Source organism: Triturus cristatus, chromosome 7, assembly GCF_964204655.1.
Source record: "Triturus cristatus chromosome 7, aTriCri1.1, whole genome shotgun sequence".
In the NCBI taxonomy this organism is placed as follows: domain Eukaryota; kingdom Metazoa; phylum Chordata; class Amphibia; order Caudata; family Salamandridae; genus Triturus; species Triturus cristatus.
In genome coordinates this window covers 1,336,936,744-1,337,008,832 of record NC_140590.1, presented here as the reverse complement: position 1 = coordinate 1,337,008,832, position 72,089 = coordinate 1,336,936,744, and the positions used below count along the sequence as shown (strand labels likewise).

Genomic DNA, 72,089 nt, shown 5'->3' with positions numbered 1-72,089 from the left:
TCACATCGGTTACAGAGCAGAACAAAAGAGAGCAGCACATAATACAATAAAGCGAGACGTTCCGAATAAGAGTATTAATAATGTCAATGAAGAAGAGTTAAATTTCGGGGTCTTGTCAACACCGCATCAGAGAGGAGTGAGGTGTCAGCTTCAGCACTCCGACTGCTCCTATCTGTTTGCTAGGGATCGATTGAGGAAAAGGATTTTGAGCTGACTTTTGAATTTAGCGAAGGAGAGAATAGTTCTGATGTGGGAGGGTATCATGTAGTGCAAAGAACCAAGGAACACTGCCCTCTATGCTCCTTAACTAGGAAAATCCTATACCAACATTAAACACAAAGGGTTCAGCAATGGTCAAACAAATTGTAACAATCCAACATCAGTGTTCAAAAGTCAGTGAGCACACGGAAGGATGTCCAAGTCCAAGATATAAATGTCTTAAAAGGATTTCTCTTAATTTCATGTTTTCATAAAAGCAGAAGATCATAGCCGACGCGTTTCGTCTCTCAAAGAGACTTCTTCAGGGCTTCACAAAGAGTGTATTCACATGGACGTTTGTACAATTCAACCAGATAACTGCGAATCAAATTCTCTGAAAACTTCTATGTAGTAGACATTATCATGTGAAATTTTCACATACTACATGGGACAACGTGCCTTCAGGGCTCCGCCAAAGTGTATTCACACATGGAAAACGCAGTTGACTGAACATCACATGATAATGTCTACTACATAGAAGTTTTCCGAAAAACTCTGTTACTGTGTGAAGCCCTGAAGAAGTCTCTTTGAGAGAAGAAACGCCTTGACTATGATCTTCTGCTTTTATGAAAACATGAAATAAAGAGAAATCCTTTCAAGACATTTATATCTTGGTCTTGGACATCCTTCCGTGTGCTCACTCCCTTTTGAACACTGATGTGGGATTGTTACAATTTGTTTGAACAGTGCTGAACCCTTTGTGTTTAATATACACAACCCTCTTAAAGATGGCACTCTAGCAATGCCCAGGCATTGCCCCGAGCCTCCCTTCCATGTCTATTGGAAGAGGTTACTCACCATTTTCCTTGGGTGACATCCAAGTTAGGCCTTACTACGAGTATTATAAGTTCTACTATGGCTTTCTAGAAGTCAAAGTGTTCCTTTGCTCTAGCACTGTGAGTTAGAGAAAGTTGCCCCTGGGCTCTCTTCAACCAAGTGAGTAGTGTTACCCACTTCTGCTTGTGGTGCAATCTGCAGACCCTGGGGGCGTTCAGCACTTTGATGTCATGGTGGACTGGGGCAGCTGTCTAAATGAGGGTAGTCATGCAAGGTGGCTGGGTCTCAATGGCACTCCTTGGATGATGCAATACGTTCTTCTAATTCCACTGGCAGGTTGAGAATAGTCACTTAGCCACCAAAGCTTCAATCAGGGGTCCAGGCCCATGGGTCAACACCCACTGCTATTCCTAGTCACATGCTGTACACAGTGACACCCTCCCTCTTGGCAAATAGTGGAGCAGTGCCTCGGCCCTTAATCATCATGGAGACCTCCTCTGGCATACGGGTCCCCGACTTTTACCAGCACATGGGCAGATGGCCCGATAAGTGCAGCAGTAGATATCTTCACAGTGACCCCCTCTTGCACACAGGTCACCGACTTTGGTCAGCACATGGGTGGATGGCCTAATCGGTGCATCAGCAAATGTACTCATGGTGGCTCCCTCTGGCCTACAGGGTTGCCGACTTGACTCAGCATACACGCTGACAGCCTGATTGGTGCATCAGCAATTATCTCTTCATGGTGCCCCCTTCTGGCATATGGCATCGCCCAGCTCTGTTTTTCCTCCAAACGCTCCCTGATCCTTATGTTAATTTTTCTCTTGCATCTTATTTATGTCTGGTTTTATCAAAAAGGAGATTGATTACTTTATAATTCGAACTGTAATCGATTGTGGCACTGTTCTGCACTTTATATTATCTATAGGATGATGGAGGATCTTTCTTAATAGATCCCCTCTTACCTCGAGATTTACCTGGTCTCATTTCATTTTGCTGGCCCAGCAGTTAGTAGACTGACTGATCTGCTGCTTGTAAATCCAACCAGTCTTGATACTGTCTTGCATATTTTATTATATGTTGAATGAACTCTCAATGTTTTAACAGTGTTCTTTTCTTTTTACCTAAAGTTTTTATGATATGGTTCCTATCTATGTTTTTATTTCGTATCTTACTTAAATTTGTTAGCAATGTAAGATCCTACTAAATAAGTATTTTATGAATTATTGAACTTTTCTGATCTTAATGCTTAAGATCGAATACATTTGATTGATAGATTGATTGATAGATTGATTGATTGCCTGCTTTGTTCAGCCCACAGCTAAACGACCTGATCGGTGCAGTAATGATTATTTCTTTATTGTGGTACCCTCTAACATACAGGTTTGCCAACTATGATCAGCACACAGGTGGACAGTCCGATTTATGCAGCAAGAGTTATCAAATCACTGCGGCCCCTTCTGGAATATGATGTCGCCAACATTGATCATCATCAGCACATGGGCAGATGATCAAATCAGTGCAGTAGTGATTATACCTTGGCGGCCCCCGCTGACATACAGTGTTCCTGTCTTGATCAGCACACAGGAGTACGGCCCGATCAGTGCAGTCACACCTAGCTTCCGGTATCCACTTGCCAGGAATCAACCTCATTCCGCAAGGGTCTGCCTGGCCGACCTCGCAGCAGGAAACGCCACTCACCTGAGGGGTACCGGCAGCAGCTGACAGCTGATCCCGGCCAGATCCAAGAAACATGCGAGGTAGAAAGTTAAACCATGGACAGCGGGAGCGGCTACACGACTGTGGCAGTGAGAGACACATGTGGCGCAAGATCTTACCGGAAACCTGCTGTGACTCGGGCCCGTGGCAACGCCGTGCGGGCCCTGGTGGATCTTTCCCTGCACTTTCCGGCACTCGATATGACTTCCTGGTGCGCAATGTAGACCCAGACTCAGTACTACGTGCTAAAACCCTCTCACGTACTGCATACATTTAAAAACAAGCATTTGCAATGCAATAGGTCTCGCATTTACGGGAGTTTGAGCTATTGGCATTGTAATTGACAATGCGTTTTATTTATGTTTTACAAACAAAAACATAAATAAGAGGCATTGTCATTTACAGTGCCAATAGCTCAAACTTGCGTAATTGCGAGACCTATTGCATTGCAAATGCTTGTTAATTTGGAGTCTACCTTTCAGCTGAACATGCTTTCCGAGTATTTACATAAAAGACAGAGAGTGCTTCACAGTTAACCTCCCCCATGACCCTCCAGCTGGTCCGACATAATTGCCAGGCCTACTTTGGGGTTCCAGTTCGGCCCTGTTGTTGAGTATCCTACCCAGGGCTTTAAGTGGGATAAAAAAATATGGGTGGGGGTGGGGGGCGGTGTTGCGCGGGGTCTATACGACTTGTATTTTGCTGTCTCTTTTGTCATTGCATCCAGGCATAATGATACAACAAGTAACATGATACCTACAACAAGTTAGGACTATTGGCTTTGTCAATCGTTGTTAGTTGCATAAGATAAATTAGCAGTAACTGTGGCTTGTATATAATATTGAAAAAGCATCCACTTGAAGCCCTAGTGACACCACGACAATGTTACTGCTCCTGAGTTTCAAAAAGAGGCACAAGAATCCAGAGCAGACATGGCGAGTAAGTTGGCTGAAGAGGTGGGGGTGGCAAATGGTGTTCACGGGCGCTTTGATGTCCTCAGTGGCCGCGCGGCTCACTGAAAACATCAAAGCGCCCGCGAAATGTAAGTGATCGCAATCGCGATCACACTTCAAAGAGCGGCTGTGTGACAGGCGAAAGTGAAAGAAAACGAGTGCTTTCAGGCCTCCAAATGGTGCGCGCGCCCGGCACACATGCACTGTATTTGGAGGCCTGAAAGCACTCGTTTGCACTTCCAAAACTCGCTTACTATAAGTCTCGCCAGAGCAGCGCTAAAGCGCTGTCTCAGACGAGACCTAAACACACCACCCTTCCTGAGGCCTGCTGTGAACTAGAGCTGTAAATTGACATTTCCAGCCACAGCTTTCAAATCCAAGGAGATGTCTCTAGGCATGATCGTGATCAGGCGCGCAACACCCATTGGACTCAAAGGGCTTCAGCCCCCCCTCCCCCGTCGTGTGTGGCAGCCCGGGATGAGACAGCTTCCCGGGCACAGACACAGCCGCACCCGATCACTTCACAGGTCTTTAAAAGACCATTTGCATGTTGATGAGGCCTCGCTGTTGTTTCACCCCTTCTAAGAGCCCCTGCAGCTCCACGCTGCTTATTGCTTCAAGATTCTGCCTCCCCCGAATTTTTTTTTAGCCCCCCCCCCGCCCCCGAAATTTGGCTCTAGTTGCGCCTCTGATCGTCATGCCTGTGTTTTTTACATTTCGGTGATCAGCGTTATAAGCGTAACTTCAGGTGATTGTTCCGATTTATTTTTAGGCAGCAAAAGATCACGGTAGCATTTTGCTAAGGCTACAACATCACCAGCAGCTGATCTTTCAGTATAATTACACATGGGAAATGGTGTTAACCAGATGCAGTAAATACTTTTCTCCATCCGACCATCTTGTAAGGAGGCATGTGTAGTTTACATATCTACATAAAAACCTGGTAAAGTGGTCTGCGGCTGTTTAACAGAACGTATGTCAGATGTACGGTGACTAAATTAAAGGGTGGGCGACAATTTCAATTTCCGTTCCCTCGCGGATCGCGGAACTTTCGTCATTTTCCCGTTCCGCGCGGAACGCGAAAATGGCGAATTTCCGCGAGCGGAACGGAAATTGTCGCCCACCCTTACCCAATACACATGTCTCCCATGAATTTGAAAGTTGTCTATCAGTACATTCGGACAGGTGCTGTGTTACCCCCTCCCAATAATGTTGCAGCTTAGAACATGACCATATCATATGTATAATATCAGCATGATGATGGGTACATCGAAGGCAGTCGAGACTGTCGATGGGAGTAACGATCAACTTTTTACAGGGTCAAATATGCCTTACATATTATGTAATATTGTATTAATCTATACCTAGCATTACGAGGGACATATGTAGGACTCACCAGAATTGTATTCCATTCCGCAGTTGTACACAAGCGGCCTAAGTCCATCTCCCATCAAGTTCGCAAAGGAGTCAAATCTGCTGCAGTGTGCAAGTGGAGTACATCCGCAAACCAGCGAGCGAGATGACAGCCCTCCCCTATGCATGTATATATTGGAGCATAAGGTGCGTTTGCAGTTCCCGCGTTCTGTCTCCCCACCTGCGCCACAATAGGCTAACCCAAGAGGCATAGTTAAGAAAGTGTCCCGGTGGCATTCCCTCCTCCTGTGTTATGTTTTCATACGTCATGAATGTGCTGTCTCGGTAAAGGTCACCTAGCGTATGGATGACCACCGTATGCCAGGCAGAGAGTTCCGCCGGTGAGGTTTTCCCTTTGCCTCTGGCCATCCCCACCAATGAAATGGCTGGAGCATATGATTTGGTGTTTCTGGTGAGAAACGAACAGCAGCGAAAGCATCAGTTGGCCACCTGCAACAGTAAGGGGAGGGGCCCAGATTTCCTGCTTCAGGGATGAAGCAAATGAAGAAGAGATTCTAATGCATACCGAGTACTGTCCTCAGCTGTATCTCATAAGTGTAGCCCGGCATCCAACGATCCACCCATTGTAATTGAGATGCTAGTTAATAATGCTCTAAATTGTGTACCCCTAGACCTCTCTGATCTGATGGTGGATATAGCTTTACGAGTGCTACTCTGCATCGTGATGTATTCCATATTAACGCACGGAGCATACGCTCGATGGGCCGGAAAAAGGATGGTGGTAGATATAGCATCCAATTAGTGAAACAATAAAGGACTCGAGGAAGCACCACCATCTTAATGAGCGATACCCTTCCCACCACTGAAAGGGTGAGCATTTTCCAGAAGGTCATCTGCGATGTCAGAGAGGTAAGTGCTCTAGTAAGGTTGCCGTCTAGTAAGTCCTGATCGTCATGGTACACCTTAATGCCTAGGTATCTAAACATAGATGGTTGCCATGTGAATTGGGCTTTGTAGACTAAAAGCGCCGGGTCCGACGTGTGGGGATCAAATAGAAATAATCATTATTTCTCCCAGTTAACCTGCAGCCCAGACAGAAGTGTCAAGAGAGTGAGTGTATTGGGTATAGTATCCGGAACCATCCCAACATCTCTTATGTATAACAGCAGGTCATCCGCGTATAGTGAATTCATGTGTATGTCACCACCTAATGGTATGCCGCATAACCCTGCGGAAGGGCGCATTGCCAGGGCCAATGGCTCGATCACCAGCGAGAAAAGGAATGGGGAGAAGAGACACCCTTGCCTGGGGCCCCTCCCCACCATTATAGGCTTTGACACCAAGCTACCAGTCCTGACTCTTATGGTTGGGCTGTGATATAGTAACTTGATCAGCTCGATATAATCGGGCCCAATCTCATACCGAGGTTGGACATTGAACGGGAATGGCCACTCAACAGTGTCGAATGCCTTCTCCAAATCAAGTACCATGTATCCAGAACAGGGCTAAATGCAAGGGGTGCATTGCATAACACAAAACAGCCGGGGGTAATTAAGAGAAGTAGTACGCTTCGGGACGAACTCATTCTGATCACTATGCATTAAATGGGGTACCCACTGGTCCAGTTGTCCTGCCAGTATTCTAGCCAGCACCTTATGATCCATGTTCAGCAACGCCAATGGACGGTAAGATCCAAGGTGAGTGTGGTCTCTGTCAACCTTCAGTAGGGTGACCAGTGTGGCCTCACACAAGGTGTCAAGGCAGGTGTGAGGAAAGTAATGCCTCATCATATAGCCTCTGTAGTTTCGGTGCCAGATCAGCATATGCTTTATAAAACTCAGATGGAAAGCCATTTGGGCCTGGCACCTTCCCAGAGGCTAGAGATCGCATCACACCCTGAATCTCAGCTATCGTGATGGGAGTATCTAGTTCCTAGCGCTGGTATGGAGTTAGCTTAGGGAACGGGAGGTCCTCTATAAAAATATTTATTTCCAAGCCAGAGGCCTCCTGGGTTGATTGATATAGTATTGTGAAACAAAGAACCAACTTTCCATGTATTTTGTGTTGTGTGTATCGCATTAAACCACTTGGGAGACTGCAATCCATAGGGCATCTCAGCTATTCCTGTCGGATTAAGCATGCAAGGAGAGTTCCTGAGCAATCTGCCACTGCGTGTGTGCTGGCCGAGTGCACAACATAATTTAGGCATCTCAGCCTCTTGATTAATGCTTAGTGTGCTGTCCTCCCTGTCAGTAACTCAGAAGCCCAAGAGGAGTCAGTGGACAAATGTGTGTCTAGTGTCAGCAAGTCTTGCTCCACCTTTAGTAACTCACTCTCCACCTGTCTCTGCATCCCACAGCCCACACCTAGGCAGTAACCTCTCGGTGTCACTTTTAGTGCATCCCTGTGTTATAATTAAAATATTCAGTAGTGGCAGTACGGGAGAGACTAGCGGAAGGAAGGGTCTCCAGCATAGCAGGTTTTAAACACCAAGTGGGAATCGGTGAGGGTTTTGTGTCCCAACCAAGTGAAATATGTTGAAGATTATGGTCGGAAAGTGTGCAACCCAGATACTCAACCTGTATTACACATGGTAGTAGATTGGGTGTGCTCAAAATCCTATATATACGAGCATGTAGAGTGTGTGGGGTGATAGAAAAAGAGTACCCTCGAGCTGCGCTATTGCGATGTCGCTATATTTCCACCTGTCCCCATTTTTTTGTCCAGTCCCTTAATGTTGAGGTGCCAGTAGATGCCGCCGTACCTCTTAGTGGTGGGAATGAATGGTCTAAGTACATGTCCAGTACTCTAATAAAGTCTCCACCGATCACCCAAGGCAGGTCACTCCATTTGGAGAGTATCTGTGAGAGTGAGCACCAGAAGGGTCCCTAGTCCGCATTAGGTGCGTATACAGTGCCTAGCAGAAGGCATCGATCATCAAGTATACCTTTAAGAAATATGTATCTCCCTTCTGCATCTGTCATCACCTCTTCTAACAAGAGAGGAGCACCTGGGCAGACCCAGACGAGCACTCCACCAGCATATGCTGAGTAGCTCGTGGCAAACATGTGTCCCCTCCATTTACTTTGCAGCTAATTTGTATCTAAGTGTGTTAAATGGATTCTTGTAGGAGAGCTATCAGTACATTACGTCTTTGAGGTATGAGTAGACTGCGTATCTGAGGGAGGGGCTCCGTAAACCCGAAAAACATTCCAGATTATATTTCGTTGTGGTGTCATGTTATGTCTGTATCCAATCCTATGAGCTGCCATTGGCAGGGGTCGTACATGTGATCATGATTGAGATTAGCAACTAGAGTGAGCAGAAAGTGCATGCAGCAGAGCCTTAATGAACTTGACTTAAAACTTCAGGCCAACATTGAGAGTTAGTAATCCTAAAAGAGCGGTCCTCACAAAAGGGAAGGGCTGCCCAAACTGGAATGCACACTACACTAACCAAAGTGAACCCCTAAGGTATGTGGGTGAGATGGCACGTAGCTTTGAACAATATTCTGATGCAGCATTTACACCCAGTAGCGAGAAAGTGAAATATCTCAAGAGGCATCTCAAACATATGTCTGCAAATCAACTCCCCATCAACTCCTCAATTCTTGGAGCCCAGTAGTCCCACAGTTCCCCCTCTTTGTGCAAGTACCATTCAAACATATAGGTAACATATCGATGTCCAGTGACCAGCAAACAGGCAGTTAAAGATGCAGCAATAAGCAAGTAATATCAAAAGATGAACTGTACATCATATGATTCCCCAAGACATCTGGCAGAGTCAGTGAATTAGTGTCTGATGTACATACCACTGTGGAATCCTCATCTCCAGAGGATCGGACCGATACTGCATCCCTGTCATATTCTTTAGCCAGGTCTGAAATCCGTTCTGCCTACCGAACAGCCTGTTGACGTTCATTGATTATTTGTTCTAGGTTCTGAACTGCAGTCAATTTACGTCCACAGTTTCTTCTCCGCCGTCTACGTTGCTCAAGGGGTTTTGCCACATTGCCCCGCTCTCCTTCCCTATCAGCCAGTCGGGGGCTAGAGAATTTTCTGGACGTTTCCAGCCAATCCCATGTGTCTTGCGGCGTATCGAAAAACCCTGTCTTACCATCGGCCACTACTCGCATTCTCACAGGGACAAGGAAGGAGTATTGGATTTCAAAGGGTCAATGTTGCTGTTTTACTGAAAGGAAAGAACTGTGTTTGTGCTGTACTCCTATAGTATAGTCTAGGAAGAACATCACCCTAGCATTCTCCATTCGGACCTCTTGTAACTTCTGTGTTTCATGTAGTATTGAGTCTCTGTCACAGTAGTGGAGTACTTTAAAAGGAAATGGACGGGGCTTGAGCCTGGTGCAAGCTTCCTGGAGGGGACACTATGCTCCCTATCGACTGACAAGTATGACGACAAGGACGTTGTTGGCACCAGTTCTCTCAGCCATTTTTCAATGAACTCTACTGCATCTTGGCATTCCCTTCCCTCTGGAAGGCCTATTAAGCGGATATTATTGCGTTTTGAACTGCCCTCTGCATCCTCCACCCTGTTCTCCAGATAGCGGAGTCTGGCCTCATATTCTCGCATCTGTTTTTTCATTGTGTCAGTGTCTGGCTGCCCCACAGCTAGAGTTTGTTCTACATTTGTGACGTGGTCAGATAGTTTCCTGTGGTCTGCATAAAGTAGCGTAAGACCTGCAAACACATTATCAATTGTATATTCCAACGAGACCTGGGAGAGCTCAATAGCATTGAGCACCTTATCAATTCTGTTCCCAGATGGGGCGGCTGCTGATTTTGGGAGTCCTGTTGTTCCAGTTCCATGACGGAGGAGGACCTTGAGGAGGTTCTGGTGCCAACATCTCTACTGCGTCCCATTCCGGCACCCCCTTAGACAGCCCGACCCTTGCAAACAACTGCTTTCTGTGCATTTCTCTTCATACGCATCCACAATGTACAACAGTGGCATGTGCCATGAGGCCCTCAGTTTCTCATCCTGGAGTGCGGCTGCACACACGCACTATCTTCACTTGCACCAGTGCATTCCCAAGACCTGCAAGCAGTGTTGGGGGCAGCAGTATTGTTAGGCAGTACAACCATAAGACAATTCTGCCACCCTTTATATGTACGACTGCCCTGCGCCAAGCATTTTGCGGCACTTTACCGGATACTCTGAGTAACAAGGACACAGCAGGTATTGTATAAGAGTCTCGTGCAGTACAAGTGGTATTTCAAAAGAATTCAATGCCATTTCAGCCCAGGGGGCCTTTCCAGGTGCCACCGCCGATGTCATGCTGGGATGTAAGTTTCCTCCAGCCAAATCAGTCCTTTGAGGCTCTTGTCATCAGCTGTGGTCACCACGACTGTCTTGTATAATGCAGTCCCAAGGAACTTGCGGTTCGCAATGGAATGCGCAGCAATGTCTTCAATTGATTTCACCCCCACCCCAGTGCCATATCACACATCAGTGTCCATCAATGAGGGGTTCTCATTTCACGATGCTCTCGCTCATGGATAAAAGTTTGCAGGTGGGCCCCTCCAGAGCGCAACCGCAAGCTCTGGCCCGGCCTCGTCACTACTTCAGTCCCAGGTCCGTTTCCGTTGCATATGAGTTCACCGCCCCAACCCTGACTCTGACCACCGTCATCCCGGGGGGCGGTGAATAAATGAAGCGACAGACAGGCCTGGAAGCCCAGGAGCGCTGCTGACCTCAGCACCTGGGCGTAGCCCCCAATTGGGGCTAAACACCAGCCAACGCCCAATCCAGGCCCTGCTGCTTTACAGGCAGGCTTCATCTGCAGTCCTCTCCTCCTCACTGCAGCCGGCACCTCTCCGCAAGTCAGCAAACTGTAGTGAGGATACGATATTGCCTGCAGACATTGCTATGTTAGCATGAGTGAACTATATGGTTAAACATCATCTTGTCGCTTTTGCACACAACACTTCATGCTTCTGTTCTCATAAATAAAACTGCTCGCTTTTCTTCACATGGGAACGGTGTGTTTTGCACAAGTACAGGCTTACACTGCGACCTTGGTCTGCACAGGTGTGTTCAAGGTCGAATAACAATGCATGCTGTTAATTCATGTTGATCAGTCCCATGTACTTAGACATAACACAAACGCAGCTGCAAATAACTGAAACTCGGGTGCTTTTAATATTGCATTGCATGCATGTAGGGAGCACTTTGAGAAAACCTTTCCATCTACAGAGAGCTGTGCTTGTCCTGGGATGTGATTCCCTTCATCTGATCTTGGAGGTATGGGGTTCCCCGTTTAAACCTAGAGATCTTTTATTATTATTTAAACTAGCTCCTCGCCTGGGGAGGCTGGTACACGGCGCTATAGTCCTTGTTCCACTATCATTGTAATATGATTTCTCCTTTTGTGTTTTATGGAATTGTAACAATGCTAATTGTATTATTTGTATGCAACTTTTTACTAGTGTTGGTGAAAATACTGCATCTTAGAGCACGTAGTTAAAATAAACATTTTAAACTATATCATGTCTCTGATTACTCATGTTGTGGACTGGTATAAGCGTTAAACCGAAAGGGTGTTCTTGATTCCCACTATTCCTGAGAGTTCACTAAGTCGCTTGTTCTGGTTTGTCTAATCATTGGTAGCTTCGCTGTAGCATGGAGAACGAATGAGACACTGATGCTAGTCGGATTGGTGTTCTGGGCACTGAGGTGGGTTTTTGGTACACCACAATACACCAAGGTCCTGGTTTCCTGCGCATAGTTCTGTGCATGACCAGAATCCCTGCAACAAAACCTCCAGTGATTACCGGGACACAGATACTCCTCTCCGCTTGCATGTCTCCGGGGTCTGGCACTCCGCTGCAGCCTCCTCACCTCCGTCTGGTCACTTCTTGGAGCCGTTTAGCACCCACAACATGTCACAGCATTTTCATCTGACTGGCCTCAGTCGCCAGCTGATACTGGCAGTAATTTGAGGCCCCACAGCCCAGTTCTCGGCACCAAGCACAGTCCGGGGGACACCGGTACTCAGCCGGCACAACCCAGTCTCCCGGATGGTTCTCTTCAGCCACTGAAATGTTACGGATAATATAGGTTTGCTGCGGAGCACAGCTAATACGCATCTGCCATCTTGCTCCTGCAGACCACGACCCGTGGGGAACATGTGTTGGCTGCTTGATCATTGCTTATTATAACATCATTCATATTCCCACTTGTGACACTATAACTGCAACCTTGTTATCACAGAAGACGGCTAGAACTAACTGATTTATATGACTGCTTTGACACAAAATGGACTACTTCCTGCTCCTGTCGGCAGATACTCTATTTACTGACCAGGGAATCCTCTTGGTCATACCCGTCAGTCCTCTTTTACTTCTTCTTCAACTCCTGCCCATGTTTATCCCACCTGCTTTCATTTTGTTGAGTGCTTACTAGTTGCTATCCCACACACTTCCATTCTAGCCCCCTGTTTACCTTATTCTAATGCCATACAGACTTTCTTACTTTTTCATCTCCTGGCGGCCAATTTTTAGGTCGAGCCTAGACAGTGCTTGCACTGTTGCTTAGCGACCTGTTGTATATGCTTTGTGGAGTTCAGCTCTGGCTATTGCTTGTCATTGCATTTCTATTTATTTGTCTATGTGAGTGTCCTTTTAAAATAATTGCTTGCTAGTTGTCAGTCTTGTCTCTTTGTCCCTCTTTTTTTCTCTTCCATTCCTCCCACAGAGCAGGGACTAAGTACTGTATCATTACAGTATGGTTGTTTATCTGTTCTTTTGGGGGCCTTTTTTTCCTTGGCTTCCTTCTCTGTTACTGTTTGCCTGTGTTCAGCTTTGACGCCATAGCTGCTTACCATTTAATAAAGCAGACCTCCCTCTCACCTCCTCTTAATGCCACAGCTGTGTTAGTTCTTCCTCCTGCTCCCTGCCTCCGGCTCTTTGCTTATATATTTTTAGCCTTTTTGCAATTTTGGATGTCGACCATCAGTTGGAATTCTTTTGGTAGGATATCTGTTTGTTTTTGGGGTTTATTTTAAGGGGCATTGGGCCTGTAGGAGTCTTGAAGAGTCAAAAGCATGTTAAAGGCTATGGGATGTTTAAAGACACTTTGCTGGGAGGCAAGTCTGGCTGGGGATTCTGTGAGCTCTCCATGTCACTCTTTGCTGCCCCAATACGTTTGACTCACAGAATCACGAACGGGTCAGCAGGACTTCAGAGACCAGAGGCAGTGGAGGGCAGCGTCACCACCAGCAGCCCCTCCCTCTAACCGGCGGCGGACTTCAAAGACACCTCGCGCCTCCCGCTTCGCGGGACGCGCAGCGTTTGACTCACAGAATCACGAACGGGTCAGCAGGACTTCAGAGACCAGAGGCAGTGGAGGGCAGCGTCACCACCAGCAGCCCCTCCCTCTAACCGGCGGCGGACTTCAAAGACACCTCGCGCCTCCCGCTTCGCGGGACGCGCAGCGTTTGACTCACAGAATCACGAACGGGTCAGCAGGACTTCAGAGACCAGAGGCAGTGGAGGGCAGCGTCACCACCAGCAGCCCCTCCCTCTAACCGGCGGCGGACTTCAAAGACACCTCGCGCCTCCCGCTTCGCGGGACGCGCAGCGTTTGACTCACAGAATCACGAACGGGTCAGCAGGACTTCAGAGACCAGAGGCAGTGGAGGGCAGCGTCACCACCAGCAGCCCCTCCCTCTAACCGGCGGCGGACTTCAAAGACACCTCGCGCCTCCCGCTTCGCGGGACGCGCAGCGTTTGACTCACAGAATCACGAACGGGTCAGCAGGACTTCAGAGACCAGAGGCAGTGGAGGGCAGCGTCACCACCAGCAGCCCCTCCCTCTAACCGGCGGCGGACTTCAAAGACACCTCGCGCCTCCCGCTTCGCGGGACGCGCAGCGTTTGACTCACAGAATCACGAACGGGTCAGCAGGACTTCAGAGACCAGAGGCAGTGGAGGGCAGCGTCACCACCAGCAGCCCCTCCCTCTAACCGGCGGCGGACTTCAAAGACATCTCGCGCCTCCCGCTTCGCGGGACGCGCAGCGGGACACGCCGGGCTAAGCCCGGGCAAAGGGCGGGCCGTCTACGGCCGTCCAAGGCCGACAGAGGCCGGGCTGGGCTACACCTCCTGTCGAGGACACCAGAGCTGCAACACCAGTCTGAGAGATAAGCGATTTGTACACTATTTGTTTAGCTCGGAATACAGGGGGTTGTTTTTCACTCAGTCATCTATCGATATTTAGTGATATTCACTGACATTTCACTTGTAACTGATTTTCAGCTTTGGCCTACTTCTGTACCTAGGCACTAGTTATCCACCAAACCGTTATGGCTACAAATTCTATAAAATCAAGGCCATCTCTGGTGGGGGGTTCAGTTAGGGGGACCCTGGACCATTTTATAACTAGAGCCGCTAATGTTCTAGAAAATGAGATTGCCATTACGGAACGCCGTCTATCAATGGACCCGATCTATCAGAAGCGTTCGTCCCTGGGCCGCATTCAACAGGTCCGTTCCCCCCCATCAAGGACTATTGATCTTGATTCTAGGGACGACGCTGGTCCTTCTTCGCAACATCATGACTCAGTAGAGATAGCGCCTGCTTCAAAGGAAATCAGCCCACGTGTCTTATCTTCTCAATTATTAACTGTTAGCTCCCCCGAGGATTCAGTTCCAACCTACAACACTAAGGCACTCAAGAGCAAAGCTGTTAAAAATAGACCTTCTACATCTAAGTTATCAGTAAAAAAAAACTCCATTGTACCTACTAAAAAACGGAGAAAAGAGTCCCATTCTGATTTGCTCAAATCTATGCCCCACTCTAAGCTGACTACCACACAAAGTAGACCCCCAATGCCTTCAACGGACCCTCCTACATCTCCTTTTTCAATTTTGCTGACTGACATTGAACAGTTGGTTAAATCCCTGTTGCTTCCCTTAGTGGAACGAGTTAAGAACATTGCGACTCAATTAACATCCTTGGAAGCATCGCACGCGTCACTTGTCGCACAAAACAATGACCTTTATTCCCACTTTTGTAAAAATACCACTGTGGCCACCGTGCCCCCACCCTTTATTCAATCTACTACTCAGCCTAATACATTAAACCACATAGAGGACATAGTTGTACCTATCCCCGCACCTGAGAAACAATCCCTCGCCACAAGGGCCCCTAGAGTCGACCAACTCTCTACTCCTGTAGTGCCCTTAGGCAATAACATCAACCGGCAGCTTGCCCCGAATTGTAAATTGGATAAAGGCTCCCATATTGACCTGCCCCCTGAAGCGGCCCCCTATGTAGTGACCCTTACGGGTGTCCCAGTACTTGCTCCAGGTCAAACCGAGAGATTCCATGAACTTAAAAACAAAGTTGTATATTGGTTGACACAAAACAGACCACTTCCCCCTGAAATTAATGGCGAAATACTCCATGTGAGGAGATTGAAATGGGTCGGCACTAGACCTAAGGACATTCAGGGTGATATCATTATAATCAATTTTAGGGACCGTAGGGTCTTACCTCATATCGTGGACTGGTACTCACCAAGCAAGAGCATGGGAATTTCAACGGTTGATCTAAGTTATTTCTACCCCCGTTCTTTGCTGCTTAACCCCACATTTTCACACTCTCCACTGAGGTTGCACTCCGAGGCTCATCACTTTTCCCTTCCGACCTCAAATAGATATACCACTCTTTCAGGCTTGGAAGAACAAGATTGACTTTTCAACCCTGTGTCTATGGCTGCCAACCCCCCTACTGCGAGTTTTTTACCAACTACCCTGAAGCCCGACAATTTTACTCCTGAGCTTAATAATACACCGCTTATTGACAATTCTGGGTGGAAGTTAACTACTGATATCGTTCTATACTCCCCAACCTCAGAGTCACCGTCTCTGACTGATCGCCGGATAATTAATCCTTCTTTCAATCATACAGCCCATAGTAACATCTCAACCTCTATAATTCCTTTGCAATCCACAGAAATCAATGAGACTCCGTTAGAATCTATGTTTAGAAGTACTGGCACCATTGAACCACCGCAGGGTGATACGGTTTTGTCTTGGAACGTGGCAGGTCTCCTCGACAAATTGATTAACCCAGCTTGGATTCAAATTGTTTCCTGTTATAGCATTATTTGCTTACAGGAAACCTGGACTACCACTGAGCTCCATCTCGCAGGGTACCAGACCTTCCATACCCCAGCTTCGCCCAGTCCCCATGGCAGAAGTAAAGGGGGACTTTCAACTTATATCTCTGTGAATTGCCGCCTAAAACCAGTTCTTATCACAGGGACCTTACACTATCAGCTTATTACTTTATCTGGTGGCTCTATCAAAAATACCATTCTGGTCAATTTTTATAATAATATTCTAAGCTCTCAATTAGATCTGGTGCTCAATGGCTTAAAAACTGACCTAATTAAAATAGAGTCCCAAAATAAATCCGACACCCTAATCATTATGGTGGGCGATTTCAATTGTTCCCTATGCTCTCAGAGTATTAAAGGTATCTGTGGAATGACAGTCGATACGAACGACCCTTCCACTCACTTTCGTCACTCTAAATTAGGTGATCTCTTAAATGATATAACATCTCACTTTAATTTATCTTTCATTAACGATCTATGTCTCCCACCTAAGTGCTTCATACCTACTTACAACGGGAGAGGCTGTCATACCACTATTGATTACACCCTTATATCTGTTAGGTACTCAGGAATGATTCTTAATTGGGAGACCCTTGACACTGCCATTAGCGACCACTACCCTATAGGGCTAACTTTAAAGTTAACCCCGCTCGCTAATGACACGGTCAGGCCAAATCCTCTTTATTCTCCTCCCTTACACACAGGATCCACTATGGGCCTCTTTCTTAAATGGGACAAAGTGGTCCCTCTGACTTTTCTTAACTCTCTGGTTAACAACGTGTATGACCATATTCAAATTTGCTTATCATTAAACGAAAACCCACAGACAATAACTAATTCCTTTTCTAAAATTCTGTTTGAAATAAAAACTCTCCTTGTACGAGCCCCAAGGAAATCTCAATTATCCACCCATGGCTGGTTTGACAGAAATTGCTCCAAAGCCTTGCGACTTTTGAAAGCAGCTCTGAAATGTAATCCTAGGAACCGCTTGGAGGTCCAGCAAGCTAGACACAACTATCGTAGCATCCGTCAGGCTAGACAAAACCAGCTGAAATTGGAGGCCTGGTCAGCGCTTGTGGAAGCTTCCGTGAAGAAGGATAACACCGCCTTCTGGAGGGCAGTCAATGCCCCCTTTTTTCGACTCTGCCACTCCCCGATACTGGATTCAGCCATAACCCCTGAAACTTGGGTCAAACACTTTAGTACCCTATATAACCCTCAGGATTCCGCTAACCAACCGCGTGAGTGCCAAAGTGACTTTAGTTTGCCTTCTGATCAAACTACTTTTTTTCCATTAAATATTTCTTTTCAACATTCTGAAGTACTGATTGCCTTAAAAGCCAGCCCATCTGGGAAAGCCCCTGGCCCGGACTGTGTCCCAATAGACGTCTTTAAAGCACATCCTGACCTGTGGGCTCCATTGCTCACTAATGTTTTAAACTCGTTGAACAATATTGGCTTTATTCCCACTTGGCCTGAGGCAGTTGTCGTCCCAATTTTTAAAAAAGGTGCAAGGGATAATCCTGCTAATTATCGCCCAATTTCACTTTTAGATTCCCTTATGAAGGTAGCTGGGCGAATTATTTTAAATAGAATACAGGATTGGTTAAGTGAACAAGACATCATCTCTAATGCACAATATGGTTTCAGACAAGGCAAGGGTACAATTGAACAGGGCCTGAATTTAACTCTTATAATAGCAAAATATACTCAGGCCAAAAAAGGTAACCTTTTTATAACCTTTGTAGACCTTAGCTCTGCATTTGATTGCGTTGACCATAAGCAATTATGGGATTCTCTGGCTGAGATTGGTTTAGACCCCCCCATTCTTTCATTTATCAAAGAGCTGTACAGGGATGCCTCGGCCCGCGTGAGATACGGTAATAATGGGGAATGTTCTGACAGGTTTTTTATCAGGCGAGGAGTTAGACAGGGTTGTATTTTAGCCCCTTTACTTTTTACTCTTTATATCAACTCTGTTACCCATCATCTAAATAGAACTTATCATGATTATCCTACAATAAATGGTAAACCTGTTCCCATCCTCCTCTACGCGGACGATGCCGCTATTATGTCCCAGACACCTATTGGCCTACAAAGGGCTGTCAATGCATTTACTGATTTTATGTCAAGAAAAGGATTGAATGTCAACACCTCTAAAACTTATACCATGTCTTGCGGCCTAGGGATTGGAAAAAAATCATGCACTATCTTTCTGAAAGGCAACAAATTGGATAACATTGATAGTTTTCCTTACCTGGGCATTACTTTTAACAAGAGGGGCACCTGGCGAGCAGCAGCTCAAGCAAGAGGCTTAGCACTGTCTAAAGCCATAGGGGCCTTGACCAATTTCTCTAAAAAACTGGGGGGTCGCCCAATAAGTCCTTTACTGCAGATCTACCAGGTGAAGTGTATACCAACCGGCACCTATGGATCCGGGATCTGGGGGATTGAACCCGTCGACCAAATTCAACGTCTGGAGAACGCCTTTTTACGCTATCTCCTGGCCGTCCCTCCAGGCACCTCTACTCACATGGTGCACACTGAACTGGGCCTTAAGTACATCATGGACACGATTAGATCCTCGCCCCTCTTGTTATGGCACAAAGTCTGGACCAACGAAGAGACACCTTTTAACAGGGAAATCATTAAAGATTGTCTAAAATTGAAAAATGCTAAGAACATTAAATGGTTGAACTATGTCAAGAATTTGTCTAGTTACATAGGGCATTCTGAATTTTTTACTGACCCTTCAACCTTAGCCAATATACCAAAACCAACGTTAAAGCATCTTGTTTTAACTTACTGGAGCTCCAAACGATGGTCTCTAGAAATTCAGAAGAGCTCTGTTGCTGATTATCAAAAATCAACCACCTTGAGTGGTACACAGCACTATCTACTCTTAGAACCATCTCCGTATATGCGCATGCTCCTGTCTCGTCTTCGTACTAATACCTTCTTTAGACTCTTAACTTTTCCTATTTTAAACTGCTGGTCCAGCGACTTACCAAAGTGCCCTTGTGATGACCTTTCAACCCAATCTAACATTCACAGCATTTTATTCTGCAGATTTTACCAACACCCAAGAGCTATTTTTCTGAAACCACTGCTTAAATCCTGGGGAATAAGGTCATGTAAGGCGGCTTACCAAAAATTGATATCCTTGGAAACACCTTCAACCTTAGCAGCTGTTTCATCTTATCTGAAAATGTCACTGAGGTTGCGGCTATCAATGCAGGTTTAAGATGACATATGCCTTGATGTCCTGATCCTGTATTCGTATTTTTTTTATTAATTTTATCATATTCATGATTTAAATGAATTTTACTGTTTTAAATGATTTTATATATACTCAAGTGTATGTACTTTTATGATATTGAAACTATATATCGAATAAAGTTTACTTATCTATCTATCTACTTGTTTCTCCTGGCAGGGAGGCAGCGGGGCGAATACTTCTCCACTTAGCCTTGTAGCCTTGGCTTGTTAAAACTGTCTGTGAGTTTGTTATATATAAAATGTATGTGCATTGAACAGTGTTTTCTAAAAAACAAAATGCAGAGATACTTGTGCGCAGTGAGAAGACAGCGAGAAGACATATTATGACGTCAGCTGAGCCCGGGCTGCAACAATGGGGCCTCTCTCTTTATTTCCTGGGGCTGCAGTGGGGGTCGGATCGCCATGACTTTTTCTAGAGCCTGGTGCCAGGGATAACATTGATGTCATCCTTCCCCTTTTTGTGCCATCTCATGTTTTCCTCTGATTGAAAGACAAGGGGCAGACTGAGCTGAGGATTAGGCCTCATGTGCTGTGTAAAAACCTTGCAGCGAGCAGAACAAATGGTTTGTTTTTAGATCATACCCCAGAGAGCAAGGCAGCTACACACACCTCCACCCACAGCTCCTTTATTCATCAGCCCGCTGAATCAAACTGTGGCTGCAGGCCTTTTAATCTCACCTTATTTGAACAAAGCCTCATGCCCCAGCTAGCTCTCTCCTACACTCCCTCATCCTCTCTTGCCAACACTGAACCACCCTGTCACCTCACACCTGCTGCATTGCTGTTCTTAGCTGCAGAATTCAGAAAGCTCTGTCTGCCCTAGCCCTCTCAAAAACGTATTTTCTTTAAGAGGGGTTGTTGCAAAGGAAGTTACTGTTTGTAAATCCTAATCAAACTCATGAATCCAGCATCACTCCTGTACTTCACAGAGATGTGCATTAAAATTTAAGGCACACTGGTCTGCCAGCTCAGTTGCTTGAGCACCTACTTCTGAGATCTGTCCACAAAAATAAAAGCTCAGTGTTCAAATCAAACAGGCACCCTTATCCTTTTCCTCCTTCGAGGTTAGTAAATATGTCTTTGACTTAGCTAATGCTAACAACATGTTGTGTACTGCACTATAAAGCTCCAAACCCTTGCGCGAAGCATATTGTAAGTATCAAAACCCAGACTGCATTGTTCTGTAGTGATATAAAGTTTGTTAATAATCTTTTGCTTTGTATTTAGGTTGGCCATGCCTTTGTGATACCCTCAGTGTCCCTCTGATAACATTCCATGCCAGTTTACCCAGCTTATGTGGCAAATTCACAATATGTGCCCTGGCTGTGCGCTACTGTCTGGGACTAGTAGAGTCCCCTACCTTCCCTGTCCTTGTTGTTTTTTTTTTTAACTGTTCTTTGTATTAAGACATGGTAGTACAGGTTTAAACATTGGTACGTCGTCAATGCCAATTCAACATCCATAGATAGAGCTCCCCCAGTTAGAAAAGCAATCAAGTTACAGACTTTACACAATTAGTAGAATTGGGACCAGTCTACTCTGATTCATGCCTACACCTCGGCAACGGTGGTTCACAGATCTCCCCTCTATAACAATTCTATTTATTCCATATTTGTGTCCATTTGTTGGGGCAGCCTCTAGATTCCTACACTGTCTTCTCAGTGAACGTACACTGGTCCATATCGTTTCACCAAAGTCTCAGTGATGGTTTGTCCGTCGCCCCCACAGCCTGGCAATATTCCATGTTGGCAATCATCATATCCAATGTCACCCATGTTCTCTCCTTGGTACTTGAGTCCGTGAGACCTCAGATATTTAAAACTCACAGTTTTATATTACAGTCGATTTTAACACTGATTACTTCCTCTATGCTGCTCGCTACTCCCGCCCAGTATTCTTGGATAGCCTGACATTCCCAGAGCAAGTGCACGAAGGTACCTCTCTGTCTACATCCCTTCGTGCAGTTAATGTTGTTCTAAGAAGTTGTGCCCCTGGTGTATACATGACGATCCACGTCCTGTTTTTCAAAGCTGTGTTTGTACTTAAGTTTGATACATGTTGGCACAAACTCAACCAGTCACTCTCTTGGATTCGTTAATAACCTCAACTTTATTTCCATTCGGTATAAGTGAAAGCTTTGCATTCCTGATAAGGAACATTCATAAATCTGTGTTCATGTTCGACGTTCCTTCAATAGGAACAAAGCTACGTACTTGCACCAGCCTTAGGCTCTCACAGTCTTGTTTGCCAAAATATGAGGAGGCAACAATGAATAAATAATGATGTAACTCCAACCGGCTTTCTGACCTACTACATCATAACATTCAAAGCCTGAAGGATAGCATGGTAGGTTAATGTTCTGTTGCAAACATTTAAGTGACACATGCAAGCTGCGGCTTTCAATTTCAGTATAGTCCTTTATCCTCTTAAGGTTGATTCACAAAATGCTAACTGTTTGATTACAAGGCCTAGATCGGACTACAACCTTTTCTGTAATGAGAGCTACTTCTGATCCGTGAAAATAGTCATGAGCTACGGAAGACAAGTAACTCCTGTACTAGTCCTGGACACCCCCTCGCCCAGCTTCATTGCCTCTAAACCTAATTTCCATTGAGCCTGATACTATGGTTTGAACAAACTACCGTGACTAGAGGTAGTATGATTAGGCTGCCAGGGGTGTCAGTAAGTGCATGGTCTGTGGGGATGTATGAACATGTGTGTGAATGAATGGGATATATGTGTATGGTGACTGAGAGACTCTGTCACATGTACTTGAGGCACAGGACATTCCTTTCACCATATGTGGCACTGTTACATGTAAATGTTTGCACACAAGGAATGGTAGAATGCACTCATAGTTGTAATCCAATGTTTATGATGCTCAACAGTGTTGAAGGTGTGCTACCATGATTCGTGCTCCTTCCATGTGCACTCTATGTACATCACAAAAAGGTGCCTAGTAAGGTCTCCAACACAAGATGCACAGCAGAAATAATATTGAATCCACAAATTTCAACCATTTTTTCATATGTTTATTCCAAAGGTACTCCACGTTTCTTCCAATAATTTTATGTACTCCATTCATTTGTTTTCACTTTTTCACAAGTGCCTCACAAGGCTTCTCTTAGCAGCACCAGAGGGCTAAAAGTTCTTCGTGACACGTCATCTTTACATAGTACCCAATGCATTTCGGGAATTCTCCCTTCTTCAGGGGTAACTGCAAATGTAAAATAGTAAAAAGACACCCATCAGTTATACCCATTTAACATAAACCAAATACAATTCTGCAAATCAACATCAATGCGTAATGCCATAATTCCTTCTGGTGTATGATAACTATTTTTTGACATAAATAACTTTGAACTACTTTACCCATAATCCCTTATTCATGACACCCACCAACTTCTTTTCAATGATAAACAACCAAAAGCATACTTATTAACTTCCCCATGTGGGCCTCGCACAACACTAACAAATCCAACCCCTACATCTGCGAGAAAAATAAATAAAGAAGAAATAATAAATACCGAGCTACTATGTGAAGCCCATGCCGACTAAAAACAACTGTGGATGACTACAGAAAATCAAACAGCAATTAAATAAATTGTGACTATTTTCTCCTAAAATACCCACAAAATTCACTTGTGACTCATGCCGGGTCCAAACCATTAATTCCATGATTATGTGAGCCTCTGCAAACTGTTAAAGTCTCCATATTTCATGCAGTCTGTAGAGATGCCGCGTGCAAGCTGTCCTGCTGGGTGACAATCTACTGGGTGGCTTCCTGGTGCTCACTATTCACGAGTTCGTACAAAGACCATACTATATGTTCCTGTGCTCCAAGTGAAGGCGGAATCACCCTACCTCCTTAAATACCGATCTAAAAGATCTATAACATACAATAACCAAGAACCTGAGCACACACCAGATCCTATCACATACAAAGTACACAATATAATACAGAAAGGCTCCTTTTCGTGTTCTTTACATTCTTTCTTTTGCCCAGCCAACACGTGTTTCATTGTACAAGGAGTTCCCTACGACTTCTTCAGGGCTATAAAATATGATAAACAACTGGTTAATCATTAAGTAAACTCTTCATGTTGATCTTCTCTCATTTAAAAGCATTCAGAAACATAATTTTGTTTCCATGCTCCAATATTGAGTTGGGAACTACTTTTATTTAAGAGTTAAATACCTCAGTGCTTCAGTTCTGACCCTCTGTGACCTACATGGGTAATAAATCAGACTGAGCACTGCTCAATCTCAGGCTCTGCTATCTGTAGCCTGATAGTAATGTAAAATAAATATAGTTTTTTCTTAACTTTAAAAGGAAAATGCAACACTTATTTATTGCAATCGTTAGTTAAAAATGAACTCACAGCTGGGAGCTACTCTTAAGGTTACTGCAAGCTACTGGTAGCCCTCGATCGACTGGTTGGGGACACCTGGCCTAGATCATCTGGTAGAAGAATATTATACATTACATACCATTCAACACAAATATTATTCTCAAAAAGATAGTTCCCCACTGGAGTTAGTCATGAAAAATCTACACCAAGGTGGCCTATAATTTTCAAAACGAAATTTAGAGGGCAATATTTATGTAAGCCAATATGTATTCAGTCAGTCAGTCAGTCAGTCAGTCAGTCAGTCAAAAAAGCTTTATTGTCGGCTAAAAACCATAAAAGCACATATTTACAAAGATTTAAATAAAACATACCAATATCCCACAATGCAATATATTCATGATGAAGAGGGATACTCCTAAAATAGTTTTTAAATGCAAGTATAAAACCAGGAAATAATCCTATGCAATTTAAAACATAACAGATAAAAGAATAAAATCAATCTCTTCACAAGTTAATATCAGGGAATCCCTGTGATAAGCTGGGTCTGTGGTAGCGCGGGTGTAACAGATAATTGTTTTTTAATTTTTGCACCTCTGGCGCACCACATGGCCCAGAGGTATCTAGAGGTCGCAAAGACAATCAGGGGGGTGGTGTCATATTTAAATATTCTAAATGCTTCCCTGTAATCCCTGAGACCCAGTGACTTACAAAGCTGGACAATCCATTTAGCTCTAGCCCTGGTGTAAAGAGGGCAGAAGAGCCGAACGTGCAGATCCGTCTCTTCACAACCATCATATCCCGGGCATGAGCTAGAAACGTGTGAAGCGATTGACCACTTGTTTGTCACTGCCCTCAGTGGGAGTGTCCCATGTCTAAATTGGACATAAAGTTTCTTCGCCAGTGAGGGCTGAATGTCATCCAGGAGTTTCTCAAAGCGGTAAGTGTCCTTCACCTCCAGAAATCTGTTGGTCAACTTGCCCAGGGATGGACTAGAACATACAAGATCCATTCAATATTGATTGAGTAAGTTGACCAAGACCCTTTTAGGCATCAAAGGACATGTCTGCTCCGGAGAGAGCCAAATGTCTCCCCTACCCAGTGCGTAGCATAGCTGCTTAACATATATTAGCCAGGGGATTTTCCCTACCCCCTTATGGTCATTAAATCCCTTAGGTCATCCCGGTAGCTTAGCAGCTCTGGGGTAGCCCAGAGTCGCCTCCAGTACATCACAGGTCGGTTCGAAATGATCCCCTGTATGGGGGCCAGACCCAGATCTAACCGTAAAGGAATCAGAGGTGTGATCTGCGGGACACTCAATAGACGCCTAATAAAGCTATTCTCAGTGATGGACAAGGGGGTGGCGCTAATATGGCCCCATAGCTCTACTCCATAGAGTGCCTCACCTCTCGCCTGGGCCTTGTATATTTCTAAAGGGGGTCCCAGGGTTTTAAGTAAACACTCTTTATGGACCTTTAAGATACCACCAGAGGATTGGGCCAACTTCATGTTTGCCTTGGCCATCTGCGCCCCCCCAAACCCATCTTATCGTTGAGTGTTACTCCTAAATAGTCAAAGGTGGAGACTCTTTGCAGCGCCATGCCATCCAAATGGGGGTGGGGACAATTAGGTGATTTTGCATTAAAGACCATGAATTTGGTTTTGGAGAGGTTGATCTCCAAATTTCTTGTCTTGCAAAAAAAGCAGAATGCCTCCAGTGTTCGCTGGATACCCATAGAAGATTTTGATAACAAAAGGGTGTCATCAGCGAACATCAGGGCTGGTATCTTGCGGGCTGCTAAGCTAGGAGAATCTAAATCTCTCGCCCCCAAAAGATGGTCAATTAATCCATTAAGAAACAAAGAGAAGAGAGTAGGGGCCAACACACACCCCTGCCTCACTTCCCTTTCCACCGGAAAGGGGGCCGAAAGCTCCCCATTTCTCCCATACTTCACCCTCGCAAAGATGCCTTGATGTAGACGTTTGGACAATTGGCACAGGTATGCTGGGGCACCCATCTCTATCAGTATGGCCCAGAGCTTATCCCTCTGTACCAAATCAAATGCAGATCGAAGATCTACAAAGATCAAGTACAGGCTACCAGCCCCCAGAGTCACCGTCTTCCAATAGACCAATTGAAGTCTAAACAGTTGGTCGATGGTAGAGACCTTAGAACGAAAGCCCGCTTGGAGGGAGGTCAGGATGTGTTGATCGTCCATCCAACACTGCAACCTCGTTAGTTGCAAAAGGCGGGCAAACAGTTTCTGCAAGACATCAATGAGGCTAATGGGACAGTAATTAGCTGGATCAAGTGGGGATGCCTTTTTATAGATGGGAATAATCTCGGCCCCCAACCAAGTTTGGGGAATTTCCATGCCGTGTAAGATGGCATTAAAATATAACCAGATGTAGGGAACCCAAACCTTCTGCTCACTCAGAAATAGATCTCCTGGGATTCTATCCAATCCTGGAGCCTTCCCATAAGACAAACCTTTAAGGGCCACCTTAATTTCCTGCATAGAACAAGATTGACAATCGTAGTCCTTCTCCTCCGATAATACTAAAGGGAATGTGCACTTTGCCGGGAGACCTAGTTCTACCGAGGAAACAATGTTAGTGTGGGAGTACAAGGGCTTAAAGTGGGCTATCCAAACCTCTTCGCTCAGATTAGGTGTTATAGCGAGCGTCCCTTCTAGAGAGCCTGATCTCACAAGGTTCTAAAACGCGCCATAGTCGCGCCTGTCCAAGGCTTCTTTTATACTTGCTCATCTTAGGGCCTCCCATTCCGACTTGGCCTCTGCGATTATACTTTTATAAGCAGTTCTGGCCACTCTAATACTCTACACAGAACCGATTTTAACCTCGCTAACAAGTGCACATCTTGCCTCCCTACAAGCTTTATTAAACCACTGGACCTGTTTTTTTGTTTGTGTCCTATTATTCACTGTGGTATAGAAATAATCGGCCATATTGGCGATTAGGTTAGTGTGAATACAGTCCAGTGCTTGAAAATAAGAAAGATCATAATTCACAGCTGGAAGTTCAAAGGCTTCTTCTAGGGAGCGAGCTACATGTAAATATAGCTCAGCAATTTTTTTGGGTGCTAGCACAAACTTGGCCCACCTAATGCGTCTGCCACCCGCTACTGATATTAAGTTCCTATCAACACGGGTCTCCAACTCCCCTGATCCATGTGGGTGACCCAGTGTGTGTTTTAATTCTAAAGACAAAAGATTGTGGTCACTATCTACCCTTTGAATTACACAAAAAGCCCTTATTTGAGTCCAGAATTCTACATTGACCACAATATAGTCAATAGTAGTGCTTTTCCCCACTCTATTGAATGTAAAATTCCCTGGAACATCAGGAGGGAATCTGCCATTGCATGCTCTAAGAGAGTGGGTTACTAGAAGCTTATTAATCTGCTTGGCCACTGGCATTAAGCGCATGGCTGGGTACATAGAACAATCCTGGATATGCCAGGTGGAATCCTCCTCTAAGGTTACAGAGGGGATCCCCACAAGAGGTTCGAAGTGACAGTTAAAGTCACCCCCGATAATTCTATGTGTTGATGGAGAAGAAAATGAAAGAAGTTCATCAAGAGCCTCTAACATGGATAACCCCAGCTCGTGGGGGGTAAGACGCAAATATATGTTAGCAACCATCGCCTTCGAGCCATCCATAAATGTGAGGACGATGGGGAGAATGTCTGGGGAATGAGAATCTATTACTTTCACTGTACACCCCAGGTGCGCAGATACCCAGATGCACAGTCCCCCCGAAGGTCTTCCTCTAGGTCCCTGTACAGCGGGTAGATGGAATGTAGCAAATCCCACCCTTGTGGGGGCAGTCACCATCCAGGTTTCTAGAAACAAGCACAGATCATACTGATCCACCAACTCACCCCATTCTGGATTGGATAGCTTAGATCTCAGTCCTGCTACATTCCAGGATCCTATGAGGACTGGGTGAGGTGGAAGAGGGCATGTTGGTAGAAGGAGTCCCTGCAGAATTGTCCAGTTCAAATCCATCTCTTAGCAAGCTTGTATCTGCACCTGGGCTTGGGGGGATCATTCCCAGACCTAGTTCCTTATCCCCAGAAACCTCCACGGGGCACCCAGCTTCATTGGAATTCGTTTTCTTAGACCCCAATGAGTGAAATAGTCAATCTACATTATTCAAAGCACTAAATCCATTGGCTGTGGGTATATTATATTCCCCCTCCAAGCCACCTTGATGAAAATTAGTTGGTTCAAGTCCCCCTGATACTATTTCCCGAGAGTAAAAGTACCCCAAAGGGAGTGGAATAATTGCACCCATTTGACAGGGTCCTCCCTAATCAAGGATGCGCTTGACTACTCCAGGATCCCTAAAATTAACAATCACGCACTCCCCTCCAATATCTTTTGGTTTGGTCCCCAGCCAGGTAACTCTTCTAACAAATAGTATTTCCCCCTGACCCGATCTCATTAGTTGTCTATGTCTGTTTAACCACAAAGTGATTTTATTCTTCAGCGCTGTGTATGTTTCGCCTCGTTCGCCCGACAATGGAGGGACACCGGTTAATACCACCACGTACGGAGAAGCCTCGGGTGGTAACTGGGGGTAAAATAATGATTGTCGATTTCCATTTTTGGAAAAATTCATGTTGGGCTTTTGAGGCGCCGGGCCCCCCTCCGGCTGCTGCTTACTGATGGATTTTTGGAATATTGGTGGGTCTAGAGTAGGAAGATTAGCTTTATCCGGGTGCACCCTGGGACGGGTGTCAGGGCCTGGACCAATGTTGTTAGGGGTGCGTCTACACATGTTCATTGATACTGATCCTTGTGCCTGGACATCAGATCGAGACCCTTCATTAGGACTAGGACCCTGAACCACCTGGTCAATGGTACCTGCAGCCAATGTCGCAGAGTTATTCCCAGTGCGTATGGGCAACTGTTCACCCCCATGATTCTTATTGTTAATCAATGAGACTACTTTAACAATTCTACTCATCAAGATTTTAAACTGAGATTTGATAAGCTGTTCCATTTGGGCCTGAAGATCGATTAATAAGTGGGTGGCCCAAACCGGGGGTACTAAAGTGGAGAAAGGGGTACCTAAATCATCCTGAGAGGTGTCTAGGGCAGATGTATTAGTCTTCGATGATTTTTTTTTTCGTTTTTGATTTCTTATTTCTGGGGCAGTGCTTAGGTCCCTTTTTAATCACCTTAGGAACTGTCTCAGTGACCAAATTAGTAGGATAGTTAACATCTTGCACTACCTGTGCACGAGGGAGCTCAGCAAAGGAGGAAGCTAACAGTGAGTCAGGTGAATTACAAGTGGCTAAAGATATATTCCCAGACGGCAAAAGGGGGGGTATAGCTGGGGTAAGGGAATGGCATCTTTCGGTATTCTCAATAGCCGATGCTACCACCCCTATTGTTTTTTGTAACATTTTATCTATAGCAGTTAAACTCGGGACTGGGGGTATTAGGGCTGCTTTTTGTAGTGTGAGAGGGCGAGAGGTTGGAGGATCTATTTTGCCCATGATGCAACACGTACAGTGCTTAATCGTTTAGGAAAGTAGTATCCCAGTACTTCACAATTTGCAAAGGGTAGTGGTCTTTAAGAAATTAACAATAACACAATTAAAAACGCTATAAGCAGTGAATCATATGAAATAATCACTTTAAAGCCCAACTTAGGCTGAACAACATATTAAAAATTACCAGAAAACAGTCCAAGTCCGAATGCGGTATGTCCCGCTTAGAGGGATGGCCCAGCCCGGCCCGGCCTGGCCTCCTTTGGCCCCTGACGGCCCGCCCTTTGCCCGGGCTTAGCCCGCGCGCGTCCCGCGCTGCGGGGCACCGGCTCTGCTTTAATGCAGCCCTGGCGCTGCCTAGTGACACTGATGTCAGGCGCCTGGGCTGGGGCTGCTAGTGAATGAAGTCTTTGTTGGCCGTTTCCCTCACGGCGGGCGAAAAACAGTCTATGACGCGTCAATTGATTGATTTCCTTCCTTAATTCAGGTAAAACAGTGGCTACTCAGGTGAGCCAGGTGGTGGCAGTAGCTGGCACTTTTATTCGTTTGGCTTAGCTTTGTTAGAGGCGCTAGTGAATTGGAAGGTGTTTTGTTGCAAGAAGGCCTCTTTCTCACATGTGCATGTTTAGCGCCAAAAGTTGAAGGTGAGACTACAGAAAAATTGTATTTGAATAGCACATTCAAGTAAATACCCCAAAAGGTTTGTTGCAGTTTGTGTAGTGATCGTCAATTAATTAAAGGCACAGTGGCCCGAAGATCCAGAGAAGGCAGGAGCAACTCCACAACCGGGCCGGACTCCGCAACCGAACCAAACTGAACGACCACCGCGCCCCCTGCCGCTGTGGAAAAGTTTTTGTCGCTGCTGGAGGGGTTTTGCTGCTCCTGCCGCTGCGAGGTCACTCTCGCGGCTCCTGCCACTGCAGGGTGACTCTCGTGCCTCCTGCCGGCTCCTCACACTGTCAGGGGTTCCCGCGGCTCCTGCCTTTGGGTGGTGACTTTCTGCAGCTCATGCCGCTATCAGGCGGTTCTCACGGTTCCCGCTGCTCCTGCTGGTAGGGGTTGACTATTTGCGGCTACTACCGCTGTCAGGCGGCTCCATATGTATTCAAAGATATCTGACATACAGCTTGCTTGGGTAGATCTGATACTCCACCTCTGTTACACCACTGAAGTAAAATCCGACACAGTTATAGATAAACATTAAAAAAAAAAAGGGAGTGGCATAATTGTTCAACAATTTTACCATATAGAATTTTCTCTTGTTTTCTTCTGGTGTACACTTGTTCAGTGTTGTCAATATCAATATATTCTTCTTCAGGTACAACAAAATATGGAGCTACAGTGTGAAGTTTAAAATTTTTTTTTTTTTATTCTTCAAAACATCATTGACTCAGCCCAGCCAGAAAGCAACAGAAAATTCCATATAGTAAAATCGTTGGCACTTCCCTTTTTTTTTTTGCTTTTTTGTATTCATGGTTTACCATTAAGAAGTGAGTGCCCATTATTACTACTTAATGGGATTAGCATTTGTGCAGCCACGGATAGCCAGAACTACTCTTGCTATGGGATTGTACACAATTATAGGTAGTTGCTCTGTCCACAGGGTCTCTTGCCCTTGCAACTCGGACCCGCACCTTTGCGAGAAGAGCCAGTACTGCAATCTCCACCTTTATGCTATACAGAACAAGACAGGTTCACTACTCTGCACAGAGGAGTCTTTCTCATACATAGCAAACTTTAAAAAACTGCTTTACATTTGCTTTGTGTTTTGCAATTTACATTTGCTTGCTTTCTATTTGCTGGCACTATTTGTTTTAACCTGTTCAGCTTGAGTTTTGTTCCTCATGTGGAGAATAGCCTATTTACTGTACACAAGTGCTCACTTTCTGTAAAAAAATAATAAAATCTTCTCATCTTGACACATTTGCTGGCATTCACAGAAGGAATTCAAATATCAGGCTCCGTCTTTCAAGGGAGCTTGCTCTTCTTTTTTTTGTTTTAACGCGCATAGACACAGATCTAGAGCTTAGCTCCTACCTATTTGTTTTTTTGTCACCAAAAAGGCAAAGCAATTCACACAGTTCAATGCCATAATTTAACTCCCCACATTTTTTAATTCTCACTGCATAATTTGATGCCAAATCACATAATTCAATTCAACAACACAATTATACAGCACACCACATACATCCTATCCACAACACAGAATTCCACATCATGCCACAAAATTCAACAGCACACCACATAATTAAACTTCGCTGCATACCACTCCACAACACAAAATACCATTCCACATAATTTCACTCTATAACACACAACCCCACTCCATATAATTCCAGTACACTCAATACCACATAATTAATGTCCACATAATTCCACTGCACATCCTGCAACATAATTCCACTACACAAATCCACTCCACACCACACAATTCCATGCCACACAATTCCACAACTATCAATTCCAATCCAACCTGCATAATTCCACTAACCACCACATATATAAGCTCCATAACACATGGGTAAAAGCCTTTGTACTTTACAATAGCTCTAAATCAAGCACATGCAAGTCCTATTGCATTTCCAATGCTTGTTTGCTTCTGTAGGCTCTACTTGTCTCTGGATTAGGTCTGACTTTTCTCCCTTGGAGACGAAAGGTCCCCAAAATGCAGCTGCCCAGTCCAAAGCCTGTCACACGTCACTGAACCAAGCAAACCAACAAAAGACTGGCAGCAGCAGATTGGCACTCGCATCCAGGAGCCCAATATTAAATCATTGCCAACCATCTTTTTAAAACAAACAAATTGGCAGTAAGTTTATATACATGTCATAGCAGATTATCTTGCCCAAAGTGGGGCGAAGAGAGTGTAATCCAAAACCACTGTGACGGCGGCCATCTTCCCATTACCAACTATTGCAGCTTTTTTTTTAAGCTTAAGATAATGTAATTTTTTAATAGGAGGAAATGACATTGGATTTAGTTGTGAGATGGTTAGACAATGTTCACTGTTAGTTTTTAGAAGAGGCATTGCTAATACTGTTAAATGTTTGAAATTTTGACCAAAATCCTTCATCATGTGAAATACTAAGTCCACAAGACACAGTAGGAAAAGCGTTGTCTGTTTGTGTCACACGCGTCACAGTTCTAACATTATTTTACTCCAGAGAAAGGAATTTTAGGTGGGTGTCATAGCGGTCGCAGACTCCCACACTAATTTAGCGATAGTGGTTGCAATGCTTCCCAATCTGTATGCAGCACGGTTTGGACAGGCAGCGCACAGTGTGTGCCCTGTTCTCACTAGGCTTGTGCTGCTTTATTTCATGTAGCCCGGCTCCAACATCCATCTCTGCTTATGCCACGCATTATCGATGGAGTCAAGAGGCGCCTGATACATGGTACTTGGCAGGGCTGGCAGAGTAATCAGCCAAGGGTGGTGAGACGTGCATTTCAGCAGCTCCCGCACCCACATTCAATGTGCCCAGCAGCTGTTGTCATAATGCAGCTGGGTTGCTGCTCATAGTCAGCAATCTGCTGAATGTGTGAGCAGTGGCCTGAATGCAACATGACAAGAGCTGCTGGATGTGCACATGTACTAAATGTGATCATCAGCGGGCAGCACCATCACAAAAGTTGCCAGGTGGAGCAGCGTAATTTGGGATCTGCCCTTTATTTGTCACATTTATGCAATTATATATTCGCATATGACACTATACTCATTGTGTGTCTTGATTTCCATAACCTGTGTGAAACATTCAAATGTACTAATGAAATGCAATCATTAAAGAGATTAGAGATTTATACACGAATGCACTAATGTTCAGTCTAAACATGTAACCATGTCTTCCCTTACTAACGTTTTGCATTTATTCTTAAAGTTATACATGTGTATGTATAATCATGTCTTCAAAGTTTATGGTTACTGCTGAATTAACGTAGCCTGACTACCCTCAATTGAAATATGCTTGGCTTTGCCAGTATGATCTTACTTTCTTTTAGTAGGTGTGTTATCATACTTTTCGTTAGCTAGAGAAAGTCTTGTTTGTATTAGAGTGCTGTTAGTGAGGCCTGAAGGGAGGAACTTGGCAGTGAAGGTGGAAAAATAATGGTCAGAAGAGGCCTTCTGTCTATCATGTACCAGGATGGCCGATGTTCAAGATTGTGGTCCATAGACCCAGTTTCAATGCGATGGCAAACTTAAGGGAGGCTGCGGACGCTCCTCTCAACTAACGATTTGGTTGGTTCCCGGTGGTGTGAGGAAAGATTCTGAAACTCCTGTTGTTTTAATTGGTGTTCCCACAGTTAGCTTATCTGATTCTTTCTTGACTTGGAGAGAAACAGTCCTCTCTGCTTTTCTGCGAGTGTGAAGCTTTAGGTTAAACATTTATTCCCTTTTTCCAAAACTTCTACAGAAGTCTATATTATACTGACACCTTCAAATCTTCCTAATTAGAATACCTGGTTGAGATGATCCTGTAGTCTATCTATGTTTAGGAGAGAGAAGAGGAGTTTATTTATGGAATAGCTATTTACTATAATTTGTTTATGTATTCTTGTTGCTTTCATTGTTCTTTATCTCATCTTATTATGGTCTAACGTGCTAAGATATTTCAGATTACCCGCTGTATTGTTGTATCTCTTGAACTTATTTTTATGCTGCTTATACACTGGATTGATTAGTATCCTAAAGTAAATCAATGTAACCATAATTAGTGGTTCCCAGTCCTTATTGTGGAGTCACCTTAGCTGCACAAGTCCGAAATGTATTGTTGATGTCTTCTCCGTTACAGCGCTTCAAGTGAACTAACAAAGGTCCTTACGACCAATGGGGAAAAATCTTTAACAACTGTATTAGAAGATTGCGGTGTAAGTACCAGGGCACTGTCACTGAATGAGTGTAGCGGCCTGGTAGCGTCATGAAAAGATCCGCCGAGTGTGCTGATGCAGTGCCTGTGGTCAGCAGCTGGTGGAAGCATCTCAGGAGTCCCTGGGCACTGGCATCTTCAAACCTGCATGCCTTCAGGAGACTCTTTTTGGTCTCATCAGCAATGACCACTATTGTAAATTTAAGGAAACTCAATATAAAATGTGTGATATGCTGTAGGCTGCTTACAAATGGTGTTGGGCAGTTCACTTTGGTAATGGCTAAAAGCGGCTCACCCTATTAAGGCAATGTCTGGAAGGGGAGGGCTGACCCAAAGGCCCCTTCTGTATATGTGTATATGTGTTTTGTAATGTGTGTTGTGTATAGTGGTGATATTAGGTCTTCCCAAACAGATGATGCTATCTGTTGCTAGCATATAGGGAGTGTTGCAGGCCCTTTCCTGAACAATGTTAGAACATTTCCTCTGGGCAATGATGACCGAACATATACTTAGGCAAAGTAAGCATGTAAAAAGAAAATAACACTAGTGCATCCACATATGTTTTATTGGGCATTCCCATCCATTTTACTCACAAAGTCATTGAGTGGGACTCACCAGCTAAAGTTGTGAATGAATGGAACAACAGTTAATATGTAATTTGAATAGCTGCAGTAAGCCTTTAGTGTAACCATGTTTGCAAAACTGAAACAGTCCTAACCCACATTTCCAAAGGACAATGTGCAATCATTAACCGTTGACTATGAAGAACAGCAATTCCCTAGAAGGTACATACAATGGATGGTGTGTGATGAGGAGTACAAAGGGTTTGACAATAACACAGGTTTGAGGCAGGGTGGCAGAAGAATTCACATGGCATGGAGGCTACAGCAGAATTCCATCTCTTCAGCAGTCACCTGAAGCCCAGACTGTTTGATCTTCTGGATTATGTACATTGATGATTTGGTAGCAGTCTTTCACAAGGAGAGGTGCATTCCTCTGCCTATTGCATCCAGCCTTGGGAGGGCATAGCGGAGGCATGTATGGAATGTAAATCTGAGCACATTCCTCTACCTTAGATCCACACAATATTTCCATTATAACTGCAGCACCAACATCTTTCCTTCCTCATTTCTATCAAAATCAAAAAACCAATATTTAGAAAGAAGAAATTTCCAAGAAGCGTTTTTATACAGTGATTTGCATTAATGTTATACATAATGGCATTTTTGGATGCATTAAGCACTTCACTTCTATATCAAGAGAGAGTAGATTAATCATTAAGATTATAGCCATAGTCTTATCTTTACTTCATTGAAAAAATTGAAAAGATCAAGACAAGCTATTTCATTCATTTTGCATGCCAGGCACCTACCAAAGAGGAAACAGGATTAACTCTAACAACCAAGGAATCAGGCGTTCACAAAGGTTCGTTTTGCAGCTCTCCCATCTAGCCTTGAGCTGATGGTCAGTAGTTTGTTTCCTCCTTTTTCGCTATCTCTCTTTCAGGCTTCTTCTTATTTTTGAGTAACTTTACTACTTTTGGCTAGTCAACATTTCCGAGTATAAGGTTACTGCAGTCAGAAAGGAACAGCAGCAAGTCCAGCACCAGACATGGCCAACCACTGATACTTAACAACATCACAAAGAAATTAGCAGAGGCAAGGAGTGGCGGAGATCCCCCTAAGGTAAATATAGGGAGAATTTTAAATGTTTGTAAAGTTTAAAAAATAATAAAACATATTTTTATGTTAAATTAATTGAAAATAAAAATCCACACTACTATTAACTTAATTTTTAAATAAATATTTAATACATTTAAATATTACATTAACGTAATATTTTTTTTTTTAAGATTTAGTTAAACAAAATCCCACCTAAAGTAAATTTTTTACATTTATGCATTATGTATTAAAATACAAAATGATTAATTATTGAATAAAAATGTCATATAAAAAATAAAGTTACATTAATTTTAAAATTAAAAGAGGTTATTATAATATTTTATCAGAAAGTAATATTGAGGTTTTAATTCTCTATTGTGTTTTAACATTATATTAAATTTCTGTATATAGTTTGAATAATTTAATTTAATTTAACATTGCTTGCTATGGGGTTTCATTTTAAGCCTGTACCTACATGAGTTTCTGTGGGAGGGTGTGGTAGTACAGTTGGCTATGTGGTTTGCTGACCTACATATACTATTTTTTTGGCTGCAGTAACATTTGAACTGCAGTTTGTGGATAGCAGTAGGCTTACTCTCTTGGTGGGTTGGTGCTCCCTAAACCATTAACAAACCCTCTATAAATTCCTAATTTTGTAGTAAGCAAGTAGCACTACTTTAGTGCTGCTTCATATGCTACAAAATGCCGTTTGTGATTTGGGCCATAAGAAGCCACAGTGTAAATCTTTCTGCCTCCATGTTGCCTCTTCATTCTTAAAGACCAGTGACAGGGCCCCACTTCCAGGCTTCTATACTCCTACTGCTGCTGAAAGAGGTGAAACTGTTGTTTTACCTGAGCTGCTAGTTGTGAAATGTCCATCTCTGTAAACCTGTCAGGCTGCAGTTTTAGAGCACACCAACATTGTGGCCATTTGTATTAGTGATCCATCAGACAGCTTCCTGAGAGATTTGGAGATTCATTTCTGCGGACAAAATAGCAAATGGGTATGTGCACAGAAAAAGGTAAGAATTTATTATACTTAACTACACATCTTCGTGCCTTGAAAAAAAAAACCTGTCCCGGTTAAGGATGTGCCAGGCAGATTCTAGGGCGGTCCAGGTTAAGGCTACCAGAAGCCCAAAATGTATTTGCCACACTCCTTCGCAATTTAGTCGAAGAAAACCCAGACACTCGGATATGCTGTACAGAAATATTTAATCGTCCAAACGACGCGTTTCGGCTTGCGCCTTGTTCACATTTGTAAAACGCAGTGTAATGCATCACACATTATATCTCCTGTCAATCATAAACAGAGGACTAAACCACCTCATGTACTACCCATACTTCCTTCAATCTTTGGCAGCCATTTTATAACGGTGTTCTATATATGCATATATATATACTTTATCATACCACAACTTAATTCATGTCATCACAACATTTTGTGCACTTAGTGAAGCATATTTAAACATTTAAAACCAATATTGCATCATTGTTGTTAAAATTGCGGCATCTCAAAAGTTATTAGTATGGAAGTCACATAATAATAGCCTCACATTGTGATAATGCTGGCATTATTGCCAGCATTATCCTGGATTTCTGCTGTCGCAATTCATTTATCTGTCAAAGCCAATCAATTACCCAGGCCCCTCCCATCCACTCTTCAATGGGCAGTACGCCTGATGTTAAACGTATACATCCAATCACGCCCTAATGGGCAGTTGTATATGATACTGTGTTATACCAATTCTTTTACGAACTAAAGCCGTCCTAGTACAAGTGGGCGAAAGGTACATACTGTTCCTAATAAAACATATCGGCCACCCTGACAGTCAAAATCATGATGCAGTAAAAAATTCAATAACATTCACGTAAATAAATGTAAATGAATGTTGGTCTTGCCCAAGTTGGCCATCACACCTTATAGAACATATCTTCTATTATGATTTATCATCAATCTAGTTAATCTTAAACCATGTAGCCCCAGGTTTGGAATCGTATGATTTTTCTCCTTATTGTTGCCAAAGTTGAACGTGATATCCTATCTGAAATATTAAAAACAATAAAACCACTGTAAGATTTGAACCACAAATAGCTATTACATTACATAATATTCAGTCTATCAAATGAACCACTAATTCTTCCCTAGAGTTTACCCCATTAGGTGCCAAGCTCTCGAATTCAATGATGTATTTTGATTCCAATTTGCATAGTGACACCTCTCGGTTCCCACCTCTGACCCCAACCACAACACAATCAATTACTGTAATTTGCAATAAGCTTGCATCTTGAAAATGGAATTCGTGGAAATGACGTGCAGCCGGATACTGTCTATTATTGTGTCTGATTGCACGAACATGTTCCAATACCCTCTTTTTAGCATGGTGCATAGTACTCCCCACGTACCATTTGTTACATGGGCACTTGAGGATATATACACAGTACATGGAATTGCATGTTAGCGATTTTCTTATGGTGAATTCCGTCTCTGTGTTGGGTATTACTAACTTGGTACAGTCATGACTCCTACTACAGGCTTTACAATTCCTACAACACCTGAAGCCTGGCTGAGTTAGGTTTCTAGCACGGCTGATGTTGGTAAAATGATTATGGCATAAGTCATCCCTCAACGACCTACTCTTCCTGAATGTGATTTGTGAATTGTTCGCAATATGAGCTTTGAGATGCTGATCTGTGGATAGAACATGCCAATTCTTTTTGAATATTCTCCTGATATCCTGTGCTTGTCCAGAGAAAGTGGTTAAGAACCTAAATGTTTCCTCAACCTCCTTACATTTATTGGGATTGAGCAGTTCAATATGTTGCACCTTCTGTACTCTACTGCATGCCTCCTTGACAGTGTTATCATGTAGCCCCTTTCCTTGAAACGTGCACACATAATCTGTTTTTCTACTTCGTATGCACCAGTAGTACTACTATTGCGTTTAGCACGCAGTAGTGCCCCGTAGGGGATACTGGCTATCAGACTGCGGGGATGTACACTCCTGGCACATAAGATACTGTTACCTCATGTCTTTTTTCGGAACAGACTTGTTACCAGTGTGCCATCTCTAATCTCCACCATGACATCCAAGAATTCTATTGATGTCTTACTGATCTGTTCCGTGAATCTGAGATTACAAGTGTTGACATTAAGTTTATCCACAAAATGTCTTGCTATCTTCGCATCTCCCTTCCAAATCATAAAAATATCATCGATGTACCACAGCCACAGGCCCACATTACTGTCAAACTCTTCCATTTACATGGACACCCGCTCCTCCCACCAGCCCATGAATAAATTTGCATAGCTGGGGCGAAGCAGGTGCCCATCGCAGTGCCCTGTGATTGCCTGTACTAAGTGCACAAAACATAGAGATGACATGAATTAAGTCGTGGTATGATAAAGTATATATATATGCATATATAGAATACCGTTATAAAATGGCTGCCAAAGATTGAAGGAAGTATGGGTAGCACATGAGGTGGTTTAGTCCTCTGTTTATGTTTGTTGTGGCTCTCCCAGTGTTTTTAAAAGATACCACTCACTTTCTGACAACAATAGATGGGATACACTGGGATGAGCAGTATACACTGGTTACCCTAGATGTATACAGCTTGTATACCAGCATTGAACACAAGCTGGGTTTACAGGCTGTAGAGCACTTTCTCAAAACACGATCTAGCTCTTTATTCCATCATTCTGGAATGTTGGTTGAAATGATCAAATTTTGTCTCACAAACAGCTTTTTTAGGTATGACGATTCCATGTACAGGCAGTCACAGGCCACTGCGATGGGCACCTGCTTCGCCCCCAGCTATGCAAATTTATTCATGTGCTGGTGGGAGGAGCGGGTGTCCATGCAAATGGAAGAGTTCGACAATAATGTGGTCCTGTGGCTGCGGTACATCGATGATATTTTTATGATTTGGAAGGGAGATGCGAAGACAGCAAGAAATTTTGTAGATAAACTTAATGTCAACACTTGTAATCTTAGATTCACGGAACAGATCAGTAAGACATCAATAGAATTCTTGGATGGCATGGAGGAGATTAGAGATGGCACACTGGTAACAAGTCTGTTCCGAAAAAAGACATCAGGTAACAGTATCTTATGTGCCAGGAGTGCACATCCCCGCAGTCTGATAGCCAGTATCCCCTACGGGGAACTACTGCGTGCTAAACGCAATTGTAGTACTACTGGTGCATACGAAGTAGAAAAACAGATTGTGTGCACGTTTCAAGGAAAGGGGCTACAATGATAACACTATCAAGGAGGCATGCAGTAGAGTAGAGAAGGTGCAACATATTGAACTGCCCAATCCCAATAAATGTAAGGAGGTTGAGGAAACAATTAGGTTCATAACCACTTTCACTGGACAAGCACAGGATATCAGGAGAATATTCAAAAAGAATTGGCATGTTCTATCCACAGATCAGCATCTCAAAGCTCATATTGCGAGCAATCCACAAATCACATTCAGGAAGAGTAGGTCGTTGAGGGATGACTTATGCCATAATCATGTTACCAACAATAATCACGTTACCAACATCAGCCGTGCTAGAAACCCAACTTAACCAGGCTTCAGATGTTGTAGGAATTGTAAAGCCTGTAGTAGGAGTCATGACTGTACCACGTTAGTAATACCCAACACAGAGAGGGAATTCACCATAAGAAAATCGCTAACATGTAATTCCATGTACTGTGTATATATCCTCAAGTGCCCATGTAACAAATGGTACGTGGAGAGTACTATACACCGTGCTAAAAAGAGGGTATTGGAACATGTTCGTGAAATCAGACAGAATAATAGACAGTACCCGGCTGCACGTCATTTCCACAAATTCCATTTTCAAGATGCAAGCTTATTGCAAATGACAGTAATTGATTGTGTTGTGCTTGGGGTCAGAGGTGGGAACCGAGAGGTGTCACTATGCAAACTGGAATTGAAATACATCATTGAATTCGAGAGGTTGGCACCTAATGGGTTAAACTCCAGTGAAGAATTAGCGGTTCATTTGATAGACTGAATATTATGTAATGTAATGGCTTTTTGAGGTTCAAATCTTACAGTGGTTTTATTGTTTTTAATATTTCAGATAGGATATCACGTTCAACTTTGGCAACAATAAGGAGAAAAATCATACGATTCCAAACCTGGGGCTACATGGTTTAAGATTAACTAGATTGATGATAAATCATAATAGAAGATATGTTCTATAAGGTGTGATGGCCAACTTGGGCAAGACCAACATATATTTACATTTATTTACGTGAATGTTATTGAATTTTTTACTGCATCATGATTTTGACTGTCAGGGTGGCCGATATGTTTTATTAGGAACTGTATGTACCTTTCGCCCACTTGGGCTACGACGGCTTTAGTTCGTAAAAGAATTGGTATAACATAGTATCATATACAACCGCCCATTAGGGCGTGATTGGATGTATACGTTTAACATCAGGCGTTCTGCCCATTGAAGAGTGGATGGGAGGGGCCTGGGTAATTGATCGGCCTTGACAGATAAATGAATTGCAACACCAGAAATCCAGGATAATGCTGGCTATAATGCGGCGTAATTATGTAAAAACAAATCACAATGTGAGGCTATTATTATGTGACTTCCATACTAATAACTTTTTGAGATGCCGCAATTTTAACAACAATGATGCAATAATGGTTTTAAATGTTGAAATATTTTTCACTAAGTGCACACAACGTTGTGATGACATGATTTAAGTCATGGTTTGATAAAGTATATATATATATGCATATATAGAATACCGTTATAAAATGGCTGCCAAAGATTGAAGGAAGTATGGGTAGCACATGAGGTGGTTTAGTCCTCTGTTTATGTTTGACAGGTGATATAATGTGTGATGCATTACACTGTGTTTTACAAACGTGAACAAGGCGCAAGCCGAAACGCGTCGTTTGGATGATTAAATCCTTCTGCACCGCATATCCGAGTGTCCGGGTTTTCTTCGACTAAATTGCGAAGGAGTGTGGCAGATATATATATATATATCACCAAGGTATGTATATTTGGAGTTAGGTATAGAAAATGTATGTTTATGCAAACTAATCTTTCAATATTTTTTCCCTTGACATTGGGGACCCGATACTGTGGCCTGTCAAAAGTTGGGATCTCATATTCCCAACCTACACCGTTTCTGAGCACTGGCGTCCCCTTCTAAACTACTTTAGGGCCACACCTATTCCAGAAGAACACTCATTCCAAACATATCTGTCTATAAGCTCTTAATCCATTAATGTCCACTTCTCATCTATGCTGCCATTTGCATGAGTACATCTATCGTTGCTCCCTCCACAACACTCTTAAAATGGATAGAAGTGTCTTTTATTACCCATAAACATTTGGGAGTGTTTTCTTATCTGGACATTGGTTTCTTGCTTGAGGGGCTGACGTCAGTGGAGATACTATTTGACACCAGAAATATTTACCATGCTTGCTGTCATCCCATTGCCTTTGTTGAGATGGAAAGTCCGAAAGTGGGATGATGATTTGACTTGTAGGAAGAGGCCTACGTAGATTACATCAGATAAGAATTTCAGCCTAGTCTGCTTAATTTACACACCTACACAGAAATTATTTAAGGATCATAATTGTATCAGCCGCAGGATTCGGGCCTGATATACAGTTGGGTGGTAGTCGACAGTCCTCCAGTTGTGGAACAATGTGGTAAATTCTCTGTTATGGATTCTCATTGATGTAGCATCCTCTGACAGAATTAACTCCCAGTGTAAACCAGGCCCATAGTATGAGGAATTTGGAGTGAACGAAATCTTAGCTTTTCGGAGCGAGCAAGTAAGAACAAACATAGTGTAACCCTTTGAGGCACAATGCCTTGTATGCAATGTACATGCCAGATATAGACAGTGTCCTCAAGGTGCTAGTTTATTTCCAGCAGATATTCTTCTGCTCACAAGTTTCTTCATGGCTATTTTCACTTCTGCATTACGCAAAGTATAGATCATAGGGTTGAGCAAAGGTGTTATGACAGCATAGAAAACTGAAACTAACTTATCCAGTGGAAGCGTGGTAGCTGGTCTCAGGTAAATGAAGACACAGGGCCCAAAAAATGTAGTAACAACAGTAAGGTGGGCGCCACATGTGGAGAGGGCCTTACGCTTCCCTTCGGCTGAGCGCTGTCTTACTGCGAGCAGGATCAATGTGTAAGAAATGATCAGTATGAGAAAACACACCACGGAGATCAGTCCGCTGTTGGATATAATCAAGGCTCCAATAACAAAGGTATCAGTGCAAGCCAAGGTAAGCAAGGGTGGGATATCGCAAAAGAAGTGGTCGATTTCATATGGCCCACAAAATGGCAAGGTCATCATTGAAAGAACCTGTGCTGTGGAGTGCACCAATCCACCCACCCAGCAAGCGAATACCAGCAAGTTGCAAACTCGCTTATTCATGATGGTGGTGTAACGCAAAGGCTTGCATATTGCCACATATCGATCAAAGGCCATGACAGTAAGGATGAAAACTTCCACACAGCTAAAGAAGTGAAAAAAGAATATTTGGGACATGCAACCATTGTAGGAGATGTTTTTCCTATTACTTAAAAAGTTCACAAGCATGTTAGGGGTTGTGACAGATGGATAGCACAAGTCAACAAATGACATGTTACTAAGGAAATAGTACATGGGAGAGTGAAGAGATGAGTCTCCTTTCACTGTAATGATGATGAGTAGATTTCCAAGCATCGTTAGAATGTACAAAATTAAAAACACCAAGAAAAGCAAGATCTGTATGTTTGGGTTTTTTGAAAAACCTAATAGCAGAAAGTCTTCTGCGGTTTCATTCACCATGGTGCCTGGATTTTAATTCAAAGTGTGATGTCCTGGACAAAAATAACAATGAAATAGTAGTAAGAGTGTGCCATAAGAAGTTATATTTACTAAACAATAGGCAAATGAAAAATTTACAGTCACACAAAACGTTGGCATAACGATGAACACTTTTCAACTTACTCTTAAAGCTATGGCCATTGAATGTAAAGATGTATGACATTCTTCACTTGCCATTGCAATGCTTACCATTGGAACCCCTATAATTCATTAGTAAAACTGAAATCCCTTGCATAATCTTAATTCATTCAAACAAATGCTGGCAGGATGATTACGTCAGCGATGGCCCTATCAAGACTCTGTGTGCTATTAATTCTTCCAATGCTATACCAATCGTGGTTTGCAAGTGAATGCATTCTATTTTTCTATTCATAGCTTATTGCTTTCTGAGCCAGAGGACTTGCAATGCCCTTTAAAGGACAACCCATTAACCTAGAGGCCTCCTCAAGGCCCATGGTGAGCATAAACTCTGACAGCCTTCCATACCAAATATTTATTCTAATGTATAGCTATTACTTAGAAATGAAACAAAGCCAGACTCACAAATTCGAAATAGGCATAGGAGTAGAATTTGTGGTCTCAGATCTACTGCCTCAATCCATTCTACCCACACATTTCCTGTAAGTAAATATAGTAGGGTGACAAAGCATTTAGCAGTTTATTATATTTATTTTAATTAGTGAAGTACAAATATGGCACCAAAGATGGCTACTTCACAAATCAAGGGCAGTCTAGTAACCCTAGTAAGATTGGAGCACAAGTGTACAGTAGAGGTCCTAAAGACCTCCACTATGACCTCCCAGGGTATCCTTTTAACACTCCCCAATAAGTGTAGATTGCTTCTTAACTTTTATAACGCTGTTACATCTAAAGAGGAGTCTGACGCAATTACCAGTCTCAAATCACTTATTGATGACTTCTACTCAGCGGAACCACCCATTGATTGCCGGGGACTTTAACCTGCACCCATGTCAATCATGTATAACGATTAGGGATTCTGACCTTGAAGGCTTACCTGACTCGCAAGTGCATTTTAAAAATTCCTGTTTAGGTGATGCTGCGAACAGCCTTGTTTTTGAGTATAACTTAAGAAACTTAATGGATAGTATCCAGGATTCACAACATAAGAGAATGCCTACATTTAAGGGGAGGGGACAGCCTACGGGTATTGATTATATTTTTGCTTCCAGTTGTCTTTTTAATGCTCTCTTAATCCATCACTTAAGTGACCATAACCCAGTGACAGCACTGTTTTCCTGGGATAACAAATCTTCAGGACCAATATCCTCATATGAGGAACCCTTTACCCTGATGGAGCAGGGTCATAGGGTGAGGTGGGTCACTATTGTCCCAGAGGTTTTTACCCAAAGACTGATTTTCTTGTGTCAGGCGGATTTCTGTATATATCTGTCTGAGGATGAGCTACCATATAACTTTCTGGCTTTATTTGTTAACATCGCCAGGTTTATCAAATCTGCTCTTTGCAAACCAGTTACATCTAAGGGAATGTATACAGAAAAATGGTTTGATAATTAATTAGTGCGCCAAATCCCATAGGGAGCTTTGGAACCTCCTGAAGGCAAAGCCAAGTTGCCAAGTAGAAATCAGGAAGGCTAGGGCAGCCTTCCGTATGGCTTGCAAGGAACGGAATGCCCAACTAAAAGAGGAGACTTGGGAAAAATTACAAATTGCCTGTAGGCAACGCAATAACTCTACTTTTTGGAACATCGTTAATTCTCCACTTTCAGTAATGATCAACTTTCTAATCAGGCTTGTAACATCTCTTCGCAGGCCTGGACTGACCACTTTTTGCCTATTTATAATTTAGATGAAGAGCCGGTTCCATTAATAGGCCATCAGACTGAGGATCATATCATTTTTAATCTATCAGAGGTCAGAGCTGCTATTTCACAACTACCATCTAAAAACACACCAGGGCCTGTCGGGGTCCCAGGTGACCTATTTAAAAACTACATTCACCCCTGGGCACCGCTTGCTGCTGACATTACATCTAAAAGCTGCAGCTCTTCCACCTACTTGGTCCAATTCGATAATAGTACAGTTTTTTAAAAAGGGCAATAGATCTGATCCAGTGTATTTTAGGCCCTTTTCCCTCATCTATTCAGAGGTGAAAATTATTGGACGGATTTTATTAAAACACCTAGCTGAATGGGCTTAGGAAAGAGGCTTTCTCACTGACCTACAATATGGATTTCGCCATGGACGGGGAACTATAGAGCAAACCTTTAACCTTTGTTTATTAGCATGCAAGTATACTAAGGTTAAAAAGGGGGCAGTCCATCTGGCCTTCATGTACCTTAGCTCTGCCTTTGATAGAGTTAATCGCTCTAAGCGCTGGTATCTGATGGAACAGATGGGCGTAGATCCAGTTTTAATTAGATTCTTGTGTGATTTGTACATTGACCTCTCAGCTAGTGTCAGGTTTGGTCCTAATCGACAATGCACTGATTACTTTAAATTGCGCCAAGGGGCGCGACAAGGCTGTGTTTTAGCTTTTTTTTAATAATCTTTTATATTAATCATTTAGAGCAAGCCTTATTAGTACCAGGGGTCTCGTCCCCTCATCAGGAGCCCGACTTACACTGGCTTTGCTGTATGTGGATGATATTGTTTTAATTGACCATACTCATAATAGGCTACAAAAGTTCCTTACCCTTTTTATTAATTTAATGAACTGCCTTGATCTGTCAACAAGCTTCTCTAAGTCTCACGTTATGAAACTTGGCCCCTCTAGCACTAAAACGATGAAACACGTAGTTGAAGGCCAACATATCAGTCAGGTAGAAACCTTTAAGTATTTGGGGATTCTTCTAGACTCAGAGTTAAAGTGGCACTCACATAAATCCCAGAATGTTTTGGCCTTTAATAGAGTGGCGGTTAGTATCAAAGATTTCTCCCGTCGACTAGGACAAACTCGCATCAAATCAGTCCTGGAAATTTACAGGGCCAAGTGCATCCCCTTAGTGAGCTATGATAGCGGAATCTAGAGTTATGGTTGGGTTACCCCTCTTCAAATAGCTGAAAATACATTTTTGAGAAGTCTATTTATCAGGGGTCCCCCAAAGAAAACCCTCTGAAATTGCCCACAAGGAACTAGGTATAGACTTTCTCACTGACACTGATTTGGTTAAAGGAGGACCTTGAGTTTAGAAGATTAATTCTGCAAGACTTTAAATTTGGAAAAACCCCTTCCTGATCCCTTGGCTGGTATATGTGGCCAGTAACTTGCGGGCCTTGGTGAGGTCCAATCTGTTTGATAATCCCTCTGCGTTAACACGTTCTCTGGGCAAAAAGGCAGTGTTATCACTTAGGGAAAAGGGCCGTTAGAGCGTGAGGATTTAGCATTAACAAAACGCTCTATGTCAGTAACATAGAACCATATCTAATCTGGAACATAACACACCATCAACGTCATCTGTTGACCTATTTCAGGTTGAACCTATTTCCTCGCCTTATCCCTTCTAATCACAGTTGTCTCATACTTGGACCTGTCCCTTGGTATGATACTTTACATGTCACTATGTTCTGTCTAAAATATAATAATCTGCTACATAAGGTCCTATTTCCAATTTTAAAGTCAATTAATTTTTCTCAAGTCAGGCTTTGTTTTTATAGCTTTTAAATTCCACATTTGTCTGCTTTTGTCCAATACGTTTTCTATCGAGAGTGTTAAAATATGGATGACTTTGACCGTGACAATTTGTGCTTAAACGTTTATGATATTTTCTATCTTTTATGATTTTTTAAAGTATATTGATGATGATGATGAAGATAATAGTACAAGAAACCTGCTGGTAAGCTAAATACCTCCTCTGATTCTGGAAAGAACTGATCACACATTTCCTCAAACAAAATGTTTAGGGGGCACCATAGATGTTGCCCATGCCCCATAGTGAAGGGCCATGGGGATGGGGGCCCTGCTAGGGGCCCATCAAAGCCACTTTCCGAAAGCCTTTCCAACTTGCAAAGGCCGACATGGAAAGACTCTCGGAAACCGGCATCATAATCCCGATGGAGTATCTGAGGCTGTCTCCGCTGTCATTCAAGAGATAACAATTCTGCTCCTCTTCCGACAAGCTCTTTGAGTTCATCAGAAGAGGAGTGGAATCCCCCAGCAGGTTTCCCTCTGACCGCGGTCATCCTAATACGGGAGTCTGTGTGACACCCTGGATGTCAGATGCAAAACCTCCGACAGACTGGTGGATGGCTTTCTCCCCGACATCCAAATTGGGCCCATAGTTATTTGGTGGGAACATCTGGAACACTTTGTATCGAGCTGGACAATCTTTCTTTCACTGCGCATCACAGGTAGAAGGAAAGATGAGCCACTCACGATGAGTCTAATTTCAAAGGTATCTTACACGTTTGAGTGAGTTTACTCTTTAAAGTATGTTTACTTCTTTTTGATAATCACATACTGTACTTTTGTAGTAACTTAGGGCCTAATCGCTCAGGTACACTTAAACTTTTGTGTACATTTACAATTTTATGTTATTCACAAACTACAAGTTTATTTCTACTAATAGTAATTTTACGACTGCGCTCTCGTGGCTGAGACTCCGCACATAATAAGAAAGGTCTGTCCTATTGTTTTATGTGTGGAGCTCTCTGCTAATTTGCAATGGGGTGATGTTTTTTGACTTAACGCAGCACGTGATGTGCTTATGCTGTACATGGAGGCCTTGTGACATGCTGGCAGATAGAAATCAATGGCGGTGAGATGCACACCGATGTACTCCAATTTAACTGTACTCATATTTAATGTACTCCATAACTTCAACACTCTGTAGGCGTGCTCGCTTGCTCCGCGCTCCGCCCAATAGCGCTGCAATGTAGAACGAACACGAGGGAACCAAATTTGATCCCCATTCAAGCTGCACAGCCACAACCATTACGAATGAATCCAATAAATCAAATTCACTTTTAACTCTTCAATTATTCTCTGTTTTACTCCATTACTATTCACTTTTTCTCACTTTGTATTCTTCAATTCATTTCCTCATTCTTATGTTTGTTCATGGTTTTTGATAAAAACACAGGAGAATTAAATGTTTCCACATGTTACGATTTATTTAAAATCACCCAATGCATTTCGGGATGTTCCCTTCGTCAGGGGTATCTAGGGTACAAATAATTAACCAATAAAAAGTGAATAGTAATGGAAAGCCAGAGGGGTGGGTGCAACCTGCTAATTATGGGAGACGTTAATTGCACCTTCGAACCGTTTGATCTAGAGGATGGCAATTTAAGTCCCGATGAAGATTCGCAGTGGAACATCCTGTCCCTAGATTTGTGCCCAATTAAAAAATGGACAGAAGCCGCCTTGCAACGTGCGAGCAGTGAACTGGAGGTCCCGTTCGGAAAGGAAGGGCGCGCACACATTTAACAATGGCATAAGGAGTAGCCGTATCGATTTTATTCTCCTTAATATTGAATCATGGCCCTTCTTGACATGTTGGTCCAGGAACGCACAGAAAGTGACCATGACCCGCTAATTTTGACAATGATGGCCCCGGACTTTTTAAACATCCCTAAAAAGGTCGTAGAGGACATACCATCAGAAATATTGCTCTTAAATGACACGAAGAGAGTAAGATGGTCTTGGCTTATTGAGAAGGAAAGGGCTCTGGATGCAATGCAGGCTCTGGTTGTCCATTCAATAACCTGTCTCCAAAGCTGTGTCTCACAGGAGGACATTAACCAAATCGTCCCCCAGGTTCACAGAGACCTGTTTTCAAAACTAAAACCATATTTTATCAAGACCAGTAAAAAGAAGGCAAAGGCAGGGGTACCAATGGCCACCTGGTACAATGAAACCTGTAGAGAGGCTTATCGTTTATTGACAAGGGCTATTAGATCCAAAGATATGGGAGAAGTTAAATATGCCAGGGCAAATTACAAAGCAACCAAATCAAAAGCTAAAAAGGAGGTGCAGTTATTATACCGGTCAGTTATTATACCGGTATATAAAATGGGGGACCGTGCATTACCTGGCAACTATAGGTCCATTAGCCTTATAGATTCCATTCAGAAAATAGTTGCCAGGTTGGTACTGTGTCGTATCCAGCTGTGGTTAGAGGAATCCAAGATATTATCTCCTATGCAGGCAGGTTTCCGCCCCCACACCAGCACAATCGATCAGGTGCTTAGGTTTGTGATGATTTACTGGCGGGTTGTTATCCTAGGAGGGGGCGCGCTATATGCGACCTTCATTGACCTGAAGTCTGCCTTCGACTTGGTCCCTCGTAACAAAATGTGGAGAGCTTTTATGGATGTGGGGATGCCGTTGGAGCTGTTAGCAATGATAGTCAAACTGCACGACTCCAACCACGCACAGGTCCGATGGGGCACACACAGAGAAGTCACAGATAGATTTCCGGTGTTAAAGGGTGTGCGCCAAGGACGTGTCCTCGCTCCTATCCTGTTTTCTCTATTTATTGACAGGGTGGTACAGTACTATTCCACATGCCCCACTGATGCTCCAACCCTGGGGGGCTTGAAAATCCCCCTACTCATGTTCGCGGTCAACACCTTGATTTTATCTGAGACTCAAACTGGGCTACAGGTGGCCCTGTCCCGTTTTGAGGAGTTCTGCCGCGACCATGAGCTGGTGGTCAATGTGGATAAGACAAAGTTCATGGTTCTCCACACGCACAAAGCTATTAATGGCAAAGTCTACATGAATAATGTTCTTTTAGAGCAGACTGAAGTGTTTACCTACCTAGGGATAACTTTAAATAGGAAGCTACACTGGAAGCCTCAGATCGACTTGCTTGCTCTGAAGCATGCGCAGCTGGCTGGGGCTCTATTAAAAGAGAATAGGCTTTCTTTCACCAAACCCATAGCTCTTGCCCTTAAAATATACAACTCCAAAGTTGCTAGTGCAATTTTATATGACGCTGAATTGTGGGGCCATGATGATATTATTCTCCTGGTTATTGCTCAATATGAATTTATGAGGGCATTAACTGGTTTGCCGCAATCAACTCCATGGGTGCCCTTATTTTTGGATTTCTGCATCGAGGATCTGGCTTGATTCAGGCCTATAGCCCTTTGGAGAAGGCTTTGGGCTACCCCTGAGCTCTCTTTGTATGCCAAAGCCCTTTTTGACTTCAGGGGCGTAGGGTGCCTAAGTACGATCAAGTGGCATCCGTACATAAAAAAAAACCTGATAGAAATGGGGATGAGTAGACTGTGGGAGAACCCAGAAAAGTTTCTGTTGCCGACAAAAAAAGAGCTTAAAGCAGTTTACATGAATATGGTGGAGAGGAAGCGTTTTTCTTCCATCACAAGGCCAACTCTGACCAGGGATTTTCTGTCGATTAAACATGAGCTCGGGTTTGAACCATATTGGGATTTTATTCTAAAACTGATGGACAGGAAGCTCTACCATCAGTTTAGGGTAGGTTCCCTTCCGACTAGAGCTTTTTCCAGCAGATGGTTCTAGCCAACGACAGAACAGTGCCCGATGTGTTTAGCACAGTCTGAATCAATCGCCCATATCCTATTTGTTTGCCCGGCCTACAGGTTACCAAGGTTGAAATGGCTTAAACCCATCTGTATCACCCTTGGCACGAGAGCTGCTAAAGAGGCCCTGAGGATCCTATAGACATGTAGTCAGGAATCCATTTTTATTGCAATGGCAAAATTCCTGAGTTGGGCATGGGCGATACGGGCTAACAAATTAAGGGTCTACTGTTCTGACCTTTCTCAATCTGTTTTGCCCTAATTTTGTGGGATGCGTGGCAGTTTTGAATTTGCTACCCAGTTGAGTCTTGAGGTAGGGCTATTGATTTTATGAATGACCGGGGTAGCCTTTTATCTTTCAGACTGCTATACCTGTCTGGTTTTACCGCTTTCTTTTTCCCAACCAACTAAAGCTGTGCGGACATATTTTAATTCACATTCTCTTAAATAATTGTTTTTATAGTATATTAGAGTCTGTTGATCTGTTGGATTATTATTTTATTTTAAACATGTTATTGCGATTGCTTCATAATAATGTTATTTCTGCTTTGACTCAACAATTTTTTATAAGCATTTTTAACTTGTTTGATTTTTAACTGATTGCAATGTCTTTTATGATTTTATAATCCAAATAAAGACTTAATCAACTGAACTGAACTCAATAGTAATGGAGTAAAACGTGGAATAATTGAAGAATTAAAAGTGAATTTGATTTATTTGATTAATTCATAATGGTCGTGGCTGTGCAGCTTGAATGGGGATCAAATTTGGTTCCCTCATGTACGTTCTACATTGCAGCGCAATTGGGCGGAGCGCGGAGCAAGCGAGCACGCCTACAGAGTGTTGAAGTTATGGAGTACATTAAATATGAGCACAGTTAAATTGGAGTAGATCGGTGTGCATCTCACCACCATTGATTTGCATTTGAATGAACTTTCCATCCAAAAACTGTGAGATTGCACCCAGGAGGAAAGTGGAGCGTCGAATAGTTTGAAACAGTGGGACATTAACATATTGGGAACAACATGGACAACACAGGAGTTATGTTTCCTTGGCATGCACGATTACCATCAGCATCCATGCCAACATTTCAGAAAAGCAAAGTGGGAGATTTTTTAGAAAAAATCGGGAGAATGGGGCCTTGAATCGGGTTACTGTCATGTATGGACTTTGGAAGTGTGCTACTGCAGGATCGGACATTTGAAACGCAAATGCACGTTTTTTTCTTACCTTTCAGTGGCATGGAGCGCAATGGCAGGCAGAGAGAGGGTGATGCAAGTGTTGTGCACTGGCCTGGCAGGTTGCTGGCAATGAATACCCCACCCCCCCCTCGTGTGTGGCAGCCCGGGCTGAAATAGCTTCCCGGGTACGCACAGCCGCACCCGAGCACTTCACAGGTCTTTAAAAGACCATTGGCTTGTTAATGAGGCTTTGTTGGTTTTTCACCCCTTCTAGAGCCCCTGCATTGCCACTCTGACTATCACTGGAAGAATTATCACGTTACACAATACCAAGCCCTGTCAGCTGAAACCCCGAGAAATCGGGCTTCTGGAATCGAGACTAGCCTTGAAATCGGTAGTCTCCCGCCTGAATCGGGAGGGTTGGCATGTCTGCATCAGTATAAACATAACGCACAGCATAACGGATTACTGAAATGCAATTATGAGGCAAACATGGCATGTTTGTGAAATCTTTGTTGCATGTTTAAACTCTGTTGTCTTATTCATTTTTCAAGTGTTTCATATATCGATCCATTTAAAGTAATAGCAATGTGTAGCCATCTGGGTGGGGAGCGTAATGTGTTTCCGATCTAATTGCTACGCTATTCTGGGAAATTGAGTACCTTTAGATCAGCAGCATGAGAGCCAGCGCGTAATTTTTGAAGTCCGGTGCTTAGTTTAGTCTGTGTAAGGCTGCCCGGGGGGGGGGGGTTGCGCAGCGGCCCGCCCCCTTGAGGGCGGCCGCCTTAGTGCCACAGGAAGGCACAGGGGTGGGAGGTCGTGTCCCTGGGATGGACCAAGGGAGACCCCAGCAGATAGCTGCTTCCGGCGGGGAGGAGCCAGGGGGGTACATATTCTGTCTCCGCCCCCTCCTCGCCCTCTTGTCCGCTCGTTCGCCTTGCCTGCAGTTCGTCGTGCTCCGTCGTGTCGCCCGTCTTTACCTCGGTGAGTCTGCCGGTTACCTCCCTCTCGCCCCGGCCTTGTCCCTGGGCAGTACCAGGAGACAGGGCCCTGTGGTCGGTGTGTCACGGGCGGGGGGGGGGGGCCGTGCTCGGGAAAGAGTTTGTGAGGGGGGGCAGGCTCGTGTGTGCGTTGAGGGGGACAGCGCCAGTGAGCATAAGTGATAAGTTACGCAGTGGCCATGCTCCTCGTATCTGCAAGATGTCTTGGCAGCGTTGCGAGTCCTGCAACAGGGTCGTTTGCCTGCAGACTGGCTTAGAGGGGTCGGTGCCCGCCCTTGAGTGATGCAGTGATCTCTAGGTCACAAGTTCGAATCCGAGTAAGGGAGACTCGATCTCTTAACCATAATTCGAAAAGCGGACACGGCAAAGGGAGGGTTGATGGCGTGGTTAGACCTCGGCCGGAGGCCCACGCGCACCCTATCACTCCCTCCCCAGCTGTGATATATGCCTGATTAGCTGTCGAGCGCGGGGCTGGGGGGAGTATTTCTTTCCCCCCGGGTGCGCAGACAGGTTACGCTGGGGATTGCGTCTCGGCCCTGACTTCAGCAGCTGGCCCGGGTCCGATTACCGGCCACGCAGTGCTTGTGTTCTGGGCATGAAACAGTAGCCTCCCCCCGGGTGGGAAAGGGGGGAAAGTGCGTCGCGAGGTCGGACACGTCAGACCACTTGGGGGAATTGCCAAGAGCGCCGCCTTGGGGCGCACGTGTATTGATGCCTATTTGTGGCAAGGTTCATGCACTGTTTTGTACAGTTACCGCACGCACTTATGTGCCCAGTTTATTGAGGGCTAGTTTGTAAGGACTTACATGTTGTTTATGTGCGCGCAAAGATTGTCTGTTTAACATAGGAACCCGCGTTCCTGCTTTATTTCCCGTGACCCGTTGCGCTGTCTCCTTACCCCAACCCCCAAGGCACTCCCGAGCTCCTCTTTTTCACTGTAAACGGAATTTCTTGTCTCTTCAGTAAGTGGCTGCCAGGCAGTAATTCCCCGTGACTGCTGTAAGCATTGACATAAAGAAAGGACTCGGCACCAACGCTCATTAACGGAGTAAAGCCGGCGGCCATCATTAGAGTAGCAGGGAATATATCCGACTGAAAGTAAAGATGTTTCGGTCAGTACGTTTTCCCCGTTGTGTGCTCCCTGCAGCGCTTCTAGTCTGGCGCGCGCGTGTGGGGCGGAGTCGGGCATTCAAAAAAAAAAAAATTTAAGGGAAATGATTACGCTCGCGTGTATGTCGCCCTCCCTGCATCCGGAGTGCCCTCGGTCTCGAGCTGGCATGCGCGTGGTCGCTCCGTCCGTTTGCGCCATGTTAAATCCCCCCCCCCCCCGGCACACCTTCAATTGGGGGCAAGGGGGCCGTCGTGGCACGCGCCGGTGACCGGTGGAGGGGTCAGCCTGGTCGATGCGAGGTCACTCTTTAACATTGCGGTTTAGCGGGGGCGGTCGCGTTATCTGTGGGCATTTTTCGTATTCCCGGGCCGGTAAGGTTATGCAGCCGTGCACCGGGCCAGCGCTCCAGCACCGTCGGGTCGAGTCTGCGCTGGAGAAGGGGCTATGTGGGGGTTCGGGCCCCGGTTATTGGCATGCTCCACTGTTGTGAGAGGTTGGTTACCGGCTACAGTGCGCGTCCTCGGACCGGGGTCTGTGGTTTTCGAGTGTACCCATGTACGCATTTGGTGCGCGTGCTAGCGCTCTGATACTTGGTTGGATTCGGGTCAAGTTCAGGTTTTAATAAATAATATTGTATGCGGCGGCCCTCGTGCCGGGTGATACAGGGTATCGGCGACAGTTATCTTGTGTTGGGGGCGGCCTCGGGGTCGGTGCGCTCGGCAGCCCGCCACAAGCCGCTTTCAGGTAGGAGGGGGGGGGCAGCGCCAACTTCTGTTATTGCGACCCCCCCCCTCCCCCTATGAGGAGCCATTAGTAGCCTGGCTCTAGTGCAAGCCTTGCACAGGTGGTTGTCCAGCTCTCACAGGACAGGCCCTGTGTCCCGCCACTGCATTCCAGTACTCTAGTGGGGAACATTTCATATCCCCCCCCCCTCTCCGCGCCTAAGGGGCTCGGGGGTGCATGGTTAGATTCTGACTGGTGCCCGGCCGAACGGTGGAACTCGCTCGCTGCTGTACAGTCGGGGGAGGGACACGGAGAGTATGCACCCGCCTGCAAGCACAAGAATAGCTCGTGTATAACGCTCTGATACCTGATTGGATCCAGGCCAAGTTCGCGTTAGATCACACGCTGCAATAAAAAAAAAAAAAAAAAAAAATTTGCGGCGGCCCTCGTGCTGGGAATCACTGGGTATCCGCGCTCCGGTAATCTCGTGCTGGCGGCGGCTTCAGGGTCAATAGGAGCCTGGTGCAGGTGCAAGTCTTGCGCAGGGGGTTTTCCAGCCCCCACAGGATAGGCCCCGTGAATATCGCGTACTAGTGCTTTAGTGGGTAACATTTCTAATCCTCCCCCACCGCGCCTAGGGGGTCGGGGGGAATGTCTGCAGGCCACAGTAGCAAAAAAAAAAAAAAAAAAAAAAAAAAAAAGTTATTAACTTGTTCATTTTCCTCCTTAGATTGGGCCTGGTGTACGGCCGACCGGGGGAACTCGCTCGCTGCTGGACAGGGGTGTAAGTTCGCTAGGGGACGGTGGGGGACACGGAGAGTAAGCTCCTGGCCTGCAAGCACAGGATAAGGTCACCGTTGGGCGCGGGGCATAACCGTTGTTGTTCTTTGTTTTACACAGGTCGATAAAATGAGTACCACGGAGTCGGGTAACAAGTACCATCGGTTATTTAGTGCCAAGTGACCTATTTGCTCAGCCTTTCATCCATCTGAGGTCGATAAAATGAGTAGCATTGAGTTGGGTAACAGCAATCATCGGTTATTGAGTGCCAAGTTATCGTACTGCTCAGCCTGTCATCCACCTGCGGCGATAGAATGAGTTCCATTGAGTTGGGAAACAAGAACCATCTATTATCTTGCGCCAAGTTACTTACGGGTGAACGTGCTCTCTTGTGGTTAAGATTACTTGGGATTCGAGAGGTAGGGAGATTTGGTTAGGAAGTTCGAAACAGTTGAGAATAAGCCTTGATCTAGAAAGAAGGGATCAGGATTTCCTCTCAAATTCTGCTGGCTCTGGATTGTACATAGGTGGGGCTAGAACTACCCGCAGTTTATAGGGCCTTCCTTCTCTGTTTGCTGGGGATTCTCCTCCTCAGCCGCTTGCGGTATCTTCGGCTTTTCTTGTGCCGGGGGGCTGTGGTGGTCCCGGGTTCCGCTTATAGCTATACGCCCAGAATCTGTAAGCTGGTTGTTGGATAGCACTTACAAAAAAAAAAAAAAAAAAATTTCTGGCCACCGGGTGTCACTGCCGCATTATGTTCGTTGCGGAACTAGGTTCGGAGCGCTGGTCACAGGGGCGCGGCACTCCCGGCGATTCTGGGTAATCGCTCTATCTCCTTGTATCTATCTGATAGTGAATGTGTTCTTCTGTGGTGCAGCCGATGCTCTTTTATCAGGCATGTTCCCCGGTCGGACGCGTGCGTGTCTCTTTGCCGTTTGCCGGATAACGAGAATACAGACTAGTGTTGATGTTATATTGGTAATCTTGCGGCCTATCTCAGATTATTGTGATGGGTGATGGGGCGGCGTACATAAATGGTCAGGTTGCCTTGCTGAGATGGCCATCTGCGTATTCTGGTCAGCACAGCGGGAGTGGACTGGCTGTGCGGTCCTCACAGGTGAGGCGGGAGGTTTAATCTGCTTGAGTCAGCACCCGTCGTGGGGGCCTGGGTTCAATGCTTTGTTTCTGATGTCTGGCTTTGGGCTCCCAGGTTTCTTCTGAAGGGATTGGACTTCAAAGGCTGAAAGGATGTCCGGTGTTATTTACTCCATTGTTATACGATTGGTTGTTTCCGGGGGTCATCCGCGGGTGTAGAGCGTTAGGCGCTGGTTGTCTTTTCATCGGGTCGGTTTGATGTGGGATGGTGTTTTCATTGGGCACTGCCACGTGGTGGGTTTTTCTGTGTCGGACTGTGGTTGGCCTTCCGTTCTCTCCCGGTGTGTCTCACACGGTTGTAAGACAGGGGGTCAACTAGCCCTGTGCTGATTGAGTTGCTACTACGCCATTAGTAGTTAACCACATCAGGTACTCGCTTGAACTCAACTATAGGTACTCCAGGATGCATGCCCTCCACCACACACATCTTCAGACGGGACTGCGCCCCCCCCCACCCCGCTCCAATCCTTGGAGCAATAGGGGTCCAAAGACATGTGGGGTTGGCAGGCTCGGACAGAGGTTGGTGGCGAGCTCCCACATCATTCGGTAGGAGGATTTCGAAGAGTCTTTGGGCAGGTCATTGGCCGCTCCTCCCGCTGTATTTGCTGTCATCTTATTCTCACTGGAAACCCTTACTCCGTTAAGCCTATTGTTAGCTGAGGATGCCTGTTGACGCTGTTAGACCTGCTATTAGTTAGTACACTCACTGTTATGCCTTGGCCCGGTTTGTCTCGCATCAGGGCCAGTTTGGGAGTACCGGCGAGTTGTTTGCTCCACGGCTGAAGCGGGCGCTGCTAGAACAGGGCAAGATTGATGAGGCCAGGCAGCATGACAAAGGTCTTTTCGGCACTGGCAGAATGGTGCAGGCTGCGAAGTAGTGCCATTACAGAACATGGATTTGTCAACATTCAGCTAGGAAATGATTAGCAGCAGGAAGGTATTAAACCATGGTGAGCAATTGGTTTTGGGTTCGTGCTCAACAGGAGCAAGGGATTTGCATTCTGTCCCATCAGGGTACGGGGACCGTCTATAGCACCAGGTACTGTAATGCTGCCATCTTCACCCTGGGCTGGGGGGTCAATGCCTTCCAACTTTACAGCCAGACTCTGAGCAGGCAAAGGCATACTTGCGATGGTGCAATGGGCACTCAGCAGTCGAGTTAGATGGGTCATCATACCCCGGTATGACGCAGTGATGAAACCTAGGTTGTGGCTACACACGACCAGGCACTCGAGGGCAGCTGTGGCGGGGGTGTGCCAGTGCCAAGAGGGTGCGGGTTGCCTGAGTAGGGCTGCTGGCTTGGAGGGAGCACTACTCGGATCGCCACAAGGGCACGTCTGTTTCATAGAAGGCTGAATTGTTACTTTTATGGCATGGTGCCAGTTGCTTTAGTTATGCGCATGTTTCTTGGCAGCGTCAGAAACATTCAGATTGCAATGCTGGTGGTTAGCTTGTTGTCAGGCTGTTCAGAGGTATTTTAGCTCAGGCATGGCCAAGCATGGGTTATAGGCCGGTGGTCTGCCCTGGGATTCGTGTTAACAGGCAGGTGAAGCAGCAGAACTTGGAGGGGCTTGGGTTTGACCTCGGGGTACTAGGGCGGAGCCTGGTTGCTCACTTAGTAGCACGCCCTGGAGTTTGACGAAACAGGTACCTTTGATGCGAGCATCAGTACCGGGTAACTTCTCCCGACCTCCAGCACTGGCTGGCAGCTATGCAGGTGGCCTTCCAACAGGGCCATGGTCCATATGATTAAGGGAAGCACCGGGGTAACACTTTGGGCTACAAATCTGCAGGAGAACAATTTGGCTTTCCCAGTATTCAAATAGAGAAGCATTTTACATCGTTGTTCTCCTCTGTGGTCACTCTGTCCTGTCTCTCCCTGGTATAATAGCAGAATTTTGGGAGGGCAAGGCTTCACATTTGGTGGTGACTGATGGAATACGATGGGCGTACTCCAACGGAGTGAAAGAGGAAGGAAGGCAGGCTTGTCAACCCTTACCTCCCCCGCATGGGCACTGCCAGGCAGGAGTGGGCGGAGCCTGGTTGCTCACTTAGTAGCCCGTCCTTGAGTTCGACGAAACAGGTACCATGGATGCGAGTATCGGTACCGGGTAACGTATCCTGCCCTTCAGCACTGGCTGGCAGCTATGCAGGTTGTGGAAGTGGCCTTCCTCGGGGGCGATATGGTCCACATGATTGAGGGAAACCCCGGGGTAATGCTTTTGGGCTACCAATTAGCAGGAGAACAATTGGCTTACCCAGTATCCAAGATAGTGAAGAATTTTACACGTTTGTCCTCCTCTGTGGTCACTCAGTCCTGTCTCTCCCTGGTATACTAGCAAAAGTTTGGGAGGGCAAGGCTTCTCATTTGGTGGTGACTGATGGAATGCGATGGACATACTCCAACTGAGTGAAGGAGGAGGTAAGGCGGGCTTGTCAACTCTTACCCCTCCCGCATTGGCACTGCCGGGCAGGAGTGTCTTGTCAAGGGGATTGTTCTTCAGCCATTCAAAGGCTACATTGGACCAACGCCTAGTTATAGGTTTACGGTCATTTCAGTCAAAATCCACGGGGGAGTTAGAAAGGATGAGGGCACCTGTCCTGAGGGGCATGCTGCCCGCCGGTCCGGTTGGGCGTAGATTGTCTTGGCTGGACCTGGGAGAAGCCCGGTATCAGTTGCTGTAGGTAAAAAAGTCTACCTGGAGCCATGCGCAGTTGCGCAGAGCAAAGAGGTTTGGGCTTCATCAGGCATGGTCTTATACACGCCAAGTCCACAGGGTGCCGGGAGGGAGATGGGGTGCACCTGTCTAGTTTAGGCACGGTTCTTTTCCTATTGGACCTAGGGGAAGCTTTGGCTTCAGCAGGTTGTAAGGAAATAGGTCTACCTTGGTGGGGGGGCCCTGGTAGTGACGGTGGCCACTCCCAAGGCTGTGGAGGAGTTACAGGGCGATCCAGGGTCTGCACATACCAAGGGGTATAGCATGCAGCAGCACCGTGTGGTGCTAAGCCAGGATACCCAGGGATGTTTAGCGTGTCCACTGGAAGACCGACGGCGCCCCGCTATCCGACAGGCGGTTGTGGGTCTGAGCAACCGGGGGCTGCCATGTATGCTCCGCCCACCCATCACGGGGGGGCGTGTGTAGCAAGTGGACTGGTGGTCCACAGGTGGGAGGGGGGGACCCTCCCAACATTAGGTATACACCAATTGGCGTTGCCATGGTGACTCTAGGCTTATCAGACGGGCAGGCGGCATAGGGGCTGGCCTGCCCTGGGATCGCCCGTAAGATAACCCACCATGTTTGCATATTGCTTATGCTAATAAACCTGCAGCAATATTTCTCCACTTACATTCAGTGTCGTGTGTTTTTATTTATGTACTTATGTGTGTTGTGATAACTGTTGCCGATATTGGCACTATGTAAGGCTGCCCGGGGGGGGGGGTTGCGCAGCGGCCCGCCCCCTTGAGGGCGGCCGCCTTAGTGCCACAGGAAGGCACAGGGGTGGGAGGTCGTGTCCCTGGGATGGACCAAGGGAGACCCCAGCAGATAGCTGCTTCCGGCGGGGAGGAACCAGGGGGGTACATATTCTGTCTCCGCCCCCTCCTCGCCCTCTTGTCCGCTCGTTCGCCTTGCCCGCCCATCCGCTTACCCGGCGTCCGGAGGGACAAAGGGGGGGCCAGGTTTTCTAACAATTCTCACTTTGTGTTGCAGGAGGAGTTACAGGGCGATCCAGGGTCTGCACATACCAAGGGGTATAGCATGCAGCAGCACCGTGTGGTGCTAAGCCAGGATACCCAGGGATGTTTAGCGTGTCCACTGGAAGACCGACGGCGCCCCGCTATCCGACAGGCGGTTGTGGGTCTGAGCAACCGGGGGCTGCCATGTATGCTCCGCCCACCCATCACGGGGGGGCGTGTGTAGCAAGTGGACTGGTGGTCCACAGGTGGGAGGGGGGGACCCTCCCAACATTAGGTATACACCAATTGGCGTTGTCATGGTGACTCTAGGCTTATCAGACGGGCAGGCGGCATAGGGGCTGGCCTGCCCTGGGATCGCCCGTAAGATAACCCACCATGTTTGCATATTGCTTATGCTAATAAACCTGCAGCAATATTTCTCCACTTACATTCAGTGTCGTGTGTTTTTATTTATGTACTTATGTGTGTTGTGATAACTGTTGCCGATATTGGCACTATGCGCTACGGCACGTGACATATCACCTGGGGGGGAGTTGTAAGAGCTAAATATAAGTGAAGGCCTGCAAACAGTTTGTTGCAGTTAACAGCAATTATGAAAAGACGTGCGGAGGCACACCAAGGAAAAACTGCGAGACGGAATGGATTAGTGTTGCAAGGAAGGGAAATCGAGTAATGAGTTTTTCCTGAGGCAGATCAGCATATGTCACGGTAAGCGTGCTTCAGAGTACTGTCAGGGCCCGACTGGGAGCCAAAACCGGCCCTGACAAAGTGCTCGGCTGGCCCCCGGGGGATTGGGGGTGCGGCCGAGCTCTTTGCCAGTGCCGGTTTTCGGCCGATTTTGTTACAAGGCCGATTTTGCAGCTATGCTGCAAAAACGCCCCTGCAACACAAACGGCCCCCAGGGCCCAAAACCGACCCCACCCGTGCGGCGCACCAGGGGATTGCCCGGTGCCCGCTACCGCCAGTCCGTCCCTGAGTACTGTTGCAACAGGGATAAAACAAAGGCTCCACGGGTGAACACGGAGCATTTTAGGATTAATGGAGGATCGGATTTCGATAAGTGAAGTGTTTGGTCAGCAGGGGAGTTTAACATGGGTTATTTTTAAGTTGAAGGTCACACAAATAGATGAGCAGTTGAGCCATGATGTAATAGCACATTGAAGTTTAATTCATGGCTGTTTCTAGTTTGTTTATTGCATTATCAGTGTCATAACTGCCCTGATGGTTATTAATTTAATTCATTGTTTTGTACCCTAGAATAGATACCCCAAGGCAACATCCCGAAATGCATTAAGTGATTTTAAATAAATCGTGACATGTGGAAACATTTAATTCTCCTGTGTTTTTATGAAAAACCGTGAACAAACATAAGAATGAGTCAAATGAATTGAAGAATACAAAGTGAGAAAAAGTGAATAGTAATGGAGTAAAACGTGGAATAATAGAAGAGGTAAAAGTGAATTTTATCTATTGGATTAATTCATAATGGTCGTGGTTGTGCAGCTTGAATGGGGATAAAATGTTGTTCTCTTGCGTTCATGCTTGCAGATAAGCCATAAACAACTGGCAGTTCATCACACCTAAGTGGGTAAATAAAGAGTGTCTTTGGTGAAAGTGAATGAAGGTGTGAGAGTGGCAGGGCACTACGTGACTGGAGAAGCAACAGGTGTAAACTATTTTTATCAGGATTATAGTTTTCCTTGGATGCAGGCTTTGGGATAAATTGGTGCCACTTTGCATGATTTATCTACTTTTGCCTTATGTTAGAATTTCATATATCATCCTGCAGCTTGCTGTGCTGACAAGGAAGGTTTTGTGAGGATAATGCCAGCTGTAGGAAAAAATCCCTTCTATTCATGATCATAAGATTATCTATCTATCTATCTATCTATCTATCTATCTATCTATCTATCTATCTATCTATCTATCTATCTATCTATCTATCTATCTATCTATCTATCTATCTATCTATCTATCTATCTATCTATCTATCTATCTATCTATCTATCTATCTATCTATCTATCTATCTATCTATCTATCTACAATTAAAGTGTTTAAAGATTAAAGTGAAGTTATAGTTAGGTGTGGAAATAAGATGAACATGTTTAAAATAGCCTTATAGCCCTGGTAAAGGCCTTAAACCAAAGTTCTAGGCCCGAGCCGCAAACAAAGGCCTATAACAAGAGTGAGGGCCTAAAACAAGTATAGCCTGAGGCATAGGGGGCTACAAGGCTTTTAGAACATTCCATAGACTAAGAGTAGGATGTTCTAAATTAAAATGGGAGAAACCTGAAGTCATACATTGGAATATTGGTAGTCTGGGCTTATACCAGCTATTATAAGCCTGGACCTACTCCATTGTCTTCATTGGAGCTCTCAATATTCCAGTGTTCTAATAACGTTTAAAAAACAAAAAAACACTGAAAGTCACCATTTACACTTCACAGAGCAAACTATAACTTGCGCTCCAGGCATGCACTGCTTATGACCTTGCATCATTCATGTCAGTTCAGCGGCACCACTGATGACATCACTGATGACATCCCATGTGACATCATTGATTATATCACTAAGGACATCACTGATAATATCATGTCATTTACAGCGTGGAGTTACTGAGGGCTTGATTCACAAAGGTAAACTTAAATTTTAGCGTAAGTGTACAGTTTTTTTGCTATTTACAAATACATTTTAGAAGTACTATCTTTATGACTGTGGAGTCTTCACTCATGGCGGAGACTCAGCACATTCAAAGATAGCATAGGTCCTTCTTTTTATGGATGGAGTCATTATAATACTACTTGTAAAATGTGTTTGTGAATAGCATAAATAGCAAGAAAACAATGTACCCTTGCGATTCAGGCCCTGAGTCTACAAGTGTAGGTCAGTAGCATTGAAATAGCATTACTCTTGAGGGCAAGCGTGATTATGCATGTTGAAAGTTATATTGTGCACAGTTTACAAATCACTAACGTTTGGGTTGCAGGTTTTACTCCATGTTAAACAAGGTAAAGGCTGACTGCACTAAGGGGGCATATTTCTGAACAGGGTTGCATCATGCTTGCAGCTCACAACATGGTGCAAACACGACACACACCCAAAATGTGAATTATGATGCCACACACGGCCACCTTGCATGGCCCTGAGTGGCTTAATATATCTGGAATAACGCAGCACAGCGCAAATCGCTGTGCTGAATTACTCTACCCTGGGAAGCGTTCAATGTGTGATCCCATGCAGACCCTATGGTTGTGACGCATTCCCAGATGTACCAAAAGTGGTAGACCTAGGAATGCACCAAAAAGATACGCCTTCTCAGGGGTGGTGTAATGAGTGGAAACATCTTAATTTCTTCTCATTACTTTCTCTTTCTAAGTGTGCTGCATTCTGCAGCACACATAGAAAGAGGAATATAACTCTCAGGATCGTTTTGTACAGGAAGGTTTCCCTTCCTGCATTAAAACAAGACTGCATGCAATACAGGCACCCTTGCACCATGGTGCAAGTGTGCCTGCATTGATAATAGGCAGCCAAAATGGCACCAGCATTGGGACAAAGGCAGGATTGCATTGCATTGTATTCTTAGAAATATGGTGCATTCCTGCCCTTTCTCTGTCACGCAGCACAGTGCACCAAGGTGACTTGCTGCGCTTTGTGACCTCTTTGTAAATATCATCCCCAAATGTGGGTTGCAGAGTTATCTTTGAAAATAGGTGTGGCTTAAAGCTACAGCCTGCTCCAATGAATCTGTGAGAAATGCTAAAGATTCTGTTGATGATTGATTACCCACTGGTAGATATCTGGGCATGTGTTAAAGAGTTGTAATTCAGTGCTATAGACAAATTGTGTGTAACAAGGCCATTTATAAGGTGGGAATATTTATTTGCAATATCCTTATGATATATGGTAGGGGGTTCTATATTAATTTAAAATGTTGTTACACAAACGCCTTGCCCGCAAACCTCTTCAGTCCATATTGTGCTGCTCTTTCACGTAAAAGAGATAGCATGTTTGCAAACATAAAGTATAAGGAAAGATCTTCAAAGCCAGTGTCCTGGACCATCTGAAGGATTGGGCATTTTCTAGAGGACTGATCCTTATGACGCAGGCTGTTTTTTTGCCCAAAACACTGTAATAGCCAATATTGTGGTTTTGCAGACGATTATAGACAAATATGTTGTGGCGAAATTACAGGTTGTCCATTGCTTTTTTGTCTATTTTACTACCGCTTTTGATAGTGTAGATAGGCCAATGCACTGGAAGAAGTTACAGAGGTTAGGAATACCCTATGACCTACTCACAATAATCATATCACTACATACATCCAATTAAAAATATTTACATCTAAATGGAATGACTGCGAAAATACAACAGGGATCTGTGATTTGTGTGACGGAGGAGTGCAGGATTTACTTCATGTACTGTTTGTTTGTCCAAATCCAACCCTGGTAGAGGCCCGAAACCCGTATTTAATGTCCATCTGTTTTAGATATAATATATTCTCAGCACAAGGGTTCATTATGCTTTGTAAATCGCCACCTGATACATTAGTCTGGTAGAATTTGTATACATTTTTAAAGAGTGTATTAAAGTTGTTTTAAAGCTGAAATATTATAATTGTTTTTAACAATTCCATTTTGTATTTGTTGACCTCAGCAAAGGTCTCAATCAAGTTAAATAAACAATCTCAATAAAGAATAAGGTAAAATCTCTAATGCTAATTTAATCCCACCAAAAAACAGTTAGATCTGTTTTGCAAACAGATATTAAAATTTGTTTAATACAATTTAGATTTATAAAGTAAAGCACTGTCCCTCAAAATATGCAGAAACATAGGGAGAAATACATACAAGATTTCGAGCAGTCAAATGAATGGCTCAGCAACACAGTAGGAAGCAGCAAGGAGCAAGCAGGCGTGGATCACCGCTTGGATCACTCAGTATTATACCGGCAGAGAGTTGGACAGCCGAGCAAAGGTGGAGAAGCGGAGTGGCTAAGAGCCACAGAAGGTGCATAGATACTAGGCGCCAACCTATGGTTGAGCTGTGGTGGCTGGCGTTAGGTCGCTGGGGCTTGCTCACACGGAGCCCATTGACTGTCAGTTTCTTCACAACTGGATATTTCTTCACCTGTTGTTGCCTGTTGCTGACTACATTTGTTTTTTACTCGAATCCCAGTGGACAGTTGTTGATGCTCTGCCTTATTGCCTGGTTACCACCACTGCCCCTTCAGATATTTCTGCATGGTTGCATACTTGTCCGCTCAGGGGAACATTGCGGCCACCGCATCTGGCTTATGGCATACTGCTTCAGCTACTGCCATCTTACTGTATCTCCCTGCCCCCCTTAACAAACTTTTTCAAAGATAGCTGTGCTGCTCGCATCATACATATAGAGCTGATAGCCCTCAAGCAGGATCTGTTAGTGTGCTTGTGCCCTTTCTCAGTGGCTTAATTGGTTTGTGTAGTACCATCAAAGGGAAGGTGAGGCAGCACTTACACTACTTTTGGCCACTCTGAACATATTGCCAAGCAAACAGCTTAACCAATTTAACTGTAGTGCGTTACCCAAAATATTTTAATTTAATTGACTAATGTCAAAGATCTAAGGGAAGCTCTCTATGCAACAACAGGGCCAGAATTCGATTGGAGTTTTTGATATTGAATTTCTCCTTTTTTTAGCCAGTACGTTATATAGTATCCCCTGCACCTATGTTTACAACTTCAGACGCCAACAAGAGTGGGAGACAACAACAATTTTGTGGAGGGTTCAGGGAGTGACGCAGAGATACAACATAATGTGAGCAGAGCAGAGCAAAATGGCTGAGGCGAATGAGCCTCGATGGTCTAAGAGGATTGTACTTTTTAATCAGAACTTGTCAGCTTCCCACTGCTGGGGAAGCCTTCGTTTCTATAAGCCCTGTTCTAAGCTCTGGTCACTCTGCGCTTTTGATACTTTTGGAGTAAGTAAGGAAGTAATATGACAGTATGGAAGCTCAGCTTGGGTAGATTGATTAGATTAAAGGCATGTAAAAAAAACAAATCTAATCCTCTCAGGAATAAGGTTACTTGGGAATTCGTCCTGTACCTAGAGGTGGGTGAATAATTCAGCTCCTCTAGCTTAGTTTGCAGAATTTTGCCAATTCTGCATTTCGCTTGGAATGCGTAGTTCCGGCAAATCTCCGCCAACCACAGTGTGACGGAGCTTTTTTTCTTATGCAGCTCGCCAACATTAAGTTGATGAGCATAAGCGAGAATTTGCATCCCCCAGCATGACTTTTGGCACAAGAACATCTCCTGGCGAGATTTTTCAGCATGGGCAGTTAAGGCACTCACCCCCATTCACATTGAGAAAGATGCCGCTCAAGCAGAAAATCAACTAAAGAGGCAGAAAGAAGCAGCCCCCTCTGGTGTACCGTGCAGTGCATTCCGTGCTGATTTTACAGCACGGAAGAAACTCCTGGTGCTAAAAATCAGCGTGAGCAGAGCAACATAGCAAATTCTGCCCACTCACGGAACTCTGCATAATGTCACTTAATTTGCATGTAACTCCACAGAATTCCACAGAGTGAAACTCTGCCAGTTCTGCCCACCCCTATCTGTAACATCTCAGGTTACAATGCTAAATGTTCGGAATCTCTTAAGTGTCGGGAAACTTTTTTATCATCCATCTTAGCACTACTAGAAAAAACATTAAGCAATGCAGATCACATTCAAGATACCCTATTAACAACTCTGAAGGTTCTGGTGGGACCAAAGGGAGAGGAGGATCCTTTATCTTGGGTTGTGTATTTGAAGAACAATGGGAGGAAAGGAAGCAACTCTCCCAGTTTGAGTAAACATGTCCCCCACTACATGTCTCAGGTAAAGTCCAAGGACTGTGGGCTACAAGTTGGTAAATTGCAGTATCAGGGTGTGGACAGCTCTCCCCATTCCCCACAAGCAAAGTTTGCACAAAAGGATTGTGTGACTCAAGATGACAAACATCAATTAAAGAAGTCTTGGGATTATTAAGAAGCCATACAATGAGGGAAGTCCCATTTCTCACCCACAAAATTGAAATCCTGGTTCACCGAAATCGGCATCCACCTGCTCTTCAGAGAAGCCTCTTGTTCCAGGACTGACTCTTTCACTATTTTTAGTTTTAAGGAATTTGCCAATGTGAACTTGGCTAATGCTCCTGTACCCCTCAAGTCCAAAGAGAAGGCATAACTAAAATAAACTCTTACAGAGAGAAAAGAATAAACAAAGAATTTTTAATAAAGGCAAAAAAAGTAATTTTCAGGAAAATGTTGAGGCTGCTTCTGAGGAGGGCAAGGTGAACAGAACAGTTAATGACAATATAAATGATTTAAGGACTAATAATGTTCACTTCTCAAAGAGAGATCTGCTTACCCCTGATCTCTTGGCTGGAAGAGTAAAAGATGTACATTCTGCCCCTAACATTCACCGCATTTCCTCTAATTTGCTGCTAATTGATCCAAATCCAGCTGCTAAACCATTTTTTTTATTCAATAGACTATACAAATATTGTATGGGCAGGTAGAAATGATGTGTCTCTCTCCTCCCTGACTGTAGTCAATTCTAAACTGGGTTTTGTAGCCTTGTTTCATCTAGATATACTTTTAAATTATTCCTTTTTAGTATCCTGTTTTGTGGATATTGAGAACTTTAAGGTGATTCAAAGCAGTGATATTTCTCTTGTTACCCTATTGCACTCTCCCTTGGCAAGCAAAGTGAGGGTTTTGTTTCAGTCAACAGTAGTAGCTAATTTTGCAGGGAAGGGGCTCGCTATTACACGACCGCCCCTGCCACGTCCTGGTGGCAGGAGCGGTCACGTAAAAGTGAGCCCCTTCCCTGCGCCAGAATTATCCTGGCCCATAGGGTAGTTCTTTCCCCCAGTCTGACACAAGGTGCGAGAAATGTGCACATTTGGGGATTGGACAGCACACCTGCACTTCATATGGCATGCACACGCCTGTCCTGAACATTGCTGAGGAACCGGGGCCCCACCAGCAGCTTGAAGTAGGCCACAGTGGGTCTGAACTAGACCTGGACAGAGTTTGTGGAGTTCCGCTATGCAGAACTCCGCGAAAACTCTGCCGCGCTAGCGGAGTTCCGCAAGTGGCAAAGGGCTTTAGGTCTTGCGGTTTGTGCTGATTTTTAGCACCAGGTGTTTGCCCCGTGCTGGAAAATCCGTATGAATGGCACCATGCACAGCGCAAGAGGGAGCTGCTTCTTTCTGTCTCTCGAGTAGATGTTCTACCCCAACGCCAGCTTCCTCAACAGGAATAGAAGGTTTCTCAGTGCAAGCAGTTGCGGCCATGTGCAACCACCCCCAAAGAGAAATCTTGCCAGGAGGTGGTCTAGAGAAAGATTTTCCTTGCTTTTGCTAGCTAACTTAACTTAACTACTAAGTGAAGCAGAGTTTTTTTAAACTCAGCAAACTTGCTGAGCAGAGTGGAATATCCCACCCAGGCCTACTGAATTGTATGTTGAATAATCTAGGTGCACCTACTTGGTTTTTGACACTCAGGTGTGCTGAGTACGCTTGGGATGACCTGCTTAAATTTTTGAGAATCAAACGCTAACATTGTAGATATCAAAGTGAAGACAGCTGGAAGAATTGGCTCCTTGGATCCCTCTAACGTTTGCAGATATTTTAACCACAGGTTTCAAGCTATGATTTCTTTCATCTGCAACATAAGAAATCCTTCTCTTGGCACAGTAACAGATGTCTTTTGGTAAAACGAGTGTCATACAACATGTGCTACTCATATTCACATGCTGTCATGGATAAAAGATGTACTGAACTTTGGAACAGACAGTGATGAGTCTATCTTGTCTTTCATAGAACAATATGTGGAATGTATAACGTTACAACGCAAACATTTACAACGCATGCCTTTACAACATAGTTTTTACATCGCAAAATTCATTACAACGCATGATTTTACAACGCATGCCATCACAACGCATTTTTAGAAACTGCATTTACAACGCAAGTCACTACAATGCATACCATTACAACGCATACCATTACAACGCATATTACTTTTAGGGCAACAGTAGGGTAAGTGATGGCTAGTGTAGGGGTAAAAAATACTATTCCCACTCCAGTGAGTGCAACAGTAGGGTAAGTGTTGGATAGTTTAGGGGTAAAAATAACTATTCCCCATTACTTACCTTGTAATGCATTGTAATGGAATGCGTTGTATTGACATGCATTGTAATGACATGCGTTGTAGTGGTGTAATGGCAGCGTTGTAATGGCATGTGATGTAAAGGGAGTTGCTTTGTAATGACTGCATTGTAAAGGTAGTGCGTTGTAATGAATGGGTTGTAAAGGTTGTTTCCCAATATGTGACATGCACCATCCCAGAAGATGGTTGTGAAAAAGACTTGATACAACAAGTACTGTGCTTTCAAACTCATAGATGTGGGAAGTACTGTTGTTGAGAAAACAGATGCAAAGTTAAATTTAATACAAGATATCATTTTAGATTCCCATGACCCGTCATTTTACAAGGAAGAGTAAACAGCTTTTTGTCTGCAGTTAGACATACACTGACACAAAAATCTAAAAAACACATACAACCTGAGAAGAGCACACACCTCCAAGTATATTAGTGACTGTAATCCTGTCATTCTCAAAATGTGGAATGTGAACATGGATATACAGTTTGTTGCAGACAACTCCATTGCTGCTGCTCATTATGTCACTTCATATATTATACAATCTGAGAAGAGAGAAAAAAAGGAGATGTGGGAGAAGATGTCTGCAGAAGAGAGTCTTATGAAGAAATTGCATAGCTTCAGCTTGAAGATGCTTTCCCTCAGAGAGATAAGGTCCTATAAGTGCTCAGATCGGTTGAGCTCGGCTACTTTGTTCCCAAATTCAAGGGGAATTGTTTGGGTAAGTCTAGGCCTTGCATGCACACAAAATAGAGTATTGAAATCTTTTCCAGAAATTCAGTATTTAGCAGAGTTTAATACAGAAAGCACAGATATTGTGATATCAAATCTTTTGAATACGTACTATCCAAGGAGACCACACCCAAAAAACATGTGCCCTTGTGAAGTACTTCACCATTACAGATATAAAAACAATATACCTGAAAACATAGAAGGGAAATATTCAGTAGGTGGATGTGACGGCTGTTTGGTGAGACATGCAAAAGACAATGTACTTGATCACGTATAGGTTTGGTGCCAAACGCTAGACAGCAAATAATTTTTCTATTTGGCACTTCTACAACTCATCAAGCTTTGGAGTGCTGAATCAGAACTACTTAGGAACTATGACTGGTATGAAGATTCTTTCAACGCTCTGAAAGACACCCTTCTGCTGAGGTTGCTAAGGAAAGTTCCCATAACAGTCACAGTTGTGTACCACTGAGGCAAAATCCTCTTGGACATCCCATTATTGAAACAAAGCTGCAATAGCCATGAATGAGGTAGAAACTTCAATGGAATCAGTGAGAAAAGAAACTGTTAGTTTTGAACAGTTAGTTGGACAACTGAACAAGGAACAGAAAGAAATTTATAAAGAAGTGTAACCAAAAATAGAGCATGGATTCCTGCACGAAAAAAAAGACTGCAATTGCTCATCATTTAGGCCAATAAGATTATTCATCAGTGGCCAAGCTGGAACCAGGAAAAGCTTTTTAATTAAAGTTCTCACTGCTTACCTACAGAGGGCTTTAGAATCAAATGTATCGTGTGCAGTAACAGCACCAACTGGATTAGTTGTATACAGCATTAAATGAATTACTCTACTGCATCTACTAATGCTACCTGTTGAACATGACAAAAAACTGGAATACCAGAAGTTATCCGGTGAAGCTTGTCATGAGGTGTCAGGAGAATTGAAGAAACTGAAGCTTTTAATCATCGATGAGGTATGCATGGTCTCAAACTTAAAGCTCTCCTCCATACACTTGAAAATGCAATAGATTTTTAAAATGCACTATGATGTGTTGTTTGGAGGAAAGCATTTAATTGCCTTCCGTGACCTACTGCAACTTATCCCCGTTAAAGAACAGCTTTTTTTCAAGGATGTTCTCCATGATGAAATTTGAAATAGTTTGCCAAGTATTGGCAATGTAAACATTTGGCTAAACTTTGAATACAAGGAACTACTGAGGAATATGCGTCTAGCATCTGACATGAA

The 72,089-nt window shown here is 44.4% G+C and overlaps 1 protein-coding gene across 1 annotated transcript; it reads right to left on the bottom strand.

The window, feature by feature from the left end:
* Nucleotides 1-42,806: 42,806 nt before the first annotated feature.
* LOC146811991 (olfactory receptor 4E2-like) lies at nucleotides 42,807-43,742 on the bottom strand. Its single transcript, XM_085615115.1, has one exon. The coding sequence runs from the start codon at nucleotides 43,740-43,742 to the stop codon at nucleotides 42,807-42,809; it is 936 nt and encodes a 311-aa protein (XP_085471241.1).
* Between the last annotated feature and the right edge of the window lie 28,347 nt (nucleotides 43,743-72,089).

Excerpts from the sequence above, each read along its gene's own strand:
- LOC146811991 (XM_085615115.1), bottom strand. The coding sequence starts at position 43,742 with ATGGTGAATGAAACCGCAGAAGACTTTCTGCTATTAGGTTTTTCAAAA.